Raw genomic sequence first — 72,089 nt, 5'->3', positions numbered from 1 at the left:
CCGGGGACATGCGCCCCATACTCGACCTCAGGAAGCTCAACAAATGCCTGGCCAGGGAGAAATTTCGAATGCTATCTCTCCCGGTCTTGTATCCTCTCTTGGAGGAAGGGGACTGGATGTGCTCCCTCGACTTGAAGGAAGCATATACCCATGTCCCGGTGCACCCCACCTGCCGAAAATTCTTACGATTCCAGGTGGGAGACCTACACCTCCAGTACAGAGTCCTGCCCTTCGGCCTGGCCGCGTCCCCACGAATATTCACGAAGTGCATGGTAGTAGTGGCGGCAGCCCTGAGGTCTCGCGGGCTCCACGTGTTCCCTTACCTGGACGACTGGCTCATCAAAGCCCCGACCAGGGAGGAGGTTATCTCAGCGACCCGACAGTCTATTGCCTTCCTGCAAACCCTCGGATTCGAGATAAACTTTCCAAAGTCTCAGTTGAGGCCGGCTCAGTCTCTTCAATTCATAGGTGCGGTGCTGGACACGGTGCGCCTGCGCTCCTACCTTCCGACCCAACGGTTGGAAGTCTTGGTACGGATGAGCCGCCAGGTCTCTCAACTACCAAGGGTGTCGGCCAAGCGCATGATGATGCTGCTCGGCCATATGGCCTCGACGGTACACGTCACGCCATTTGCGAGGCTGCATCTGAGGATCCCTCAGTATACACTCGCATCACAATGGCGCCAGGAGTGCGATCCGGAGTCGCGCCTCATTTCGGTGACTCCGCTTTTGCGGAAATCGCTAAGTTGGTGGACAGACTCTTCAAATCTGTCCACGGGACTAATGTTTCGCACTCCCCCATTTCGCAAGGTTCTGACCACGGACTCCTCGGACTACGCGTGGGGAGCCCACCTCGACGGTCTTCGCACACAGGGCCTGTGGTCGGCGGAGGACCGTCGCTGTCACATCAACGTGCTAGAGCTTCGGGCCATCTTCCTAGCACTTCGAGCCTTCGTTCACGTAGTACAGGACCAGGTGGTCCTCGTCCGCACGGACAACCAAGTAGCAATGTACTATGTGAACAAACAGGGGGGAACGGGGTCGTGGCCCCTCTGCTCCGAGGCCCTTCGCCTCTGGGAGTGGGCGGCCTCCCGGAACATCTTCCTCCGGGCGGTCTACATCCAGGGGGAACTGAATTGTCTGGCGGACAAACTCAGTCGACTCCTGCAACCCCACGAGTGGACTCTACACTCAGCAGTTCTGCACGAGGTCTTCGCTCGCTGGGGAACGCCACAGGTAGATCTGTTCGCCTCTCCGGAGGCACACAAACTACCACTATATTGTTCTCGGATGTACTCGCGGGATCGTCTGGAGGCGGATGCCTTCCTTCTCGATTGGGACGGGAAGTTCCTCTATGCATTCCCTCCTTTCCCTCTGATCATGCGAACGTTGGTACACCTCAGATCGTCCACGGCCACGATGATTCTCATAGCTCCTCGGTGGCCGCGTCAGAACTGGTTCTCCCTACTGCTCCAACTCAGCGCCAGGGAACCCCTTCTTCTGCCTGTCGGTCCTTCTCTGCTATCTCAGAATCAAGGATCCATGTTACATCCCAATCTGCAGTCATTGCACCTGACAGCTTGGTTTCTTGTTCCCTGACCCCTCCGGACCTGTCTCAATCAGTGAGGGAAGTGCTGGAAGCCTCCCGCAAGATCTCGACGAGGCTTTGCTATTCGCAGAAATGGACCAGGTTTTCCACCTGGTGCTCTTCTTTCCTCCTGGACCCGGTATCGGCCCCGGTACCCTCGGTTCTGGACTACTTATTCCATTTGTCGCGCTCTGGCCTGAAAACCACTTCGGTGCGTGTCCATCTTAGTGCGATTTCCGCCTTCCACCAACACCTGGATGGACGCCCTCTGTCTCTCCATCCCTTGGTGACACGCTTCATGAAAGGATTACTCAGGGTTTGTCCCCCGCTCAAACCTCCCCCAGTCGTATGGAATTTGAATGTGGTTTTAGCTCAACTGATGAAACCACCCTTTGAGCCACTCAACAAGTCCCTCTTGAAATTTCTGACTTGGAAGGTGGTGTTTCTGATTGCCCTCACCTCCGCTAGGCGGATTGGGGAACTACAAGCCTTGGTTGCGGACCCACCCTTCACCGTATTCCATCATGACAAGGTGGTCCTCCGCACCCATCCTAAGTTTGTCCCGAAGGTTGTTTCTGATTTCCACCTCAATCAGTCCATTGTCCTTCCTGTGTTCTTCCCTAAGCCCCACTCCCATCCTGGCGAGACGGCGCTTCACACGCTTGACTGTAAGAGGGCGTTGGCATTTTACCTTCAACGCACCAAGTCCCATCGGAAGGTCCCGCAATTATTCTTGTCCTTCGATCCCAATCGATTAGGGCACCCAGTTTCCAAGCGCACTCTGTCTAACTGGTTGGCGGCGTGCATCTCCCTTTGCTATACTCAGGCTGGCCTTCCTCCCCCGGGTCGAGTCACGGGGCACAAGGTCCGAGCAATGGCAGCTTCGATAGCCTTCCTCCGTTCCACCCCGATGGAAGACATATGTAAGGCTGCCACTTGGTCTTCGGTTCATACATTCACCTCTCACTACTGTCTGGACACTCTGTCCAGGAGTGACGGCCGGTTTGGCCAGTCAGTTTTACAAAATCTGTTTTCTTAAAATTGCCATCCTCCCACCTGCCCTTTTTGGTTTGGCTTGGAGGTCACCCACATGTGAGAATATCATGCCTGCTTGTCCTGGGATAAAGCACAGTTACTTACCGTAACAGGTGTTATCCAGGGACAGCAGGCATATATTCTCACAACCCGCCCACCTCCCCGGGGATGGCTTCTAAGCTAGTTATGGAACTGAGGACCACGAGGTGGGATGCGCCCTCTAGTGGGCAGAAGGCACGCACATGCGTGGTGCAGTGTGCAAACTTGAAACTTCTAGCAAGTTTGCTTGAAAAGCTGTCCGCGCCGGGGCTCCGTAGATGACGTCACCCCACATGTGAGAATATATGCCTGCTGTCCCTGGATAACACCTGTTACGGTAAGTAACTGTGCTTTTTGGTCATACTGTTAGAAGAGAAAGATCATTGAAGAAGGACATCATTTTGAGAAGATTAAAGGAACCAGGCGAAGAGGGTGGCCTGCAATCAGATGGCTGAACACATTGACAGCAACCATGGGGATGATGCTGGAGGACCTTACTGGACTAGCACAAAACCAATTTCTTTTTAGATCTGTAATTCATCAAACATGAGTCGATGGCACCTATAGAAGAAGAAATGGTTTGTGCTTTTATTCTATCCTCTTCCAACATAAGGATCTTCTGTGTCTGTCTCATGCCTTTTTGATTTCTGTTTTTGTTCTCATCACCTCTCATGGACAAGTATTCCAGGCATCTGCCACTCTGTGAAAAAGTACTTTCTGCTCTTGCTCTTATGTTTATTGCCTTGCAGCTTCATTTCATGCATTCTAGTTCTGTAGCCTCTCTGCATTTGGAAAAGGTTTGTTTGCTCATGAATACCTTCTAGTAATTCCATCACTTAGTATAATAAATACAAGGCAAGATACGATCTTTGCGGTTACAGCGCCCAGAATATGAAATTCCTTACCATCATTTACAGTGCTCGCCTGTGAATTCGTGGTCGGCGGTTCACGGTCTCGGTCATTCATGGTATTTTCCGACTGCGAACCGCCAACCAGGAGAGGACAGCTGGAGAGGCAGGAGAGGGCAGCTGGAGCGCCAGCGAGTGAAGGAAATCACTCGCTGTATGCTCCGACTGCCTCTTTCTGTACTAGTCAGACCTCACCAATCAGGAGCTGCTTTGACAAGCAGCTCCTGATTGGTAAGGCCCGACTTTAGTACAGGAAGAGGCAGTTGGAGCATACAGCGAGAGATTTCTTTCACTCACCGGTGCTCCGGCTACTCTCTCCTGCCTCTCCCGCTGCCCTCTCCAGTCTCCCCCACGAAAAACCGTATTTGTGGTTTTTCAAGATTCGCGGGGGTTCCTGGAACGGAAGAAAAATCATTAAGTAAATTTAAAGGACTGTTAAAATGCTGGTTGTACAAGGATTCTTTTGAGACCTAATCATCAGATCTCAGAGTCTCTTTTGATCCCATTCATTGCTTAAACTCACATGTCCTCTGTCTTAGGCTCCGAGAAATTGAATATAAAAAAAAACAAGTTCTTAATTTTCTATTCCATTTTTATCAATACTTTTAAAATTTCTTACCCTGCTTTTGTACTTTCCTTTCATGTGTCCTTTACTATGCTTATTGTAGTTCTCCCTACTTCCTTTATGTATTGGTACATCATGTTCGTGTGTGTCGTTTGTAGTTAATAATTAAGACCCTGTTTTTAATTGTAAATCGCTTTGAATTATTGATATTGCGATACATCAAACTTTTAATAAAACTTGAAACTTGATCAGAAATCTCTGTAAAGGACTAATATGATTTATATTTTACACAAAAGAACTATTAGTTATAACAATAATGCAAATCACAACCTACTATGTATGATAATGTCATTTGCTACTAGCTATTTTCAGATCTTACAATCTGTAATCATATACCATATGTAAAATCCTACGTATCTCTAACGTTAATTATAACTCGCTTGGAACTCCGCTGCTAGGAGGATCTTGTGGGATATAAGTCAACATCCATCAAATAACATCCATCAAATATTTTCATGTCTTTGTGATATTCCCCTTCCCTCCTCATGCTCCAGGGTATACATATTCAAGTCTCTCTTATACATCTTCTAGCAGAGACCCTTTGTCATTCTGGTTGATTTTCTCTGAACTGCTATGAGTCTTTTTATGTTCGTGGCCTCATGAGGCCTCCAATACTGAACATGGTACTCTAAGTGAGGTCTGTTCAGCAGTATTAACACTTCCTTTCTGCTGGTTATTATGCCCCTCTCTCTGCAGCCTTGTATCATATCCTTCTTACTATCTTGTCACAATTTGTTATCATCCTAAGCTCTCTCCTCGTCTGTGCACATCAGCCCTTCACCTCCTATCACATATAGCTCCTTTGGATTTATTAAACTCCAAATGCATCACTCTATATGTCTTCACATTAAAGCTTAACTGCCAAGCAATAGCCCAAGTTTCTAATTTTTGTTGATCACTTCTCATGCTTTACACTCCCTCCTGGGTGTCAACTCTATTGCTAATCTTCATGTCATCCACAAAAAGACATAGTTTTCCTTCTAACCCTTTGTCCATGAATCAAATGTTCTCCAAGATGATTATTCAGCATTGCATAACTTTCCATGTCATTGACCTACATTCATAAGCCTTCTGGGCAATTTGTGCAGTGGAATTCATTGGTGGAACAATATGCAAGCCGGTTCATGGAACAGGACAAAGGTCTCTTCTATACTACAACAGTTGTAGAATTCAAGTGTGGAGGATCAGGGAGCCTCATCCTATGCATTACAAAGTTCTGCTAGGCTTTATTTTCTCTGCTGTGTAATTAGCAGCAGGGGTAGAATATTTCTCTTGTTCATTGATCAGGAGTTGTGTTACGTGTGGAGTGATGTTCAGCCAAACTTCAAGGTTAGAGATAGGATCCAGGCAGTGCATATGGGCTCTGACATTTATATCTCTTCCCCCTCATTTTATAATCTTGAGTGCATATTATAACAGTGACAGTTATATATGTAAGTTAATGCCATTTAGTGTGTAATTTGCCAATTAACAATAATTACTGATAATTGGACTTAATTGCCATTAATTGAAACTCATTTGCAGTTACACACGTAACTGGATTTAATTATTATTCTAGAAGGGCCTGCCTGATTCTATATATAGCACCTCCCCCCCCCCCCCCCAGCAATGACTAGAACAGTGCTTAACATGATTCTATAAAAACCACGTACAGTACTCCCCTGATATTCGTGGGGGTTCCGTTCCAGGAACCCCCGCGAATCTTGAAAAACCGTGAATTCGGTTTTTCGTGGGGGAGACTGGAGAGGGCAGCGGGAGAGGCAGAAGAGAGCAACCGGAGTGCCGGCAAGTGAACGAAATCACTCGCTGTATGCTCCGACCGCCTCTTCCTGCACTAAAGTTGGGCCTTACCAATCAGGAGCCGCGTGTCAAAGCAGCTCCTGATTGGTAAGGCCTGACTTTAGTGCAGGAAGAGGCAGTCAGAGCATACAGCGAGTGATTTCCTTCACTCGCTGGCACTCTGTCTTTGTTATAAATCAATATTTGGTCTGGCCCCCACGTACCTGGTTTCTCAATTTAATCAGGATATTTCTATTAGGCCCACACGTAGAATTCATCTGTTCACCTATCTGACAATAAAGGCCTGCCACTACAAAAGATTCCTGGACAGAACTCTCGCCTTCCAGGCAGACAAATGGAGCAATTGACTGGGTAACATTATCACGCATTCCTCATCCTACTTCAATTTTAGAAAATCTGTAAAAACGAATTTGTTTAATCAATTTGTAACCTAAGAATTTTATAACTTTCCACTTCTTCCATTCTGTAAGGTTGTATTCGATGACTTTGTATTGTGACCACTTCGCTGTTTGTCCAGCACCTTTCGTTGTAAACCGCCTCAAAACATCATGACTTGTATTCGATAACTCTATATTGTAACCACTTCGCTGATTGTCCAGCACATCTTGTTGTAAACAGCCTCGAACTATCATGGCTTTGGCGGTATATAAGAATAAAATTATTATTATTATCCCAGGATGCACTGGGAAGGGGAAGGCCCGCCATTGTGAAGAGAAATGCTTGCTGACTGGAGGGAGTAGGCATCCCTCCGGCTGGCCTTGCTTGTAAAGGTACAGGGAGGCGGGGGGAATCAGGATTTCGGGGAGTGGGGGCCATGAGTTCAGGTGTGCTTGCAGGAGGGAGTGAGCATCCCTCCTGCTGGGAATTGTTTTAGGGTTTGTGGCAGGAGGGATTGGGCATCCCTCCTACCGGGCATTGTTTTGGGGGTTCTAGCAGGAGGAAATGGGTATCTCTTCTGCCGTGGACAGTATGGAGGGTGTTCGAGGATGGTGGTGAGTGGGAGTGGGTATCCCTCCTGCCGACTGACCGGCTTGTGGTGGGGTTCGGGTGTTCCCTGCCGTGGCCACTTAGCTGATCGCTTGCCAAGATCAGTTAAGCTGCTGTGTCTATTTGAAATGTAGGCCAGCATTTTGCAGGCTTACATTTCAGGCGCCTATCGTGGCCCTAGGGAGATGCCTAGTGCCGCTTAAACTCGCCTAAGGCCACTTCTGGGCAAATCAATGCCAAGGCCCAGCCTTGGGTGAGCTTAAGCGGCCCTAAGCACCTCCTTGTACCCACGACAGATGCCTTCAGAGTAGGCGGCCTGTCTTGGGTTGTTTTTTTGTTTTTAGAAAATATGTATCCTGTTTGGCTGGCGGTAGAATGCCTACCGCCACCTACAGTAAGGATGCCGTTTATAGAATTTGGCCCATAGTGTTTATTACTGCCATGTTATTCTGAGACTTTTTTCTCCACCTGGCTGTTTGCAGTATTGATAGTTATATGCTCGCATTGTGGTTTTTTCCTTTTCTAGGGTTACCATATGGCTTCAGATAAAGGAGAGCTTTACTTCCACGGAAAGCAATGTATGTAAACCCGAATGTCTCAATCCATCCTCCTTTTTCAGGAGCCATATGGTAACCCTAACCTTTCCACACCTCAGCAAAATTATCAATTCTGGTGTAAAATAGCCACACAGAAGGACTGACACCCTGCTGTGCTGAAGAAGGTTCAGTGATGAGACAGTGCTGGTTAGTGGTATTAACCTGGGCATTCCAATCTGTCATGATGCATGTATAATGAATAAGCAGGTCAGATATGTGCTGGAATAACCAGAGTAATGTATTTATCCCAGGGAGAACTGGCCCAGGAGCTGTATTCTTTCTAGGCAGTGCATGGTGCCTGATGCCTGTGACACAGACTTTTCCAAGGGGAAGCGTCACATTTTCTTAATTCACATCGGTAAACAAACAAAACATGACAGTGAGACTTTACCCTTCACCAGCTTGCTGGGCTGTATAAAGGTAGGCAGTGACAGTGTTTGAAGTCTGTGGCATCAACTATTGTTGGGGGTAAATCTGTTTCATGCAATGTTCTGCTGCTCTAGGATTTGGAATAGCAGTAAGGGAAGGAGGGGAGGAGTTGATACAAGGCCATTAGTGTCAGAGGGTAACTATGAAAAGGGGGGGGGGGGGTGCTGCCTCCTTGCTGTTAAAATAAACCAGTCAGGGAATGCATTGTCTCTCAATGCATGCTGTGCTCAACCTCACGCAGCAAGTGACTTGCCCTAGTTCAGGGGATGTCAATCTTCCCAATATGGCCGTCGACGCTCTTGATGGCAGCTTGTGTTGCAGAAACGCTTTTCAGTGACAGAACTAGATTGTAAGAACCATAGCGTAGGGACTGCCACAGTTAGGGTTACCATATGGCTCCAGAAAAAAGAGGAAGGATTGAGACATCCGGGTTTTACTTCCATTTGTTTCAATAGAAGTAAAGCCCAGATGTCTCTATCTGTCTTCCTTATTTCCATTGCTTTCAGTAGAAGTAAAACCTGGATGTCTGAATCCATCCTCCTTTTTCTGGAGCCATATGGTAATCCTAGCACAGGGGTCCCCAATGTCCCTCCTTGAGGGCCGAATCCAGTTGGGTTTTCAGGATTTCCCCAATGAATATGCATTGAAAGCAGTGCATGCACATAGATCACATGCATATTCATTGGGGAAATTCTGAAAACCCGACTGGATTCGGCCCTCAAGGAGGGACTTTGGGGACCCCTGCCCTAGCAGTTTTATATATTTGAATAGAATCTACATCAGTGGTTCCCAACCCTGTCCTGGAGGACCACCAACCAGTCGGGTTTTTGGGATACCCTAATAAATATACATGAGAGAGATTTGCATATAATGGAGGTGATAGGTATTCAAATCTTCTCCATATATTCATTAAGGCTATCCTGAAAACCTGACTGGCTGGTGGTCCTCCAGGAAAGGGCTGGGAACCTCTGATCTACATCCGTCTTATATCACAACAAAAATGTTAGTAATAGGATGTGTTGATGAAGTACTCCGGCCTCTTATTCAGTCTCTGTTCCTCAGCATTCTCCCTTTGCTCCTTCACGTGATGTCTCAAGAAAGAAGTAACTGTGCATTTGGCCTTTTTATTGCCTTTGCCAAGTGATGGATTCCTACCATCCTCTCTTGGTGTTCTCACTGTGAATCAACCTTTCCTTTGAGGAATGAGCCCAAGGCAATTCCTTTCTGGGAAACCCAGCTGCCCCGAGCTTAGTCTCGGTATCTAAATTCCATTTGCATGAGTAGAAAGCTGCAACATTGGTGCAATGAAATGTAATCTCAGTTTGAGCTTGCCTCTTATAGTCCGGCAGCACGGTAAAAGGAGGGGGTCTCTATACCAATATATTACTGTTATACGAATTGCATTTGTTCTACTTTTATTCAATTTTCATGTGGTCCTTCCTATTGGCTCTAATTCTTTTTAACTATTGGGGTGGCTCTCAAACCATTTTGGATGGGGGGGGGGGGGGGAAATGTCGGTAATCACATGCACTACTGCCTGGTCTATAGTGTGTTGTGTATTTTGACCAGCTGGACTGCATGACTGACTCCCAGATCAGCTGCAAAATTGCCGAGAACTGCTTAGAAAGTATGGTAACATTCTAACCGTGAAAGACCTGCTATTTTTATAGTTTAAGTTCTTTGGAAAGCGGAATTCCCATAGCTATATTGCAGTAGATAGGTTGATAGTATGCTGGGTGAATTTTGCAGTCTTCCTAGTCTCCCAGGAGATCACAGGAGCTGAAAGCTTTACTGTCTCCCATTTCTGGATCTGATAAGTTCCCTCCTTTTCTAATTTTACTGGTTGCTCAAGCACAGCTTTATCAAATCCCTGGAGTTATCATTACTTTCTTGACTGAGTCGATGCTTTGAAAATGTTTAAATGGTCTTTACAGGAGGAGATAGTTCCAAAAGACTTCCACTTATTTGCTTTCCTGCTCAGAAGTGCTTGTTGGTCCATTTTTCATCCTAGAACCTACAGGAGAGGAGGACCATCCGTAGAAACATAGACAATGATGGCAGATAAAGGCCATACAGCCTGTTCTGTCTGCCCATCCTTACAATCTACTATCCCTTCTTTTCCCTTAGAGATTCAAGATGTTTGTACCTAGGTTCCTTCAATTCAGATACAATCTCCGTTTCCACCACTTCCACTGGGAGGCCATTCCACATATCCATCACCCTTTCCATGAAGAAGTATTTCCTTAAGTGACTTCTGACTCTGTCCCCTTTCACCTTCATCCTACCTCCTCTCAGGGCAGGATGCAGAAAGTTCCAGCAGCCCGGTAAAAATCTCCGGGTTTGGAGCGATTCTCTTTTGCTGGGGTATGCTCAGCACAAATAACATGCAAACCATATGTCTGATATTTGTGTTGGGTATCCCAGTGAAAGGAGGAACTGATCCTGCATACAAAAGTTGAGCAGTAGGCACAGCTCTTATGTTCAGGCCCAGTACAGTTCCTGATTGCCAGAGCTCTTGAGCAAGCTTATTTTTGTTGTTGTTTTTTGTTTGTTTCACACACGATATGGACGCAGCTTTTGTGCATGTGTGTGTGTCCTGCACTTAACTATACACACAAAACATCCTTGTGCTCCCCAATTCCTCTGTTCCTGCCCCTTCCCCTGATTCTTCCACCCACCAAATGCCCTCCTTTCTTCCTCCCTCCCTCACTACCCCCAAAATGCCCTCTTCCAAGTTTCCAAGTTTATTATATGATTTGATTAATCGCCTATTCCAGATTCTAAGTGATGTACAGCTAAAAATTACACAGTTGGGGAAACATACATAACTAACAAAATTAATAATAAACATATTAAAATATCATAAAAATACATAACATAAAATAACTTGACTAAACATAACTAACAAGACTGTTTAACATACATGATCAAATAAAGGGAAAGTTGAAGGAAGAAATACAATTCAATATAAAAGAAACAATTAAGGTAAAATAACATTGGGAAAAGGGGAAGAAATGTAATATAAAATATTAAAAATGAAAAGAATTCAGTTAATCACTAATCTTATTCAGCTTCTCTCCCTTCATTTTAAAAAACAGCTACTCCATGGGACCCTCATGGGCTGGGATGTCCTTTCCTTCTCCCTACCCAGTTCCAAAGTCCCCCTCATCTGTAAAAAATGCATGGAAGTCGCCTGGCAGCAATTCTCTAATGCTGCCCATGGTCTTCTTGGCACTATTCCTCTGCCAAAGTCCCCCAAGCAGAAGCAGGAAGTTGTGTCAGAGGGGCAGACCATGGCAAAGGAACAGTGCTGAGAGGGCCATAGGGAGCATTAGAGAATCACTGCCGTGCCGGCAACCTGCTTGCATTTTTACAGGTGACGGGGGCTTCGGAAACGAGTGGGGAGAAAGGAAGGGTATCCTGGTCCACAGGGGCCCCCTGGAACTGTGGGGCCCAGGACAGCTTCCCTGTTTCCCCCCCCCCCCTCCCCAACACCAGCCCTGAGAAGAACTGCACAGGCCACCCAAGAGATCCATAAAAGCCACCATTGGTTCACTGTCCTTAAGGATGGTGGATGCCTGGAATGCGCTCCTGAGAGGTGGTGGAGAAGAAAACGGTGACGGAGTTCAAAGAAGCATGGGATAAACACAGAAGATTACAGAGGATCTAGAATCAAAAAATAATATTAAATATTGAACTAAGGCCAGTAGTGGGCAGACTTGCACAGTCTGTATATGGCCGTTTGGGGGAGGTTGGGCTGAAGAGGGCTTCAATGGTTGGAAGGGTGTAGATGAGCTGGAGATTTCGGCAGTTGGAACCCAAGCACAGTACCGCGTAGAGCTTTGGATTCTTGCCCAGAAATAGCTAAGAAGAAAAAGTTTAAATTGAATCAGGTTCGGGTCTTTATCTGCCGTCATCTACTATGTTATGTTACTATGTTACTGATCTGTACAGAACTGTGTCCAAGGTTTTTCTAAAATCTAAGTACACCACATCAAGCGCTCTCCCTCAATCTAACTCTCTGGTCATTCAGTCAAAGAAATTTCTCTGATTAGTCTGACAGGGATTGCTGCTCTGATCTGACAATTTTTAAAATTTTATGTATGTTTTGTTGAATGTCTCTCTCCTGTCATTTGCTTGCCTGTCAATGATTTGTAGTTCCTGTTTTTATAATTTAATTTGTAAACTGCTTTGCTACTGTTTGTAAAAGGCAGTATATAAAGCCTAATGAACCATAAGCTCTAGTAAAACTGTGCTACCTGGAACCTGCAATCCACTGGATTCCAGAAATCTCACTATCCACTGTTTAGACGTGTTTTCATTAAGTGCCTGCAGAAATCTAAGTCAAAGAGCTACAAAATTTCAGCAGATTATCAAGAAATCTTAGTGCAGAGAGAGCTAGATAGGTGCAAAATAAGACTAGCAAACTATTAAAAATATCCAGCCATTAACAACTGCACTCAAATAAAGTTAAGCCAGAGTAGTCCGGGTGGAAATACTGGGTAGAAATAAAATGTGACTGATTTGACCGGTTAATGAGAAGATTTTATTTATATTTCTTTTCTTTTTAATTTTCCTATTTTCTGATTTTCTTCCTGCTTTTTTTTTCTTCTCTTTCTTTTAATTTGATCTTAATATTGTCTACTCTTTATTCTCTTATTTGCACATAGTTCTCATCATTACTTTCCAGGCACCTCAGCATAGATTGTGATCCCTATCTGGGACAGATAAGGAGATTTAGCGTGCCGTATTATCACATGGACTAACCATATTTCAATGTTAATAATTTCTCCTTGTTGTATTCTTTTGTACACCGCCATGAACCGAAAGGCATATGCGCGGTATATAAATATAGAATTATGTTTAGTTATATTTAGAGAGCTCTTGGCTGGCTGCAGGTGAGTGAGGACACAAATGACTGCAACCTAGACCTTTAGAGGGGCATTTTTGATAGGTCGTCTAAGTTTGACTTTGGATGTTTCCCACAAAACCTCCAAAATTGGACTTCCAGAAGGGTCCATTTTTGAAAATGCTGGACATCTAAAATTTTTTTAAAAAATTGTCTGGTTGGCCATCTTGGCTAAACGGACATCCTACTAAATGTCCAGCCTTAGATCGTCTAACTTTATTCCCCATTTTTGACCACAATACCATCCAAGTAGAAACATCCATTTGAACATGGGAGGGGCCAGCTTTCTAATGGACTAGCCACACAGACATATCAACAGAACATTGGGGCACATTAGAAGGCATTGCTGTGAACTTCATATAAGCAGTGCCAGAAATACATCTCACCATGACCCCCTTATAATGTATGGTGAGCCCTCCAAAACTCCTCCAAAACCTACTCTACCCACTTGTCCATCACCCTAATAGCCTTTAAGGCTGCAGGTGGCACCTATGGGGCAGTATAGCAGGGTTTTGGTGGGCTCACACTTTCAACCATAAATGTAGTGGTTAGAGTGGCTTATGGGCCTGGGTCCTCTCTATGGTTCATTAGCCCACATATTTGTATGATGCTCTACTAGGCTTTCCCATACCAAGTGCTGCTGTTCTACAGCCAGGTATGTACTGTTTCATTCAAATTTTGGGGAGGTGGGAGGGGATCAGTGACCACTGGGGGAGTGTGCGGGTCTCATTACTTAATTTTATTTTATTTATTCAGTTTTCTATACCATTCTCCCAGGGGAGCTCAGAATGGTTTACATGAATTTATTCAGGTACTCAAGCATTTTTCCCTGTCTGTCCTGGTAGGATCACAATCTATCTAATGTACCTGGGTCAATGGGGGGATTAAGTGACTTGCCCAGGGTTACAAGGAGCAGCATGTGTTTGAACCCACAACCTCAGGGTGCTGAGGTTGTAGCCTTTACCACTGCGCCACACTCTTCTCCAGTGGTCATCTGATCAGTTTGGGTACCCTTTTGGCACTTAGATGCTTCTCAAACAGGTCTAATTAAAAACGTATAAATTCCATCTAGAACATCCTGGGAAAGGTTTGATTATAGTTGCAGGGCATCCAAGTCTAAGCCCACCCAAATCCCACCCATGGCATGCCTACCAACACGCCCCTTTCTACTCTGGCCGCACAGCAAGTAAGAAATCCTGCTAGACATCCAAAAAGTCAGCTTTGAAAATGCCCACTTGGATGTTTTGCCTAGTAAAACGTCCAAGGGCTAGTTTATGCTGTCTTATGGACATCTATCATTTTTTGAAAATGATCCCTTTAGGTTCTAGGATCAACCCATGCATCTTCTGGTTAATGTGCTCTCTTTCTTTAATCATTTATTTATTTAAGTATTTATATACCACTTATAACCTAAGTGGTTTACATTCAGGTACTCAAGCATTTGTCTTTATCTGTCCCGGTGGGCTCACACTCTATCTAATGTACCTGGGGCAATGGGGGATAAAGTGACTTACCCAGGGTCACAAGGAGCAGTGTGGGATTTGAACCCACAACCTCAGGGTTCTGAGGCTGTAGCTCTAACCACTGCACCGCACACTCCCACAAAAAGAAAATTGTAAACAAAGGTTCTTTGGCTTCAAAGCTGAGTTTAGGTTTTACCTGTCATTCCATTCTGAACATCTATTGGCAGCGGCGTACCCAGCTTGCTGGCTATTCGGGGGGGAAGCACTCCTTCCTTCAAGCAGCAGGGCCACAGTCTGGAATGAGCATGGCCTTTTGCTCTACTAGTCCTCTGACCCAGAACAGGAAGTTGACATCCGAGGGGGCAGGGTTGGCAAGGGCCGGTGGAGCCAACAGCTGTCATCCCACAACCGCTCCAGCACCCCCCCCCCCCAATTCTCTGCACCTGAGACGGACTGCCCCCACCACTCTGCCTAGAGCCTTTTGGATTCCTTATACAGTATTTAGCAACAGAACTATCCAAAGACCTTGAGGTCCACAAACTTTACATTGTTTCCTTTTTTAGGTGTGACTGAAAGGCTGAAGGACTGAAGCATTTCCTTGCGTCCCTGCGTTTCTTTCTTTATTTCCAGGCTGGCTGCATTGCTGACTGTCCCCAGGGTGGAAAATAGGAAACAGCTGCTTGACATTTCAATAGCTGTGGAGCTCCCCAACTCCTGCTACTCAGAACAGCATCAGCATAGGTCATTCCACTGTCCCCTTAGGGTCTCACACCTCCAAAAATAGCAGCTTACAGGCTAGATCTGTACAAAACAGCCTCAGAAAAAAAACATTCCTTTCCTGCCAGCCTGCAAGAGCCCAGCACAGAGGGACTGACTCCGACCAGACAGGTTCAGCCATGTTCGGCTATAGGCAGTGGATGACTACTGTGAAGAGACCATCTCAGCAAAGAGTACAGCTCTGACAGTTAATTCTTTCAACATGCTTAACGAATATGGTATTGTCCACTTTTGTCTCCGAGACTGAGCTCATTTAACTATTCAAGTAACCTCTTACTCAGCATGAGAAGACAATCCATAGAAAACAGTCAATGTAGCTGGGGTTAAAAAGTTGGACACGTTCTTGAAGGAAAAGTCTATAAACCCTTATTAAGATAGACCTGGGATTAAGGAGCATGAAATCTTGCCACTGTTTCGGACTCTGCCAAGTACTTCTGACCTGGACTGGTCACTGTTGCAAACTTGGTTAAATAGGCTCATGGTCTGACCCAGTAGGGCAGCTCAGCTCTTTTGTTGGTATGTTCTTATCATGGTAATGTAGCTATTTATTGGTAAACAAGAGAAAGAACCTTAGATATTCCTGAGAAAGCAGCACTGCATAGGAGAGAAAGTTCAGATTACACACCAGGTGCATAACCAGCCCTTGTATTGGGGGGGGTCTAGAGTCCAAGGTGTAGAGTTACCATATTTTCTTCCACAAAACCCCAGACACATGATCCCGCCCTGTTCCGCCTCCAGCTTTGCCCTTTTCTGCCTCCAGCCCCGCCCTGTTCTGCCTCCAGCCCCGCCCTGTTCTGCCTCCAGCCCCACCCTGTTCCGCCTCCAGCCCCACTCCGTTCCAGCCCCAGCCCTGCCCCCACACAGCCTCCTCTCTTCCCCAACGAGCTCCAGCCACATCTGGAGGGCCTGGAGCATGGGCGGATGGGTGCGACATCATCCGCGCATGCTCAGAGGCCCTCCAGATGCAGCTGGAGCTTGTCATGGCTTTCCAAAACCCAGACGAAATGCCGGGTTTTGGAAAGCCGGACAGTCCTCTAAAAAGATATGAAGGGTTTTCCCGGACATCTAGTAACCTTACCAAAGTATATGTGGGGGAGATTATGCTTTACCCCACCCCTTCCACTCTCCATCTCCCAAGATTCAACATACCTGAGCAGCACTTTCTTGGGCATATGCTTTTGTGAAACTAAGCATGTCAAGGGAAGTCTGTCCCTAAGCATGCACAAAAACCAAGCATGCATGGGAGATAGACCTCATACATGCTGTTTCACAAAAAAACTGAGCATGTGCAAGGGGTGTGGCTGGCAAACCAGCAGCCCAGGAAAAGTGCCACTACTGCCAGGCTTCCCTCACTTTGCACAGAGTAGAGCTTCCCCTGGCAGGGCTTAGTGGCTCGTGCATTGGTGCAGTGTTTTGTTGCACCTTGATGGCGGTGTGTGCCATATTGTATTATTCACATACTGGGTGGTGGATCATGGCAGACATCTGCATTTTATTTATTTAAAAAATTTATCTCCTGCTTATATACTAAGCGGGTTACAATTGTCACATACCGGTACATAAAATAGTAACAAACTCAAAAAAGTCATCAAACCAAATCAAAAAATCACTTTACATCAATCTACCAGCCCCTTATAGACAGTCTTCATGGGAAAGAAATGATATATGCTGACATTTAATTCTGAAATGCTCTTATAAATAAACATGTCTTTAAAGATTTTTTAAAAGACTTAAAAGTCTGCACACAACCTTAATGAACCTGTCAAAACGTTCCATAGCCTTTGACCTGCCAGAGAGACAGCTGCCATATAAATTTTTCTATGCTGGACATTATTTTCCAAAGATAATCTCATAGCTGATTCTGATCGTAAGGCCTGGTTTGGTATATACCGTATTTTCACGTAGATAACGCGCACCCGTGTAAAACGCGCACACGGATATAGCGTGCGGAAAACACAAATTTATGTACAGAAATTTTTATATACCGCGCGCACCCGTATACCGCGCATGCTGCCCGACTCTCCCGTCGCCGCCCGACTCTCCTCTGACCATTCCGACTCTCCTTTCGCCAGGGGGGTCGCGGGTCGGCTGGGGGGGTGGTCGGAGGTTCTTGGGGGGGTGGTCGTTGGGGGGAGGGGGGTTTGCGTCAAGGGTAGGAGGGCCTGGGATCCCTCCTGCCCGTAATGTAGTGCGGGGTGGGGGTAGGGGGTCGCCGTGGCTAGGAGGGTTTGGGATCCCTCCTGGCCCGAACAACTAGCGGGGGGGGGGGGGGGAAGGTCGCCAGAGCCAGGAGGGCTTGGGCTTCCTCCTGGCCCGATATTGTCGGGGAGTTGGGGAGTCGGCGGGGCAAGAGGGCTTGGGCTCCCTTTTGCTCCGATCGTGTCGGGGTGTCGGGGGGGGGGGGGCAAGAAGGCTTGAGCTCCCTCTTGCCCCGATCGTGTCGGGGGTGCCGCGGTTGGCTGGGGCAAGAGGGCTTGAGCTCCCTCTTGCCCCGATCGAGTCGGGGAGTCGGCGGGGCAAGAGGGCTTGACGTCAGAGAAAGGGCGGGACCGCCGGAAGAAGCAGCACAGGCGCAGGGCTCACAGAAGGGCCGGGACCGCCAAGAGGAAGCAGCAGGACACCGGTAGGAGCTTGTACATGATGGGGGGGGAGGTCCGGAGGCTGTGGGGGTGCGAGCGGTCCTTCAGGCTGGGGATGCGGGTGGGAGTGCGTGCGAGCGGTCCTTCGGTGTGCGTGTGCGTGCGTGCGGTCCTTCGGGGTGGGGGTGCGAGCGGTCCTGCGGGGGGGTGAATCGGACGTCGGGGGGAGGGAAACTATGTAAAAAAAATTTTGTACAACGCGCGGTTTGTAAAAACCACGTATAACGTGTGCGTTATATGCGAGAAAATACGGTACTTTCTCAAAACCCGGGCTAAATACCACGGTGCGTCTCCATAGAGTACATAATATATGATGGTCACGACTTTGTACTCAATTCGAAATTCAATAGGCAACCAGTGTAATTTTTAAAAGATGGCGTAATATGATCATATTTTAAAATTTCATTTTAACTCATTTTCTGACGGTACCCATGTTTCATACCTCTCAGCATGTACACATTCTGCTCTGTGCTGCTGCTTTGCAGATTCACATTCATCAGCAAGGACAAAATACAAGGCTGAGGGAAAGTCTAAACTCCCACCTTCTCAGATGTGTGCAGAGAGAGAGGGAGCACCTGGGGGAGTGAGGCGCAGACACACACCCACACACATAGATAGAGGCACAGTCACACACGAATGCACGCACGCACACACAGATTGATATATCTGGATTATAAATATGGGCATGCACCCCACACTTACCCCCGCAGGTACGAAAACATACACCCACGGATAAACACAGCAGAAATGGTACCAGGGTGATTGGAGCCATACTCCCTGCAGGGGAGGAAGTACCTGGTGCAGATGTTAAATGCTATGTCAAAATTCATATTAAAATGCATTATTTCCCAGTCTCCCTGGGGATGGTGACATGCTTGGGTCATTTCCATTACATTTACTGCCTGTGACAGAGCAAACAGCAGCAAATGACAACCAGCTGTTTCTCTCTCTCTCTCTCATATTGTAAATGACCCCCTAAATTTGCTATCCTGTGGCAATTCATTTCCTCTCTCCCTCTCTCCGCCATATATAGGTAGAAAGACAGATGAGAGACAGAGTGAACTACCACTGAATAGTGAATTTAGGGGGTTGTTTACGAATAGATAAGTTGTATTAATTTAGATCAAGAACAAGGAAATAAACCCCACAAAAAAGTAACAGTAATGGTACAAGTGAGGATGGAACTGTAGACATCAAGAAGGGATAAATTAAAATGAATGAATATTTATTAAAATATTAGTACAACAGTCTCTATTGAATATTCTGTATTGTAGACCCGACACGGTCCAGGTTTTGGCAATTGAGCCTGCCTCAGGGGTACAAGAGACATCCAGCAGGGGACGCACTTATGACATCAATGATTGCTATTCGCAGTAAATCGGGTACAGTCCTAGAGTAAAAGTACAGTAAAACCTTGGATTGCAAGTAACTTGGTTTGTGTTTTGCAAGACAAGCAAAACATTTTATTTAATTTTAACTTGATATACAACCAATGTCTTGCAATATAAGTACATACAGTATACACGCGTCACATCACAACTGAGCCGATGGTTCTTCTCTCTCTGACGCTGCAGGAGTGTAGTGACTGTTCTAAATGAGCAAGGTCTTGCAATATAAGTACGTTTAGTATTTTGTATTAAAGTTTTGGGGTTGTGGAATAAATCGTCTGAGTTTCCATTATTTCCTATGGGGAAATTCGCTTTGATATATGAGTGCTTTGGTTTACAAGCATGCTTCTAGAACGAATTATGCTCGCAAACCAAGGTTTGACTGTATATCCCTCCAAAGGAGTAAGCAGCAGTGCACTTTTCCTGAAATAATAATTTCACCAATTTTCACTACTTATACCTAATTACATCTGATGCTTGCAATTAAATGTAAAAGCAGAAGCATGATGTAAATGGTGATTTCTCAGCAATCTAAAAATGAAAGAGCAAAACAGGGAACAAAATTTCGCTATTACAAACTTCGTCACGCAATTATACTGTTCAGTGAATATAGTCTATGAGAACAGTGGAGTTGCCTGTATTTGTTGAACTGGTTATTGGTCTCCAGCCAAATACTACAGTGATGAGTTGGGTCACTTTGAAGTGGAGATCAGGCTGAAACTGATAGGAATTCTTGGTGAATAGAAACATGTCTCTTTCGCAATAGACTGCTGGTCATTCCATGGAAAATTTTATATTGGGGTGACTGTCCACTGGACTGGTAGAGTCCTTAGAGGAAAAGTCTGCTTATCTGTCTTTAAGACTGGAGGGTTCTCTCACACATTTGGGGGCTCCTTTTACTAAGGTGCGCTAGCGTTTTTAGCGCACTACGCTTCTAAAACTAATGCCAGCTCAATGCTGGTGTTAAGGTCTAGTGCACGCGGCAATGTAGCGTGTGCTATTCCACGCGTTAAAGCCCGAGCGCACCTTAGTAAAAGGAGCCCCTGGTGTTCTTGCACCAGTTCTCAAAAATATTCAAACAGAGCTTGCTATCAGATGAAAAATTGTTAGAACAACGATTCCAATTTTATTAAAGCTTTCTTTGTAATTGAATAGCATGACGATGATAATGAAGATGAAAATGCAAGTGATGAATTAAACAGCACTACTCTAATGCAGATGATAATGGCAATAATGATGATAAAGTACTCTTTTCTATATGGAAGTCAAGTGTTTCAGACAGAGATTCCTTTGATCAATAACTGCAGACCAAGTCAGAAGACATCAGTAATACTGCAGCCTCGCCTAATTTGAAAGAACTTTTTTTTTTAAATCAGACTGAACAATCCACTTTGTGCTAGTGCAGTTGTTGAACACTTTTTTAACTGTGCTGGATTAATAAGTCACAAGCGCACTCGCATACGTGACAGACATATTCAAAATTATAGTTTTACTAAAAGCAAAGTGGATTGAACTGTGCAGAGCAATAAAGTTGTTGGGATAAAAAACATTAATGGCTCCATTCATTGGAGCTGTGGTACTTTTGTTATAATGATGCAAAATGTAGTGTAATCGTGGCAAAGTGCTAGATCAAAATACTTCAGTAAATGTAAAAATGCATATATATTTTAATACAAAAGTAAAAGCACAGTGAAAAACACATTTTAAAAAATTTACTTAAGTAAAAGTAAAAAAGTTATCGCCTAATAGATTACTTTTTGAGTAAAAAGTAAAAGCGTGTTAACAAATTATATGAGGACGCACAACATATAATATGTTGATATAATGATTCAAAATGTTGCGTGATCGTGGCACCGAGGTACCCCCCCCCTCTGCAAACCCAGCATGCTACATTAGGTTGAGGCTTTTTCTCCCTTTTTTTGGGTGCATGCTGGGTTTGCAGAGGGGGGGGGTACCTCGGTGCCACGATCACACAACATTTTGAATCATTATATCAACATATTATGGGCTCCTATTACAAAGCCGCGCTAGCGGGTTTAACACGCGTGACTTTTCATCACGTGCTAACCCCCGCACTGGCCGTAAAACTATCACTATTACGCGCGTTAAACCACTAGCGCGGCTTTGTAAAAGGAGTCCTATATGCTGTGCATCCTCGTATCATTTGTTGGGGATTTTCTAACATTGTCTCCTGGGCTGTTCTTATAATTGATATGTATTTCTTTACATTTATTCTAATACTTGGATCCTTATTTCTTAATTTTGTGGACCAAATAATGTATTATTATTATTTCTTCTCCTTCCATTACTGCTGTAAGTGGTGTTAGGTTTATTAATTTCTTTGGATTTTTATTGCAAATCTGTAGTCAAGTATTAATGTGCTTGTTTTAAAATTTTGAGAAATTGAACAAATAAAGAATTTTTAAAAAGTTTCACGGCTCCACATCATTTTCTTCTTGGTTGGGCTGAGAACTTTTCAGTGGCCCCTCGTGCTCCAGATGTAAAAAAGCAATGTGCACAAAAGGTGTAAACACATTCTTTTCAATAAACCACTACACTACAATAAAGCCTTTAGGGGCCCTTTTACCAAGCTACAATAAGCATTGACATGTGCTTTTCACAGCTTAGAATGGAATACTGTGGTGTGCGCTGAGGCATCCCACGGTACTTTTGACATGTGCATACGCTGGCATGCTAAAAACTAAAATTTATTTTTTTTTTTCTGAGGGGGGGTATGTCTTCGCTAATCAGCACAGCTACATTACCACACGCCAACCGATTAGTGCAGGATAGTATGTGAGCTCTTACGGGGAAAGTCTATAAATGACATCTAAAATTAGACGCCTAGATTGGTACGCCTGACTAAATAATTTAAAAGGCTTAATCGACACCGATAATTGGCAATTAAACTCATAATTGAGGTTAATTGCACTTAATTGGATGGTAGGCACCTTTACCACATTGAGGAAGGCGCCTAATCCAAGTTGCTTACCAGAAAATAGATGTGGTAAGGGAGGGCGGATCATGGGCGTGTTTTCCATGCGTGTGCTTGTTTTGGACTTGGATGCACTCATTTAGGCCATAAATAGGGTGCACCCAAGGATAGGGCGCCTAAGCCCACTTTAGGTTCTATAAAGTGCGTCTAACTTGAAGAGAATTGCTCTTAGCACAGCACTACTCGGTGCCTAACTTTTAGGTACTATTTATAGAATCAGGGCCTTATTGCCTACAAAATAGGCAGCAGTAAGTGCTCATACGCTAATTTATGTTAATAGCTGGAAAATTGGCCATTTTTCTTTTTTTTTCAAATTTATTATTTATTAGTTTTATACCTTTACAAGAAAATACATCTTGCTTAGGAAAATACAGCAGGAATAATTGTTCAAATGTTCAAAATCACATTTTACAATAATAAAAGAAAAGGAAATACAGGTATGCTTTCTTAGACCTCAAAAAGCTATTAAGGGGGGGTTAAACAAATAGTTGAGAAGCTAATCAATCATATTACAAAGAATCAAAAGTACCATGAAAGGCCATAACATAACACTCTGCATTCTAAATACTATTAATCACCTATACACCAGCAGCCATTTTCTTCAGTTCCAAAAAAGATCTTAACTGCTTTGGTTGAAAGAAGACATACTTAACTTGAGCATATTTCACAATGCATTTGCAGGGATATGCGAGCAAAAAGGACGCACCCAAAGCCCTGGTATCCTGTCGCATTGCTAAGAAAAGTTTCCTGGGTAACCTTTGTTACATCCAGGAACACCCATATCTTTTTACCGTAGAACAATTCTCTAGAGACACGAAAGTAAAGTTTCATAAAAGAGTCAATGTCCTGTTGGAAAATAAATGAAGCTAGAAGTGTCATTCTCTGAGTCATATCTGTAATAGATTCCTCTAATATGGCTGAAATATTATTTAAGTCCAATTGTGGAGTCTGTTCTCCAACCCCCATTGCTTCCCTGTTTTTTGGTGAAGAAGGCAAATAATAAACTTTATTCAAAGGAGGAATAGGCCATTTTTCAACCATGATGCAAAAGTGGCCTTAAGCCTGGATTCTCTAAATGGCGCCGTTGTCGGCGGCCACCTTAAAAGCAGCTGCCGATCGCATGTCAACGAAGTGACAGCATCATGTAGAGAATCGCGCCTCCGGAAAAGGTAGGCACCAGAGATGTAGGCCAGGGTTGTCAAGGCCTACCTTTGACGTGCATCGCACCTAATTCCACTTCTGGCATTAGCCATGCCTACAGTGGTTTTAGGCGCGGGTAGGTACCCCCAGGGGTATGATTCTGGTGCCATTTCTTTATGCACCAGTAGGCGCCTGGAAATCTCTTTTAAAAGAACTCTGAAATGGCATTTGCTTCTTAACTTAGGTTCCAGTAGGGCGCCTACCAGTGCTTAAGTTAAGTTGCGGTTTATAGAATATGGGCCTTAATGCATGGAAAAACCCTACATAAAGACTTGCTATAGTTCAATGCAGATTACCTAGGCATCCCATGGTAGTTTTAGAATTGGTGCGTACTACCCACATTAAAAAAAATAGGCTTTATTTTTTAGCATGGGGACATGTTTGGAAATGGAGAGTAGGCATGCCCTGCGTTAATCAATTAGTGCAGCTACACTGCTGCACACTAACTACTACTACTACTATTAATTATTTCTATAGCGCTACCAGACATACGTAACGCTGTACAGAGTCGCAAAGAAGACAGTCCTTGCTTGAAAGAGCTTACAATCTAAACAGACAAGACAGACTAACAAACGCAACGGTTAATCTGCTGGCTAGGTTGGAGTATAGGACAATCAAGCCATTGTGACATCACTGATGAGGCTGGCTCTTAGGCATTGGTGGAATAAGACATTATGACATCACAATCTCAGCTCTGCTTCCCAAAGACTGAAACTCTTTACACTACTACTATGAATTATTTCTATATCACTACCAGATGCATGCAGCGCTGTACAGAGTTACAAAGAAGAGCAGTCCCTACTCGAAAGAGCATACAATCTAAGCAGACAAGACAGACAAACAGGATAGACACATGTCAGCAGATAAAGGCCAAATGGCCCATCTAGTCTGCCCATCCACAGTAGCCATTATCTCTTTCTCTTTCCGAGAGATCCCACGGGCCTATCCCAGGCCCTCTTGAATTCAGACAGTCTCTGTTTCCACCACCTCTTCCAGGAGACTGTTCCACGCATCTACCACCCTTTCCGTATTTGCGGTGGATGCAGGCAGAACATAGCCGCAAATATGGAAAAACCGCAAATAACTGTTCATATGTTATTCACGTTTTTTTTGTGACAGCCAGCGTTTTTGCTATTGAAACCGCGAATAACTAGAGACTCTGCAGCTGAAGGTACTTGGGAGTGTGCCAGATATCGCATACGTGAGCAGCTCTCTCTTCTCAATATGGCTGGCTGGGCATTGTGCCGGCTCTGCTTCTTCTCCATGTCGCAAGGAGAGGGCGCGGGGCAGGGGCCTGCGTGAAGGACGCGTCAGTTTTCAAAGCGCTCAGCACTTGCGTTTCCTGCACTGTTTTCTGGGTTGTTATGTCGCCCTGTGGATTGTGTGGGACTGCTCTCTTCAGAGCTTCGTAGATTCGCCATCACACAGGTGTTTCTGCTAGGTGAGCCCTCCAAAAGGCACTGTTTCTACTTTAATTGCTCTCTGTGATGCAGTTTTGTAAAAGGGGGGTAACGCATTAGCACATGGTTAACCCATGAGCCCTTACCACCTAATATATAGGTGGCAGGAAGGGCTTGCGCAACCATTGGAAAATTAGCGTGTGGCCATTAATAGGAAATATGGGAAATATGACCATTTTACAGCTGTGCTAGAAGTGACCTCAGTGCATGGGAAACCCACATGCTAAAAATAGCACAGGCCACTTTTTAGTGCAGTTTAGTAAAGGGCCCCTAAATAAGCTAGTCATATATTAGGAATACTATAAAATTTAGCATAATAACAATAAAGTCAACCTATTAAATAATTTAAACCTTTTTGAAATAGAAAGGTTTCACATTCCTTCCGAAGAGGTAAGCACTGACGTTCTTGTTTTATAATAGGTAATAAAAAAAAAAAAATTTCCAATGTAACGATGCCTCATAAGAAAACAAAGAAATTATGTTTCATTGATGACACACCTTGTACAGACGGAAAATGTAAATATAAAGAATCTGTGAACCACAAAGTTTGATTTATAGAAGGATGAACACAATCTAAAAATACAAGGTACATATTTTAAACTGAATGCTTGCTTTTATTAGAAGCCTCAGAACATCCCAAATAAAGTAAATTACAAGAGTTTCAGGAATGAAGTGAATGGATTTTATATCTTTCCAGAGGTTAAAATTACATCCAAATGCGACACCTCAATAAATCAGTTAGTCTCTATGATGCCAGCAGCCTCTGCTCTTTTTGCTGCCCCTCTGGAAATTTTCTTTAAAATGATTCATATCCCATAATGCTGCACTTCCCAGCTGATTTGGGTGTCACTGACTGGCATATTGTTTGTTTGATGTTCTCACCCTACTGTGAAACATCCCAGTGGATCAATTATAGACAGGTTAGGGTGCCCAGAGCAGACTAAAAACCTCTGAAGGCAGAAAGACATTTCTAAAATGCTTCCCCTAGGTTCATCAAGGTCCCAAGCATTTACCTCACAATGTTCTCAGATCAGGCCAGGGAGCAGAATCCTAGCAAGGAAGGTACAGATTTTTAAATGATTTTCTTTCCAGGAAACTAGGGAAACAGAAAAGGCTGAAATCCCTCTTCCACTCCTCTTCCAAATCTCTTTTCCTCCCTCATCACTAGAGACCCTTTAGACCAGCACAGTAGAATAATTAATTAAAGACCAGAAAAACCCAGCATCAGGGAAGGAGGAAGTAGTCAGCCTTTATTGGTCTCCTCGGTAACGGGAGTTTTTCAAGATAGGGAGTTCCTTTGATGTCACAAAGAACAGGCACTAGACAGGATTATGAATCATGAAGGCTTGAATATGAATGCTCTAGAGGAGAGAAAGACAGGGGAGATATGATACAGACATTTGTAATGTAATATAATATGGCTTTTGTACTCTGCCAATTCTCAACACAAATGGTTCAAAGCGGATAAAAAATACTAAGAATGTTATAATGCCCCTGTATTGCTCCATAGTGCGACCTCATCTGGAGTATTGTGTTCAATTCTGGTCTCCTTATCTTGTAAAGAGAAAACTGAGAGGGGACATGATCGAAACATTCAAGATATTGAAGGGAATTGACTTAGTAGAGAAAGAGATATTGTTCATCCTCTCCAAGGTGAAGAGAATGAGAGGGCACTCACTAAAGTTAGAAGGGAAAAAATTCCATACAAACGTAAGAAAATTCTTCACCCAGAGAGTGGTAGAGACCTGAAATGCTTTTCCGGAGGCTGTTATATGGGAATTCAAAACAATGTTGGATAAGTTCCTACTTGAACAGAACATACGCAGGTAAGCCTAGATTCCGAGATGAATACTTAAGGAACTGCACATATATATGGCTTATGAAGTGTCTATTCACCCTTAATGAGAACAAAGCTCTGTTACATAATAATGTACTATAATTGTTTTGACCTGGATTCAAGTCGGTCATATTTATTTGTGCAACTCATCTTAACACAGAGCATCACATTAGGTGAGATCAAGTAGCTGTTTTATCACTGATTTTACACTTGATGAATGTTATTATATCACATTTATAGCTGACACACGCAGCTGCTGTTTATATGAGATTCATCTTTATTACTTGAGGTATCCCGGGCAATGCCACTATATTATATTATCACTATTTTACCTAGTTAGTTACTATGATATCATTTGTTTGATCAATATTGCTAACGGAGCATATACTCTACATAGTGTTATTTAGTACTGCCCTCTGTTACTAGATGCAGTAGAGTGAGTAGGATTGATCATTGTTTCATTTGTGTCTTCATTATGTTATCATCTGCACTATATTTTCTCTGCTCTCTTTGTTACCTTGAATATACAATGTGTCCACAAAGTCTCTTTACAATTTCCAAAAATTGCTAAAAAGGCAATGATGAAACATGCCAATCAAATTTGTCCTACGTGCTTAGTCATTATCAAAGTTTGTAATCACATTGCATTTGGGTATTTCAGGTATCCTGTTGATGAAAGAGAGGCTGTTGAATAAACCCCTAAAAAAATGGCTACTCCTCAAGAAAAGACACAATGTGTATTGCGGTATATTGAAACAAAATCGGATACGCAGACTCAGCGAAACTACAGGACTAAGTATGGAAAACATCCACTGTCACGTCCGTCAATTCATGCATGACACAAGAAATTTATGGAGACAGGGACAGTATTGGATAAAGAAAGGAGTGGATGATAAAGACTATCAGAGGAAAACATCGATCATTTGCTCGTTCTCCTTCAAAATCCATCCATATAGAGGTGTATTAAATGAGGCATAAAAAACCTTCAATATCTACTCCTCATGTTGATTTGTTTATTCATTTGTTTTTTTTTAATAAAATCTTGAAATTGTAAAGAGACTTTGTCGACACCCTGTACATGTCTCACATCACATATCACTATTGATTCCTCTATTTCAGCAATGGAGCAAGTCGTTCTCTTATTCCACCCACTATTCTCATTCACATTTCTTATAAATGATAAGCACAGCTATTAAAGACCCTCAGAAACACCACCTAAAACTCATTCCATTCATTGTCTTTAGGATTTAAGTGCTGTCCTCCGTTGAAGGGTATCTTAGCCAACATGTTTCACCATGGTGAAACATGTTGGCTAAGATACCCTTCAACGGAGGACCACAGTAAGATAAGCCATTAGTCACCTTAAAGAACGATAAATTGTTAATATTACACAATAAAGAGAGCTAAGCTTTTATATATGCCCCGATGAGGAGACAGCACTTAAATCCATGGTGAAACATGTTGGCTAAGATACCCTTCAATGGAGGACCACAATAAGATAAGTCATTAGTCACCTTAAAGAACGATAAATTGTCAATATTACACAATAAAGAGAGCTAGGCTTTTATATATACCCCGATGAGGAGACAGCACTTAAATCCTAAAGACAATGAATGGAATAAGTCTTAGGTGGTGTTTCTGAGGGTCTTTAAGAGCTGTATATATCATTTATAAGAAATGTGAATGAAAATAGTGGGTGGAACAAGAGAATGACTTGCTCTATTGTTGAAATAGCTGATTCAAAAGTTCTCATTACGAAACTATACATAAAACTAGTGCTCTTTGAAAATTTACTATTGATTCTTCAACACAGTTTTGATAAGTGCTTTAGTAATAATGACTACATGATGTTATAATTCTATAATATTGTTTGAATTTCATGGGTTCCTTTTGGAATACCATTCATGTTACTCACTGACCCATGGTTTCTTATCTCTTACTTGGACTTTTTAATTTTGTCTAAGAAGAGACATTTCTCAGCATGGATGTACAATAATTAACATTATTTCTTGGTTAATTTATCAATATTTTGGAAAGTTACACAGAAAAGTCACATAAAGCCTCTTCTACCAAGCCGCACTAGCAGCTGCCGCGCAGTAACGGCTCTGAAGCCCGTAGAGATATAAAGGGCTTCGGAGCTGTTGCCATGCGGCTTTGTAGAAGAGGGGGTTAGGTGTGTCTCCCTCAATGTTAAGGGTATACATAATTCTATTAAAAGACATAAGCTTCTCTCATATTTAACTCAATAAAAACCTGATATTGTTCTTTTGCAAGAAATACATTTGCCATCTCATGAAGCAACCAAATTGACTTGTAATTGGGCAATTCCACCAATTTTTTCCCTGCAGATGGAAAAATAAATGGCGTTTCTATTCTGCTAAGGAAACACCCAGACTTAAACCTGATTTCTTCCTCTACTGACTCAATGGGAAGATGGGTGAAAGTAAATATACAGATTAAAGGTGAAATACTGGTCATCGTCAACCTTTATGCTCCCAATATTGATGACCCTACCTTATTTGATTCAATTGCTGATTCCAAAGTGTCAGAGGGTGATACTCCATCATAGGTGAAGATTTGAACCTGATCCTACAACCATCTGTAGACAGGAAATCAGCTGTAAAATATTCTAAGAATAGATCCTGGGCCAAGCTTCAAAAAATAATACATCATTTCAACTTAGTGGATCTATGGAGGCTTATGCAAGACAAGGAATACACCTTATTTTCTGCTCCTCAGAATTCTTACTCGTGCATAGACTACTTTCTGATATCCAGTTCATTGATAAAATTAGTTCAATACACTTCTAAATCTCCTATCATAATTTCGGACCATGCTTTGATCACCTTAAACTTGAATACCTCAATAGCAAGCAATAGTACACCTTCCTAGTGCTTTAACACTTCACTATTAACGGTTTTGAATTTTAAAGAATGCATCCAAAAGACCATTAAGGAATACTTTGAATTTAACAGCGTTGATGTGTCAGGATGAACTAGGATCCAGGGGTACAATTAGAGGGTTACTATACAGTACAAAAGGCTGTAGAGTAAAAGAGTAGTAGAGTAATGGATCACTGCAGGTCATTGGCCTGGGGGGCCGCCACGGGAGCGGATTGCTGGGCATGATGGACCTATGGTTTGACTCGGCAGAGGCAACGCTTATGTGCTTATACAATATTTACTATATTTACGGCCTCTTTTACAAAGCCGCGCTAGTGGCTGCCATGCAGCAACAGCCCCGAAGCCCTTTAAATCTCTATGGGCTTCAGGGCCGTTAGCGCAGCGCAGCTGCTAGCGCGGCTTTGTAAAAGAGGCCGTTAAAGCATATAGTAGAGGTGTTATAATAGTTTATGTAGCGAAATTGAAAAAAAGGCAAAACCTTGAACTGCAAGAATTGGAAAATAAGATATTAAAAATAAGATATTGAATGTCAGCATCAAGCAGATCATGGAAATATCTCAATCCTGGAAACTTTAAAGAAACTTACATTTCAATACAATACAATATTGAGTAAAAGGGTTGGTCATGCCAATTTTATGAGTTCAGCTATGTACTATTCTGAAGAAAATAAAGCAGGTCACCTTATGGCCAAATATCTTAAAGCTAGAAAGGAAAAATCCTATATATCTTCTATGCAAAGTTCATCCAGTGCTTAATGACTAAAGATGAAGACATTTTGAGTTGTTTTCATACTTATTACAACAATCTATACACCTCTACAGTCACAGATGAAAATTTGGAGTTTTTACGAGATATTCCGTATCCTACGATCTCGGAGCATGACAATACGTTCTTCACTGAAGAAATTCAAGAAAATGATGTATATGATGCATTGAAAAACATGGCAAAAAACAAAGCACCTGGACCAGATGGATTAACTGTTGAATTCTATATCGTATTTCAGTCACAGCTTTTACCGAAACTTACCTTATTGTATAAATACTTCAGAAGGTAAATACTCCCAGAAGGTGGAGGGTACATTTACCAAAGCCACAATTATTGTACTGCCTAAAGGGGATAAAGACTCAACACCAGTCCAGAACTCCAAGCCATTTTCTATGATCAATGTTGATGAAAAAATATATGCCAAGATACTGGCATCAAGACTACAAAAAATTCTACCAACAATTATTTCTAATGACCAAAATGGGTTTATGAATGGTAGATCATCTGCTGACAACAAGAGGCTCTTCCTTGAAGTGATACAGTCCTCTACGAATGTGGATGTTAATCATATTGCATTGGCCTTAGATGTTGAAAAGGCCTTCGATAGAATTGAATGGCTATTTTCTTTCAGGCTCTAAGATAGTTTGGTTTCTCACATAAGCTATTAACTTGAACCTTCCCCCCGAACCAGTGTGCTCTTCACCGGCAGGAGGGATGCCCAGTCCCTCCTGTCAGATGCCCCCAATCCCCCACCCCCCTGCCTGACCACCCAGCACACCCCTAGACCCCCCTCCACCCCCACCTGGACCCCCTAACTTCCTGGATCCCTCTCTAACCTATCTTTGATGGCCAGACAGACATGTCTTCCCTCCGTCTGGCCAGCAGACCCACCTTAGTCTGAATAGCAGGCCTGCCCCTTCCCGGTGCATTGTGGGATGCACCAAGGAGGGGCTTAGGGCCTGATTGGCCCAGTCGCCTAAGGCCCCGTCCATAGGAGAAGCCTTAGGCACATGGGCCAACCTAAGATTCCGGTTGGGTCTGGGGGGTTAGGGGGGTCCTGGTGGGGATGAGGGGGTCTGGAGGGGGTAGAAGGGAGTCTGGGGATAGGCTGGGGAGTCCAGCAGGGGGATGGGGAAGTGTCCAGCAGGAGGGACTGGACATCCCTCCTGCCATTGAAAAGTGCTTTGGGGGGGTCAGATAGGAGAGATTGGGAATCTCTCCACAGCGATGCATCAGTGGGGGTTCACGGTGGATGGCAGCAGGAGAGATAGTTACTGTTAATTATTACTAGAAGTGCTGTTACTACTGGTGCTACTATAATTGTATCTTCGTTATTATTTCTTTACCCCAATTACAGTCATTATCTCTTACAATTGAAATCAATCTTAATTTCTTGTGTTAAGAATTGTATTCACCTGCAAACTTCAATAAAAATTTATTGAACTAAAAAAATAAAAGAACAGGCTCAAGAACAGAACCTTGATCCCTTTCCTCAGAGTGATCTCCATTAACCACTACCCTCTTTTGTCTTCTACTCAACCATTTCTTGACCCAGTCCGTCAATTTGGGGCCCATCCCAAGGGCACTGTTTATTTATTAGACATCTATGTGGAACACTGTCAAAGGCTTTGCTAAAATCTAAATACACTACATCTAGTGTACTCCCTCTACCAATTCTCTAGTCACCTAGTCAAAGAAATTGATCAGATTTGTCTGACAAGACCTACATCTAGTGAATCCATATTGCCTCCGGTCCTGTAATCCACCGGATTCCAGAAACTTGACCATTCTCTGTTTTAAAGGTGTTTCCATTAGATGCTGGCACTGTCATCTTGATATAGGGACATTGGATCATCTGTTATTCTATTGTCCTTTGATACTTAATTTTTGGAAGTTGATATGGGGTCAAATTAATGTTGTATTTGAGTCATCAATACCATTGACATATGAAGTAGTAATATGTGGAACATTATTACATGTTAAACCCTCTATGGACCGTTATAAATGCCGGCTTTTCTTAATTATGACGGGAATTGCCATGCAGATGATAATATGTAATTGGAAGAACTATGATTGCCTTAATTTTCCATTCTGGTGGGCGAACCTATGCTCCAGCTACAAAAATGAAAAAATGAATGCTGAAATGTTGGGGCATAATAGTGAATTCAAATTGATATAGGGCCCGTTGACATCTTTTATTGCTTCTATATAGTTGTCATTTCTTTTTAATTTTTGTTTGATTTCTTTACACATCCAGGGTGGGAGGGAGGGGAGTGGGAATGTATTACTACCTTAAATAAGAGTAGATTTATTGGAAGAAAAAGTATATTTATATTATGGATTAAGTAAAGGGGGTGGGGGAAAAGGATTACTTTTTTATATCTGTAAGTTAAATATGCTTTTATTGATTTATTATATGTTAATATTTGAAATCAATAAAGATTTCTTTTTTTTTAAAAGTGTTTCCATTAATTTGCTTACCACAGAAGTCAAGCTTACTGGCCTGTAATTCCCTACTTCTTCCTTACTTCCACTTTTGTGGAGAGGGACCACATCCACCCTTCTCCAGTGCTCCGGTACCACTCCCGACTCTAGAGAAGCATTGAAAAGGTCAGTTAGCAGAGCCACCAGAACTCCCCTAAGTTCCTTCAGCACCCTTGGATGTACACCATTCGGCCCCATCGTTTTGTCTACCTTTAATTTAGCTAGCTTCTCATGAATACATCCCTCTGAAACCTGATCAGGGTCTACCATTCCTCCATCCCTATTCACATTTGCAGTGGCGTACCAAGGGGGGGTGGGGGGAGGTCCGCCCCGGGTGCACGCTCCAAGGGGGTGCACAGTCGACCGGATCCGGAACCTCCCGCGCTGCTTCAAATGGCACTTCAGCACGGCTGCTGTACTTAGAGCAGAGTCGGCAGCCACGCTGAAGTGAAGAAGGTCCCGCGATGACGGGGAAGAAGTAAGTGACGTCGGGGGGGGGCCGCAGTCGCAGTTTTCACGGGATCTTGCCGCAACTAACTGCGTCTGCCGGCCCAGCTCCCTCCGACGTCACTTACCTCTTCCATCCGAGCAGAAGCAGTCATAGCGGGACCTTTGGGATGCAGAAAGAAAGGAGGTCAGAGTGGTAGGGAATCATGCTGAAGGGTAACAAAGGGGGTTCAGGATGGTATGGAATCATGGTGAAGGGTGACACAGGGGGGTCAGGGTGATATGGAATCACGCTGAAGGGTGACAAAGGGGGTCAGGGTGGTATAGAATCACGCTGAAGGGTGACAAAGGAGGGTCAGGGTGGTATGGAATCACGCTGAAGGGTAACAAAGGTTGGTCAGGGTGATATGGAATCACGCTGAAGGGTGACAAAGGAGGGTCAGGGTGGTATGGAATCATGCTGAAGGGTGACAAAGGGGGGTCAGAGTGGTAGAAAATCATGCTGAAGGGTAACAAAGGGGGGTCAGGGTGGTAGGGAATCATGCTGAAGGGTGACAAAGGGGGGTCAGGGTGGTAGGGAATCATGCTGAAGGGTGACAAAGGGGGGGCAGGATGGTATGGAATCATGGTGAAGGGTGACAAAGGGGGGTCAGGGTGGTATGGAATCATGGTGAAGGGTGAGAAAGGGGGTCAGGGTGGTATGGAATCATGGTGAAGGGTGAGAAAGGGGGTCAGGATGGTATGGATGCATGGTGGAGGGAGAGAAAGGGGCAGATGCTGATGAAATTGCAGGGAAAGAGACATAAGGGGGAACGATACTGCATGGAATTGGTTTGTAGGGAGCGAAAGGGGGCAGATGCTGATGGAAGGAGGGGGGAAGAGAGAGAAGGGGCAGATGATGGAAGTGGAGAGAAGGAGAGAGAAGAGGGCAGATTATGGAAGTGAGGGGAAGAGAGAGAAGGGGCAGATGATGGAAGTGGGGAGAGAGAAGAGGGCAGATGATGGAAGGAGTGGATAAATAAAAGGAGAGCACATGATGGGGGAAAAGGATTGAGTTAGGGAAATACTGGAGGGGCTGAGGGAAAGAGGTGGTGAGCTTTAGGTAGACAGTAAAAAAGGAAATTGATGAGAGGGTAGTAAGAACGTTATCTAGATGGATGCAGAAAATAAATTGAAAAGGAAAATGAGGGAAGAAAGGGATTTCAGAAGAGAGGTGTGGGAGAGGGAAGGAGAGGAGAGAGATGCCAGACCAATGGGGGTGAAAGGAGAGATGGAAGGGGGAGGCATACAGTTTCTGGAAGGGGCATCGAAGGAGAGAAGATGCCATATAGGGGCAGAGAGATGGCAGACAGTGGATGGAAGGAAGACAGTAACAAGAAGCAGAAACCAAAGAAGACAAAGGTAGAAAAAAAAATTTCTATTTATTTATTGCTTTAGGAGACATGTGTCACTGTTTCTGTGGTGTTGCATTGTATGCAGAGTCCAGCTTCTTGCTGGTTCAATTTAACCTTTGTCTATGTATCTCTATTTATTTCCCCTTTTACAAAACTGTGCAGCGTTTTTTAGCACCAGCCGTGGTGGTAGCAGCTCTGATGCCCAGAATTCTATGAGCATCAGAGCTGTTATCACCGTGGCTAAAATCCACACTACAATTTTGTTAAAGGGGAAGGGGTTAGTTTGTGATGACATATTCCATACTAGGCAAAGGTGTTTTCTGTGTTCTGTGTGTTCAAAAAGCACAGTTACTTACCGTAACAGGTGTTATCCAGGGACAGCAGGCATATATTCTCACATGTGGGTGACGTCATCTACGGAGCCCCGGCGCGGACAGCTTTTCAAGCAAACTTGCTAGAAGTTTCAAGTTTGCACACTGCACCACGCATGTGCGTGCCTTCTGCCCACTAGAGGGCGCATCCCACCTCGTGGTCCTCAGTTCCATAACTAGCTTAGAAGCCATCCCCGGGGAGGTGGGCGGGTTGTGAGAATATATGCCTGCTGTCCCTGGATAACACCTGTTACGGTAAGTAACTGTGCTTTATCCCAGGACAAGCAGGCATGATATTCTCACATGTGGGTGACCTCCAAGCCAAACCAAAAAGGGCAGGTGGGAGGATGGCAATTTTAAGAAAACAGATTTTGTAAAACTGACTGGCCAAACCGGCCGTCACTCCTGGACAGAGTGTCCAGACAGTAGTGAGAGGTGAATGTATGAACCGAAGACCAAGTGGCAGCCTTACATATGTCTTCCATCGGGGTGGAACGGAGGAAGGCTATCGAAGCTGCCATTGCTCGGACCTTGTGCCCCGTGACTCGACCCGGGGGAGGAAGGCCAGCCTGAGTATAGCAAAGGGAGATGCACGCCGCCAACCAGTTAGACAGAGTGCGCTTGGAAACTGGGTGCCCTAATCGATTGGGATCGAAGGACAAGAATAATTGCGGGACCTTCCGATGGGACTTGGTGCGTTGAAGGTAAAATGCCAACGCCCTCTTACAGTCAAGCGTGTGAAGCGCCGTCTCGCCAGGATGGGAGTGGGGCTTAGGGAAGAACACAGGAAGGACAATGGACTGATTGAGGTGGAAATCAGAAACAACCTTCGGGACAAACTTAGGATGGGTGCGGAGGACCACCTTGTCATGATGGAATACGGTGAAGGGTGGGTCCGCAACCAAGGCTTGTAGTTCCCCAATCCGCCTAGCGGAGGTGAGGGCAATCAGAAACACCACCTTCCAAGTCAGAAATTTCAAGAGGGACTTGTTGAGTGGCTCAAAGGGTGGTTTCATCAGTTGAGCTAAAACCACATTCAAATTCCATACGACTGGGGGAGGTTTGAGCGGGGGACAAACCCTGAGTAATCCTTTCATGAAGCGTGTCACCAAGGGATGGAGAGACAGAGGGCGTCCATCCAGGTGTTGGTGGAAGGCGGAAATCGCACTAAGATGGACACGCACCGAAGTGGTTTTCAGGCCAGAGCGCGACAAATGGAATAAGTAGTCCAGAACCGAGGGTACCGGGGCCGATACCGGGTCCAGGAGGAAAGAAGAGCACCAGGTGGAAAACCTGGTCCATTTCTGCGAATAGCAAAGCCTCGTCGAGATCTTGCGGGAGGCTTCCAGCACTTCCCTCACTGATTGAGACAGGTCCGGAGGGGTCAGGGAACAAGAAACCAAGCTGTCAGGTGCAATGACTGCAGATTGGGATGTAACATGGATCCTTGATTCTGAGATAGCAGAGAAGGACCGACAGGCAGAAGAAGGGGTTCCCTGGCGCTGAGTTGGAGCAGTAGGGAGAACCAGTTCTGACGCGGCCACCGAGGAGCTATGAGAATCATCGTGGCCGTGGACGATCTGAGGTGTACCAACGTTCGCATGATCAGAGGGAAAGGAGGGAATGCATAGAGGAACTTCCCGTCCCAATCGAGAAGGAAGGCATCCGCCTCCAGACGATCCCGCGAGTACATCCGAGAACAATATAGTGGTAGTTTGTGTGCCTCCGGAGAGGCGAACAGATCTACCTGTGGCGTTCCCCAGCGAGCGAAGACCTCGTGCAGAACTGCTGAGTGTAGAGTCCACTCGTGGGGTTGCAGGAGTCGACTGAGTTTGTCCGCCAGACAATTCAGTTCCCCCTGGATGTAGACCGCCCGGAGGAAGATGTTCCGGGAGGCCGCCCACTCCCAGAGGCGAAGGGCCTCGGAGCAGAGGGGCCACGACCCCGTTCCCCCCTGTTTGTTCACATAGTACATTGCTACTTGGTTGTCCGTGCGGACGAGGACCACCTGGTCCTGTACTACGTGAACGAAGGCTCGAAGTGCTAGGAAGATGGCCCGAAGCTCTAGCACGTTGATGTGACAGCGACGGTCCTCCGCCGACCACAGGCCCTGTGTGCGAAGACCGTCGAGGTGGGCTCCCCACGCGTAGTCCGAGGAGTCCGTGGTCAGAACCTTGCGAAATGGGGGAGTGCGAAACATTAGTCCCGTGGACAGATTTGAAGAGTCTGTCCACCAACTTAGCGATTTCCGCAAAAGCGGAGTCACCGAAATGAGGCGCGACTCCGGATCGCACTCCTGGCGCCATTGTGATGCGAGTGTATACTGAGGGATCCTCAGATGCAGCCTCGCAAATGGCGTGACGTGTACCGTCGAGGCCATATGGCCGAGCAGCATCATCATGCGCTTGGCCGACACCCTTGGTAGTTGAGAGACCTGGCGGCTCATCCGTACCAAGACTTCCAACCGTTGGGTCGGAAGGTAGGAGCGCAGGCGCACCGTGTCCAGCACCGCACCTATGAATTGAAGAGACTGAGCCGGCCTCAACTGAGACTTTGGAAAGTTTATCTCGAATCCGAGGGTTTGCAGGAAGGCAATAGACTGTCGGGTCGCTGAGATAACCTCCTCCCTGGTCGGGGCTTTGATGAGCCAGTCGTCCAGGTAAGGGAACACGTGGAGCCCGCGAGACCTCAGGGCTGCCGCCACTACTACCATGCACTTCGTGAATACTCGTGGGGACGCGGCCAGGCCGAAGGGCAGGACTCTGTACTGGAGGTGTAGGTCTCCCACCTGGAATCGTAAGAATTTTCGGCAGGTGGGGTGCACCGGGACATGGGTATATGCTTCCTTCAAGTCGAGGGAGCACATCCAGTCCCCTTCCTCCAAGAGAGGATACAAGACCGGGAGAGATAGCATTCGAAATTTCTCCCTGGCCAGGCATTTGTTGAGCTTCCTGAGGTCGAGTATGGGGCGCATGTCCCCGGTCTTTTTTGGGACCAAAAAGTAACGGGAGTAAAATCCCGTCCCCCACTGGTCCTTGGGGACCGGCTCGACCGCCCGAAGCTTCAGGAGAGCTTTGGCTTCGGTCAGAAGGGTCGGTAGTTGCGACCGGTTGCACCAGGCTAAACTTGGGGGACTGTCCGGTGGTGAGGACACAAAATTGAGCGAGTAGCCTTCGGAGACGATCCGGAGCACCCAAGCGTCTGAGGTAATCGCGGTCCATGCCTTCCGGAAGGACCGAAGACGCCCCCCGATAGGAAGGGGTTCTGGTGAAGGTGCGGAGGGGAACCCGCCCCGTCCGCTCAGCCCGTCAAAAGGAAGGCGCGGGCTTAGAAGGGCCCTGCGCCGGGGCTTGGGTTTGTCCCCCTCTGCCTCGTTGAGACGAACGTCTCGGAGGCGGTCTTGAGAAGGACGGGGTCGACTTCTGGGGGTACCGGCGCGGCGGAGGCCGGAAAGGTTTCTGTGGCGGGGGCCTAGGTTTGGGGCGGACCAGGGATGCTAAAGAGCGTTCCTGTTCCGACAACCGTTTGGTCGCCGCCTCCAAAGACTCGTCAAATAACTCGGACCCCACACAGGGCAGGTCTGCAAGACGTTCCTGCAGGTTTGGGTCCATGTCGAGGGTGCGAAGCCAGGCCAAGCGGCGCATGGCCACTGCGAGGGCCGACACCCTCGAAACCAGCTCAAAGGTGTCGTACACTGAATGGAAAAGGTACAACCGCAATTGAGACAGGTTGGACATAAACTTATCGAATCCTGCTCTTTTGGAGTCCGGTAACGAGTTCCGATATTGAGGAAGGTCCTTCACCATCCCACGCAAGTAGGAGGAAAAGGTGAAGGAGTAATTTAGAACTCTGGTGGCCATCAGAGTGTTTGAATAGAGGCGACGGCCAAACTTGTCCAGGGTCCGCCCCTCCCTGCCGGGTGGAACCGCCGCAGAAACCCGTGAGGGCTGTGATTTTTTAAGGGCAGATTCCACCAGGAGGGACTGGTGGGAGAGCTGCGCCTTATCAAACCCTTTCGGGGGAATCGTCCTATACTTTGATTCCATTTTTGACGGGACAGACGTGCCTGTAAGAGGGCTCGACAAGTTCTTCAGCCAGGTCTGCAGGAGGACACTGTTGAGAGGGAGTCTAGGTACCTCTCTAGGGGGAGTGGGAAGGTCCTGTTCCTCTAGAAATTCCTTGGAATATTTGGAACCTACCATCAGGTCAATCCCCAGGGCTTGGGCCATGTCCTGGACAAAAGATGAGAAGGAGGACGGCCTAGCCTGGGGGGACGGGGTTCTCGACCGTCCCACCGAGGAGCGGGGGGAGGCCTCATGGGAATACTGAGGATTCCTAACCGATCCTGAATCCCAGGATCCTCTCTCCACGGCCCTCGAGGGGGAGGGTGAAATCATCCTCCTAGGGGAGTCCCTGGGGGAGGATCCCGGGGTCCGTGGGGTCCTCTCCCGTTTCCTCGGCGAGGCGGCGCGGGAAGACTTTCCCCGAGGTGAGCGGAGGAGCCTCGGATTATCGAGGCGCAACTCCGACACCTGCAGCGCCTCGCCCCCGAACGACGAGGAACGATCGCGCCGAGGCGAGCCCCGGGGTCGCTTAGGCTTCCTCGATCGGCGCCTCGTCCGAGGTCGCCTCGAGGGCGAGGCGTCCGGGGAAGATCCCGAAGCCGAGGAGGAAAGTCGGCGCACTCTGCGGAACTTTTCTTTTGGGCGGACACTGCGCTCAGGAGGCTCCCCCGAGGTCGAGGTCCGGGGCGGGGCCGAGACCGAGGTGGACGGGGCCGCAATACCCGAGACCGAGGTCGCCGAGGCCGGGGCTCCCGAGGTCGAGGGAGCCGAGACCGGGGCCTCCGAGGCCGAGGGCGCCCCGGCCGAGGTCGACGTCGCCGGGCCCGCAGCACGCTGCAGCACTTCCAGGGCTCCCGACAGCTCCGATGAGATCAAGGCTCGAAGGAGATCCTGGAAGGCCGGAATCCCCACGAAGGTGGGGAGTTCCGAGTCCGGGGCACACTCCCTGGAGGGCGACCTCGGTCTCGAGTATTCCCTCGGGGTGTGCGGAGTCGAGGTCCGATGCGGGGGCCGGGGTCGACCCACCCGCTTTGGCCTGACTCGAGGATGGCTTCTTTGCTGAAGGGGATGGAACAGAGGACTTACCCGAAGCTGGCTTCGATGACGACGGCTTCGAAGATGAGGGCCGAGGCGACGCCGAGGCCCCCGAGGACGCCGAGGCCGAGGTCAAGGCCGGGGCCGAAGCCGGGGCCGGCGTCGAGGCCTTGGGCGGCGCGTCGACGGCGAACAATTCCGCCATTCTGGCCTTACGGCGACGGAGGGCCCTGTTCTGGAAGGTAGCACAGCGATCACACGAGGCTGTTGGATGTTCGGGCCCAAGACAGACAATGCACCACCGGTGAGGGTCGGTGATGGAGAGTAGTCTCTCACACCGGCTGCATTTCTTGAATCCCGTAACAGGACGGGACATCGACGAGAAAAAGAAGAAGGCCGGGAACGACCGACGTTCCCCGGCTCAGGCTTCCGGGAGCCCCCGGAGCCCAACGAAAAACAATTATTATTATTTTTTTTTTTTTTTTTTTTTGTAAGACGGACGAAAAATAAAGCAGCACCGCGATTAATCCGATCAATAAACAAACTAAACGCGGCAGCTAGAAGGCAAAAACACTGGAGCTCAGATCCACAGGGCTTTCTTGCTCCGCGGAAAAATTTGAACTGAGGACCACGAGGTGGGATGCGCCCTCTAGTGGGCAGAAGGCACGCACATGCGTGGTGCAGTGTGCAAACTTGAAACTTCTAGCAAGTTTGCTTGAAAAGCTGTCCGCGCCGGGGCTCCGTAGATGACGTCACCCACATGTGAGAATATCATGCCTGCTTGTCCTGGGATAAGACATGGTTTTCTGTTAGGATTGACTGTGTAAGATTGATCTGTACTAGTCTGGCTTGTTTAGTTTTACAATGGGTGTATTGATGTTGTACTGCTCACTGCATATGTAAGATGCTGCCTTTTCCTAGGTACTCATGTGTGACGTGTATTGTTACTAAAAATCATGTTTTTCATACAGATGGGGGGATGCCAAAAAATGATGGACCCCGGGTGTCACATATGCTAGGTACGCCACTGCACATTTGTCTTCTGTGTTCGCTACCGGCACTTCAGCTGTGAACACAGAACAGAAATATTTGTTAAGCAATTTAGCCTTTTCTTTATCAGTTTCTACATATTCCTTCCCTTCATCTTTGAGTCTCACAATGCCACTTTTGTGTCGAAAAATGTCTTGTCTCCCTGTTTTACCATATCAGCTATTTTTTCTTCCATTTGTATCTCTGCTTTCCTGACTACATGACCAGCCTCTCTTAACTTTTCCAGATATTGTTGCCTGTCTTCCTCTTTCTTTGATTTTTTTGTAGTTTATGAAAGCTAACCTCTTATTCTTTACCTTCACAGCTACTACTTTTGAGAACCAAAGTGGCCTTCTTTTCCTCTTATTTTTACTTACTTGCCTCATCAAAAGGTTTGTCACCCTTACAATAACTTCTTTTAGTTTTGCCCACTGCATTTCTACTCCTTCCACACGTTCCCGTCCAGACAACAATTCCTTGACATAATCCCCTATCTGAACAAAGTTAGTTTTTTAAAAGTCTAGAACCTTTACTTTTGAATGAGCCCTCTCTATACCCGTCTTAATATTAAACCGTGCCATGCGGCTAAGCTGAACCCTTGGCTAGCCCAAATGATGCTCGAGGCCCCGACCTACCTCGACTTCAGAAAACTTCTCAAAACATACCTATTCCGCGAACAGGACCCTTAACCCTCATTCCCCTGCCCTCCTTTGGTTCTCTCTCCCTCCCTCTTTCCTTCCAATCCAACCTTGTCGCTGCCTGTAACTGATAAATTTCTGCTAAAATGTTCCAACATTTCCTTCCTCGTCGCTTGTAATTCTGACAAAATGTTGTAAATCCGTGTTCAGATCGGATCTTAATTAATTGATGTGAACCGCCTAGAACTCATTGGGTATGGCTGTATACAAGAACATAATAATAATAATAATAATGCAGTGATCACTGGATGCCAGATGATCACTCACTGTTATAGCAGGTTATAGTGACATGTGTACCTGTGACTTTTAAATGTGACATTCACTGCAGTACCCCCTAGAGTGCACCTCTGCTCTACTGTGCTCTGCTCAGCTGTCTGTGAGATCATCTGAAGCTGTAAATGCAGGCTAGAATGTACTTTTTTCACATTTTTGAGTGGTGGTTGTTGTGGCGATAGTGTGTGTGTGGGGGGGTCAATGACCACAGGGGGACTAAAGGGGAGTCATCAAGAAAGTTTAATTACAACCAGAATGAAAGTTATCCTGCCATTGTATCGGGCGATGGTGCACCCGCATCTGGAGTACTGTGTCCAATATTGGTCGCTGTACCTAAAGAAGGATATGGCGATACTCGAGAGGGTTCAGAAAAGAGCGACACAATTGATAAAAGGTATGGAAAACCTTTCATATGCTGAAAGATTAGAGAAACTGGGGCTCTTTTCCCTAGAGAAGTGTTGACTTAGAGGGGACATGATAGAGACTTACAAGATCATGAAGGGCATAGAGAAAGTGGAGAGGGACAGATTCTTCAAACTTTTGATAAATACAAGAACGAGAGGGCATTCAGAAAAATTAAGAGGGGCCAGATTCAGAACCAATGCTAGGAAGTTCTTCTTCGCCCTCTTAAGAGTTAGGCTCACTGGAGATAACCCCGCCCCCAGAAAGACATCTGGAAAGTCAGTTTTGAAAATGCCCAATTGGACATTTTAACCAGTAAGACGTCCAGGTGCCAGTTTATGCTGTCTTGTGGATGTCTATCTTTTTTTAAAATACTGGTAACATGTTTATGTTTATTTGTATATATAGACCGCTCTTCGGTACAACATCATCGCAGTTTACATAATATAAAACAGAAGGAAAGGAACTCCATCATCAAAAGAATAGTAAAAATATAAAAATTCAAAATAACATAACTTTATTCTTCCATTCCGCCAACAATCAAATGACTTCTAGGCGGTTTACACAGAAGAGAAACTGGACAATCAGTGAAGTACAAAGTATTGAGAATAAAAGTATAGACAGTATAAAATTATTGTTAAAAATAAAACTTCATTTAGGAAATGAATTTATCAAATTAGCATTAAGTAAAAAATTGTAAAAAACAAAATAAAATAAATTACAAAAAATTATAAAGATATAGGAATAGTGTATAAAAAATATAGACTTTCGGCCCTTTTAACTAACCAATGGGCAAAATTTAATGATATATGGGGGAGTTATATTGAATTGGAAAAAGAAGCTTTATGAAGAACTATCTAATCACTAGGGTTGTGGAACCAGGTCTCGGGGAAAGGGGGGGATGGTGAGATAGGGAATGGGAATGTTCTAACCGTAGCATTGATAAGATGTATTATTCTTATTAGTTTTCTAACTTTATGAGTATATTCAATACTAATTGTTATTTGTTTTCAGTTTATTGTAATAAAATTATTAAATAAAGAATTTAAAAAAAATTATAAAGATATAAGTGCTGCAACTGCAAATCTCTCCCACAATGTTCAAACCAGCATAATGCTAACTGTCCTTTGGCAAAGGTTTCGACCTAAGAAAATGCTAATCCAAAAAGGTAGGTTTTCAACAAACATCTAAATTTAATATAAGAGAATTCACTACGTAGGTCTGTTGGCAAAGAATTCCATAAATAGGGTACAGAAGTAAAAAAAAAAAAAAGCAGAATTACTTGTAGTGGTTAATCTCACCAGGTGAACTGAAGGCAAGGACAATTGATGACTATTAGAAGAACGTAGATGTCTAACAGGCCTATATGGTACCAAAAGCTTAGCTAAATAATCAGGCTACCCTGTTTGTAAAGCTTTAAAAGTTAAAGTCAAAGCTTTATGCATTAATCAAAATTTTATCGGAAGCCAATGAGAATCTTTCAAGAGTGGCGTGACATGATCATATCTATGAGCAATGGTTAACATCCTAATGGCAGTATTTTGTACAGTTTGTCATTTTTTGAGAGCTATTTTTCAAAGACCCGTATAAATGATGTTGCTAAATCCAATTTTGAGATAACTAATGCGTAAATCAAAGATTCGCAACAAGTTTTATCTACATAAGGATGTATCAGTCGAATTTGACGTAATGATGCAAAACAAGATCTAACAACAGAAGTCAGTGAAATTCAATTTAAAAATAAAAACACATAGCTACACTTAAAAACATGGAAATACAAGAGTGATATATTGAAATCAATTAAGTTCAATTAAATGTAGAGGACTTGTATACTCTATGTATGCAATCCTGCCTTGTTGTACATAATACAGCAGACCAGAACAGAAGACTGTAGGCAAAAGCTCAGCATTATATATAGGTTAGTTTGTTGGTTGTATTCAGAAAGGAAGAGGGAGGGAAAAGGGAAAAAATATATTAGGGAAACAATGGAGAGGAAGGCAAAACAAACTCCCCCTCCCCCCACCCTGGTATAAGAGTCTCTGCCCCCTGCTACTCCCTAAATAGTAGAAAAAAGTTGGGGAATATCCTGCATGTTTTCAGCCTGTGAATGTCATTCACTATGAAGCAAAGCTTTCCTCTGAATTTAACCAAGGGCTAGGGAGAGGTAAAGAGGCCAGTCTGCCCTTTAAGACAGGTGGGAGAGGAAGGGAACTGGCATGTGAACAAACCAGTCCAAGTCTAGGAAGTAGCAGCAACAGCAGCCTGGCAGCGACCGTGCTCACAACTGGTGCTGTCTGTGTTACTGGGCAGATTCTGGCACTCAAGGGGCAGAAGAGAGCAGACGGGCAGACCCTGGATCCTTCTGACCTTCATTATCTCTACCCACACATGGCAAGTCAGGGAGCCTAAGCCCCAGGTAAGTCTGAACCTATTTCCTGATCCTGATCCTCATCCCTGTTTGCAATCAGAAAAGAAATCTGTTTCTAGCCAGTCCATCTTGTCATGAAATGTTGCATACATCTGAAAAATGTGTTTGAGCAAAGACTTAACGTCTTTATTCTCCCCCACCAGTCTGGACATTGCCCATGTAGGTCTGTAGTTTGGAGACTTTCCAGAGTTATTGGAGAAGGGTTCCACTGCTTAATATGGGGAGGGAGAGAACGGAGCCAGGAGTCTTAAAACGTTTACTTTTTTAAAAATAACATTAGGGTATCCAACTATCAAATGTTATTTTTGGGGATGTTCTGGGCTTGTGGTAAGGCTGAGGGGCATTTCCTGGATCCCTACTGAAATCGATTTATCCTGAGCAAGTCTTCGGTAGAGAAAAACTTGTTATTTTAAGGAACATTTGTGAAATGCCCTTCCAGATGCAGAACAGCTGGGCAGGCCAAGAGAGAAAGCTGACAGAGTTATCAATAATGTATGGCATAAACCTATAGAAGTTATAATGGGGGCAGAGGCTAAAAGGGAGCTCCCTGTTCCAAAGAGCTTATGAGCAGAATGTTTAAGAATTAGCTGTGCTCCATGAGTTGCTCTGGGAAATGTGTTTCTATTTATGTTTATTGGAAGCTTTTATACTGCTACTAATGACTGGGGAGTCAATTCAGAGCGGTTTGAATGAGCTTCAGTAAAGGTATTACAATACACGAGTTTCCGTAATGGTGTTACAATACATGAGTTAAATGTATGTATATTTGACCTATATACTGTATACTATCTATGTACTGTACATATAATATTATTATAGCTTCTGTATATCATATATTCATCTTTCTTTGTATTATTTGTAAGTTCACCCTTTCATATTCCAAGTGGGTAGAAGGCTGCTGTTTCCTCCATGTCGCTATTCCCCCTAATTGTTTCTTTATTTGCTAAAGTGTTCTGTGAAGAGTATCATCTTTTTTTCCTTTCTTGAACTTTTTTGGTGTCCTTTTCTAGTTTTAATTCCCTCAGAAAGAAGTTTCACCACACTGGGCCATCACCGAGAACATTCTTTTCCTGATGCTTTTGTATTTGATAAATCTGTGTTCATGATGGAACCAGGTGATTATCTTAAAGGTGTCCTTGCCTGGAAGTTTAATGGTGTTAATACAACTAAAACTAAGCTTTTGTGGTTAGGTCCAAGACTGGACTGTCTTCCTCCTACTGTAGCTCTGGTCCCTGGGTCCTCCTTACCAATTGAGTTCTCTGCTAAGATATTGGGAGTCCTTTTTGATTCCTCTCTTTCCTTTAAGGTCCATATAAATTCCTTAGTCAAGAAATGCTTCTTTAGTTTGCGAATGCTGAGGAACGTTAGACATCTTTTTCATCGCCGTCATTTTTCTATCTTAGTTCAATCAATTATATTATCTCATCTTGATTACTGTAACACTATCTACCTTGGCATTACAAAAATTTGTCTTCATAGATTACAATTGATTCAGAATACTGCTGCGAAGCTGATCTTTTGAAAACGTAAATTTCACCCTTTGCTTCAGAGTCTTCATTTGGCTCCCGGTTTATTTTAGAATTAAATTTAAATGCGCTTGTATTTCTTTTAAAATTATACATGGTATCTTTAATCTCTTATTCCTTTATTTTGGAATGTTTACCGATTCTCCTATGCAAGAGGTATCCAACAATTTAAACTCTCCCTTCCTTCTAAAAAAGGGATTAAAGGAGTCAAGATCTTATTCTTCAGTCAATCTCTGGTCTTTAAATTCTCTCAACTCTGGAATGATCTCCCCTTTTTTTAAGGCATTCCAGTTCGTTTCAATTTTTCCATAAATCTTTAAAAACTACTCTATTTGTCAAACATTTTGAAAATTAATTATTTTGAAATTTTGCTATTATCTTCTATTTATCATTTGTAAATCATTCCCTGTTTATTTAATTGCTGTAAACCGAGTCGAGCCTTCTCAGAATGATGACTCGGTATACAAAGTTAAGCTTTAGTTTAGTTTAGTTTAATCATTTTCAGCCCCCCCTTTTCAAAGAATGCTCAAGGCAGCTTACAACATTAGAATATTCAGGTTTAATAAGTCTCTGCTTTGAAGAGGCAACAGTAGTTAAAGCTTGAAAAGTTTGTCTTGAAAAATTCCAGGACAGGTGTTGTGGATTGCCAAAAGGTTGTACCATCATTGAGGTATGAGTTCAATGATGTGGAGGGGTTTAGAGGTAGACAGGGTGAGGAACTAGCGAATCTATTTGGATAGCTTGTTTGATTTAAATTCCCAGGTTTCAGTGGTGTTGTGAAAAGATTTTCTGAAGCTTCAAATAATTCTTTGGACCAGTGTTCTTTTAGATTAGTGGCACAGACATATGTCATAATAAATATTTGTTATTGTAACAGGTATTGCCAGGGAAGTATGTTCAGTACCTGGCAATGGTTAAAAAAAAATGGCAACCAGGGAAAAAGAGAATGTGATACCCTAATTGCAAGACTTTCACTGGTTCACCATGAAAACCTGTGTTCAAAACCTTGAGATGGGGAGACCTGTGTTACTTGCTGGTACCAGTTAGAGCAAATATTGGGATTAAGTCAGGAAGCCCCATGACAAAGGATGATGTGTAAATCTACATTGGAAGTTAGGGCCTTTTCTGTGGTGCATCTTGAACTATGAAATTCCATGCCATTAGATATCAACTATAAGCTTTTCAATAACAATTAAAAATTTGGGACAGATTTGTAGCTGTGTGATGGATGGTCAGGGGTAGGGTGATTGGTTGGTTCAGTTGTACATGGTTGGCTTTGAGAAAGGATGTTGGAGTCTTGTCTCTGTGATAGGGAAGCTTAGGAGGGGGATCTGTTGTGTTTTGGGTATGATTATTATTATTTTATTTATTTGAAAAAATTTTTATACCATTTAAAACCTAAACGATTTACATAAGTTTATAAAACAAAATAAAAACAGGCAAACAGAATCAAACAATCCTCAGAAAATCAGCAATAGGAAGATAAAAGCTAAAAGAGGCTTATATAAACAATTATGAAAAAGTTCTCAAAAGTCAGCAGTCATGAGGAATCAATATCTAGAAAAAGGCATTTCCAAACAATTGCGTTTTAAGTAGTTTCCTAAATTTGCCTTTTTCACCACATTTCCGTATTTGACTCACAAGTGAGTTCCACAATTTAACCCCTGCACAACAGAAAGTCATTGCGCTGGTCGCAACATATGTTGGATTAACATTTGCCTTTAATAGGGCTGAATTGTCAGAGCGCAGAGGTCTATTCGGTAGATAGTCAGTCATCTTGCTCTTGAATAATTCAGGTATAATAACTGTTGTGCATTTTATGATTGTCCAGCACGCTGAGCAATCTTGTTTTACTCAGAGAAGAAAGAAAGTCCAAGAGCATTGGTGGATGAAGTAGGTTTCAGTCCTGGTTTTTGGTGACCGTATAATCGCGCACCGACAATCTAGCGCCGACAATTCGGTGCAAGACAGAAGCGCGCGGGGGAAAAAAATAATTTTTAAAGAGTTTCGACTGGGGTTTGGGGTGGCAACCACCCCACTTTATTGGTTAGTGTTCGCGCTGCCATTGCTGGGGGGGTTTGGGGGGGTGAAACCCCCAACATTATAGAGAAAACGGAACTTTTCCCCCCCAAAATTAGAAAAAGTTCCGTTTTCTCTATAATGGAGGTTTCCAACCCCCCAAACCCCCCTCCAACAGCAGCGCGAACACTAACCAATAAAGTGGGGGGGTTGCCACCCCAAACCCCCTGTTGGAACTCTTTATAATTACTCTTCCCCTGCGCGCTTCTGTCTTGCGCCTAATTGTCGGCGCTGGATTTTCAGCGCGCTGGCATCTTGCGCGCCACTGACTATGAACCCTGGTTTTCTCCTGAATCTCAGTTCACTGCTTTAAGCACTATTAATTTATTTATATAATTCATTTTCAATCCCGTTCGCCCCAAAGAGCTCAGAATGGATTGCAGGTTGACATACATAATATACAGTTAACAGGTTACAATTTGCCGTAACAGGACAAGTTTTAGACCCCCCTCCTTCTCTTTCCGTGCACTTGATAAGGACAAAATCCTTGTTTTAAATTTCGCTACACATCTGACCGCAGCATCCCCAGTTTCCAAAATCACTGCACATTGTTTGGCAGAGCTTCCAAGTGAATTATTCACAGCTCTGCTTAGCTATAACGTTCCCACTTTCCAGCACTAGAAATACAATGGTGCTGCTTATGGCCTAGCACCAGGGATTTTCCTCTATGTTTACTGCCTGACATTCTGGGTGTATTTCGCATTTGTCATAGAGTGGCTAGAGGCCAGCCGAAGGAACAGGTGCTGAGCACATGGAAGTGGGCTCCCAACACATATTGAAAAAGACAGCACTCCCAGCATTTCATATGAAAAGCATGAAACATTTTCAATATAGCAACGATGGACCAACTTCCTTCATTTATCCCCACTTTACAAAGCCACGCTAGCATTTTTAGTGCGGTAACAGCTCTGACTCTCAAAAAGTCCCTAAGAGCATCTGAGCTGTTACCACTGGGGCCGGCGCTATCGCTAGCGTAGGTTTATAAAGGAGGGGGTTAATTATAGGGCACCAATGCAACAGTATGTTAGCTACATAAAGGGGAGGAAAAAAAATCAACAGCAGATCAGACAGTGCCGTGATGTTATTTTTAATGTTGGCTGTGGATCATGGGCTTTTCAAGAAAAACTGTGCAAAGTGCTCACAGCCTTGTATTTGCCCCTGACTCTAAAAATCCTAGCTACGTGTGATAGTCAGTGCTGTGAACCAGGCTTCGTTCCCACCATCCTCCTCTGTCTTCTTCACACTTCAGACCTTTTCCCAGCTGCCTGCCTTTGCTTCTGCCAGATGCATTTCAGAGTCAGACTGAAAATGTTCTCCTTATACATATCTTTTTTTTTTTTTTTTTTTAATCTCTGCTTACCCCCACTGCATGTACAGATTTGCAGTTCGGCCTTTGTCATTGATTCTGTCAAGGATATACGATTCCATCAGGTGGTGGGACCAGTCATGAATTCAAACTCAGTTCCCTCTAAAAGGGAGACAAAACCAGGAAAGTAGTCAAAGAAAACCCAATTGTCATGTTTTGTAAATCAGTAAAGAAATAGTGCATTGAGGAAAATATGAGCTTTTCAAATAGCGACAACTCCAGTCAGTAAAAGGGTCCACACCCAACAGATACCCAAAAGAAACATTCTGCTTGGGAGGTACCCAAAGAAAGTCAGAACCGCAAATCTATGCATGCAATGGAGTAAAAGCAATGACTGGAGCAGCCTGTTCAGTTGACTTGTGGTGAGCTCTCACTGCTACCATGGAATACCACAATATCAGCTTATTTCGCTTATTAACTCTGCTAAGAGTCCTCCTTCCCCATGCCCACCCCCTCCTGAGGACACACAGAAACGGACTGACCTTGAATGCCAATCCACAACCTATGACTCCCTAGTAGTTAAAGGACTTTATTTTATTTATTTTGAAATATAAACTGTTATTAAAGACTTTTGCACACTGGCTATGGAAAAACCATTTGTTCAATTGATTAATCACCAACTAAATGTGAACACACTGAACTGAGTTCTAATTACGCTCAAGACCTCAAACACCCAAGACACTACTTTTGTTGTTTTTTGTGTCCTTACTGGGGTGAAGTGTTCATCATCGGTCTTGTGCAGGGTTTTTAGTTAACAAACTAAATATACTTATATATACTTAATTGTGGTAGAAAATTCTTATACAGAAGCGCACTTAACTTAAAGCCTGACGGCTACCCAGCTGTTTCACTGGTAAGTTTCCTCAGGGGCTATGGCTCTGCTCCAACACACTTTTGTCTACTTAGACGTTAGAAATGCTTGTGTGCTCCTCTCACACCACTGCAACTCTGCTAAGAGTCCTCCTTCCCCGTGCCAACCCCCTCCTGAGGACACACAGAAATGGACTGACCTTGAATGCCATTCCACAACCTATGACTCCCTAGTAGTTAATGGACTTTATTTTATTTATTTTGAAATATAAAGTGTTATTAAAGACTTTTGAACATTGCAACATGCCACAGCATGTACTAGATATAAGGATTATTTTACACATACAAGAATTAACAATCACAACTGATAATCCAAGTTTTTATTTCTTGATATCCCGCAAATCACAGAATACCTAAGTGGCTTACAAATAAATTTAAATTAACGTACAATGAAATTGATACCATGTAAGAAAAACAATAAAAATAAAAACGACATACAATTCAAAAAGGGACAGGGGAAGAACTCCAATTTGTGTTAGGAAAGAAAGGGGGAGGAAAACACGTAAGGTAAGGGGAGCAGTTTAGTTGCTCATCATAGGGAACTCGTATTACATTATTTTAAAAGTTTAATTGCCCAGGGGAACCCATCTCTGAATAAAAAAGTCTTCATTTGGCCATGTAGTCATCATGGCACTTTATAATACTCATGCAAATATGGGATAAACAGATTAAGAAAACTGGTGTATGTCATTCATATTAGCTTCTTTTTAATTGTGCAATGTGCCTAATCTGATCTAAGCTTTAGATTTATATACAGTACTCCCCTGAAATTCATGGGGGTTCCATTCCAGGAACCCCTCGCAAATGTCAAAAAACCGGAAATGCAGTTTTTCGCCTTTCAAAAGGCAGGGAAAGCAGAAGAGGGCAGATGGAGAGGCAGGAGAGGGCAGCTGGAGCGGCGGCGGGTGAAGAAAATTACTCGCAGTCTGTTCCGACCACCTTTTCCTGTAGTAAAGTTGGGCTACACCAATCAGAAGCTGCTTTGACATGCAGGAAGAGGCAGTCGGAGAAACCCACAAATGAGTGAGTCTGCGAACTGTAAATTCATGGAGGAACACTGTACCGTATCATCTCCTGAAGTAGGGGCTCGACTCGGTTTACATAAGACTTGAATAAACAGGGAAATCAGTTTAACTGGCATGTGAATTACTAAACAAAAGGCAATTACTATATTTTTCGCTCCATAAGACGCACCCTAGATTTAGAGGAGGAAAACAAGAAAAAAAACTATTCTGAATCAAATTCTCCCTGCCAGGCTCTGTACACAACCCCATACTCCTTGTCAGGCTCTGCACCATGTCCTCCCTCCCTGCCAGGCTCTGTACCCTGTCCCCTCTCTGGTGGTCGGGATAGGGCATAGGGCGGGCAGGGACAGGGCACAGGGCAGGCAGACCTAGTGGCCTAGTGACAGACAGACTGGCCTAGTGGCAGGCAGGCCTAGTGGTCTAGTGACAGGCAGACTGGCCCCATACCCCCCACATACCCTAAATCATACCCCCATACCCCCCACGTACCCCCCCAGTACCTTAAATCATCCCCCCATACCCCCTATACCCCCAGTACCTTAAATGTAATTGAATAAAAACCTTATTGTCGCTGAAAGAGATGACTTGGGGGGAGGGATTCTGAATACCTCTAAGTTTGAAAATATTTCCTTTGTTAATTTGATAAATCTTGGATCCATTACTTCACTTGTGGATGATTTAGTAATATTATTTTTCTGCTTTTTTCTTTTCTCAATTTTGGGATTGTTATTATTTCCATGTTTCTGTAGATCTCCTTGGATTGGTGATATGCTAAACTCATAATGCAATACTAATAATAAAAAGTAATGCTGTCCTCCTTGCTTGATAGATGTCTAGAGCAGTGGTCTCAAACTCGCGGCCAGCCAGGTACTATTTTGAGGCCCTTGGTATATTTATCATAACCACAAAAGTAAAATAAAACAATTTCTTGATCATCAAAAAGGCCTCTAAAAGAGCAAAATGGAGGAGGTGGTTAATGTTGAAAAACAAGAGGGAAAATAATGAAAGTAGGATAACGTGTGTGCTTCTGTACTCGGCTCAAGCGGGTAAATTAAGACAAGTTATACGTCAGCATTGACATATTTTGGGGCTCCATGCAGGGCTCCGAGAAACCCCCAGATTTACCTACACTAGGGGATATAACCTGTCAGAAATATTAACGAAGCACACGGGGGATAAAGAGTTGAGTAAGGGTTATCATGGTAAATGTAAAGGTTGCGTTTATTGCCAGTTTGTATTGAAAACAGAGCATATAAAAATCCCTAATAGTGAAAGAATATTATATTTGCGTGACACAACTGATTTATGTTATCATGTGCCCGTGTGGATTATGGTATTTGGGCCACATGAAAAGAAAGATTAAGCAACGAATAGCCCAACACATGAGTAATTTAAGGTTGGAAAAAGTGGACCTCCATCTAGTAAATCATTGGGTATATTGAATACATAGAGTGAATGATTTAAGATTTGTTGTATTAATGACAGTTCATTTAGATTATGGGGGCAATGTATCCAATCTCCTATTGAGGAAAGAACAGAAACTAATTTATCTTTGGGATACAGTAGAACCTAATGGATTGAATAAGGAAGTGGAATGGCACTCCTTATAATTAGTAATTAGCAACAGCTGGGGGTAGAGGTTATATTAGAAGAGTAGTAGAAAGTCTCTTATGAAGCTTCCGGTTCCGGTTTGGCCGTAGCTGGGAGATCCTGATTTGGAAATGTCTTAACGATATGAGGTCCATACATAATGTGATGAAGAATAAGGTATGATTTAATAACATAAGGACATGTATGATAAGTTATTAGGATAAATACTATTATACAGGTAGTAAGATAGTAAAAATTGCTTGTACTGTGTGTTATAGAATATGGTTTCTAATTGAACCCTGACCATCGTTCAGCCCCTGAAGACGCCGTCGGGCAAAACACAGACTTGTGTTGGGCGCGACAGTTCAATTTTGAAGCAATGAAGTATGAGTGAGATGAAACATCAAGTGGATGAATAAATTGTACTCAAGAACAAAGTTTGCATAGTATTGGAGGAAGTCAAGTTTACCATTTGGACAACAAGTGAAATCTTTGAAATTTGTGATATGAACTTTTGATATGAATTTTTACTGGGGTGGGAAGGGTAGTTAGAAACATGTAAGAGTATTAAGTTATATGAATTGAGCAATTGATTGTGAGTTCTAATGAATTTTAAGCATCATCGCGTCAATGTCCACGCATTTCCAGGTGCCGCTGGCCGGATAGTTTGCGAGACACTGCTCTAGAACATCAGCACCTGGCATGGAAAATTCTAATAGAGTAGCAAGCAGATATCTGGAGTAACCTGGGTGAGCAGTGTAGTGAACCATAGAGAAAGGGACCCAGGCCCATATCCCACTATAACCACTACATTTATGGTGGAAAGTGTGAGCCCACTAAAGCCTACTGAACTGCCATTTAGGTGCTACGTGGAGCCATAAGTACTATTGGGATGATAGGCAGGTGGGTATAGTAGGTTTGGGGGGAGTTTTGGAGGGCTCAGCTTACATTATAAGGGGGTTATGGTGAGATGGCACCCTTTATGTGAAGTTCACTTCAGTGCCCCCTAAGGCACCCCACTGCTCTGCTGACATGTCTATATGGCCAGTGTAGTATATCAGTAACAATAAGAAATAAGCACTTAAATTCAGTCAGTAGCATTGCAACAATATAAGCCCTCCCCATCCCGCAATTAAATCAAGGAATCACACTAAAGATATATCCCTCCCCTCCCTCCCCCCCTTGATGTGGACTTATTTTCTTAAGAGATGTTTTTCAGGAGTAGATTGTGTTGTGATCCATGGGCAAATCAAGTCAGTATTTTAAAACAAATCCCATTCCTGTGGACCTTTTCATAATAAAACAGGGGACAGTCCTATGGCCATTATTTTAGGAGCAGCTATTTGTAAAGGAGTCCAAGCTTAGAACTGAGCACATGTTTCTGTGATTCCATGCAGAGGAGTATCCACTGATTCAGTCCCCAGCCTGTTCGCCTTTACAACATACTGACATTATTATATCTCACACCAACTCCTCTTAGCAAAAAATAAAATAAAATAAAATTATTGCGGCCATGATAGATTATAGGCTCCCAAACCACAATTGTGACAAGACACTCAGAATAGGGGTGTGGGGGGGAAGTACTTCAGATGATATATGTGGGGCCTCTTCTTCCTTTAACTTACGCTCTTTTTATACTTTGTTTTTATATTATGTAAAACCGCTTTGAAATTTGATAAGGCGGTATATCAAATTTTTAAATAAACCTGAATAAACCAAAATGGCATGGTGAAAGGGAACGTCATTTCTGATCTGAAAACATAGAAATATGATGGAAGATAAAGGCCAAAATGACCCATCCTGTCTGCCCATCCACAATCTCCTCCCTAAGAGATCCCAAGTGCATGTCACATGCTTTCTTGAATTCAGACACAGTCTTTGTCTTCACCACCTTTACCGAGAGCCTATTCCATGCATCTACCACCCTTTCTGTAAAAAAGTATTTTCTTAGATTACTCCTGAGCCTATCACTTTTTATACTTTATCCTATGCCCTCTCATTTCAGAGCTTCCTTTCAAATTAAATAGACTCGCCTCATGTGCATTTATGCCATGTAGGTATTTAAACATCTCTATTATATCTCTTCTCTCCTAGAAACATAGCAACATGATGGCAGATAAAAGCCAAATGGCCCATCTAGGCTGCCCATCCACAGTAACATTATCTCTTTCTCTCTCTGAGAGATCCCACGTGCCTATCCCAGGTCCTCTTGAATTTAGGCAGTCTCTGTTTCCACCACCTCTTCTGAGAGACTGTTCCACGCATCTACCACCCTTTCTGTAAAAAAGTATTTCCTTAGATTACTCCGGAGCCTATCACCTCTTAACTTCATCCTATGCCCTCACATTGCAGAGTTTCCTTTCAAATGACAGAGACTCGACTCATGCACATTTATATTATGTAGGTATTTAAACATCTCTATCATATCTCCCCTCTCTTGCCTTTCTTCCAAAGTATACAGATTAAGATCTTTAAGTCTGTCCCCATACGCCTTATGACGAAGACCACTAACTATTTTAGTAGTCTTCATCTGGAGTGACTCCATCCTGTTTATATCTTTTTGAAGGTGCAGTCTCCAGAATTGTATACAATATTCTAAATGAGGTCTCACCAGAGAGCAGAAAATTGGCACATACATTGGCCAGTTAAGAACATAAGAACATAAGCAGTGCCTCCGCCGGGTCAGACCATAGGTCCATCCTGCCCGGCAGTCCGCTCCCGCGGCGGCCCAGACTGGTCACGACCTGTCTGTATCAAGACCAGACTGGTCAAGTCCTGTCTTCCTATCGAAGTCCTAACCTTCCGGTCTTGCACATGCACGACCTGGTTTGGTTTCTAAACTCATTACTTGGTTAGCTTTTTATACTTGTGTTACATCCCAGCTCCTCCCTCAGTATCCCGCGATCCCTTTATCCCTCAGGAATCCGTCCAATCCCTGTTTGAATCCCTGTACCGTACTCTGCCTGATCACTTCCTCCGGTAGCGCATTCCAAGTGTCCACGACCCTTTGGGTGAAAAAAAACTTCCTTGCATTTGTTTTGAACCTATCTCCCTTCAGTTTCTCCGAATGCCCCCTCGTATTCGCTGTCCCTTTCAGTCTGAAGAATCTGTCCCTATCCACCCTCTCTATGCCCCTCATGATCTTGAAGGTCTCTATCATATCTCCCCTGAGCCTCCTCTTCTCCAGAGAGAAGAGCCCCAGCCTATCCAACCTCTCGGCGTATGGGCAGTGTTCCAGCCCTTTTACCATTTTCGTTGCTCTCCTTTGTACTCTCTCAAGTACCGCCATGTCCTTCTTGAGGTGCAGCGACCAATACTGAACGCAGTATTCCAGATGTGGACACACCATTGCTCGATACAATGGCATGATGACTTCCCGTGTTCTGGTTGTTATGCCCTTCTTTATGATGCCCAGCATCATGTTGGCTTTTTTCGAGGCTGCTGCGCACTGTGCAGATGGCTTCAGTGATGCATCCACCAGCACACCCAAGTCTCTCTCAAGTCTGCTGTCTCCCAACAATACCCCCCCAATTTGTAGTTGAACAACGGGTTCTTTTTCCCTATATGCATGACCTTGCATTTGTCCACGTTGAAAGGTTCTGTTAGCTACTAACTTAATTTAAAGAAAAATGGACAAATCAGTTAAATACTCTGCAGTTGGCAAACCTATCAAGGCTCATGGAGGGTGGGGATGCCTCACTGCTCCCATTCAGAGCTGTCAACCAGACCTGTCCACATCCTGGCCAAGAGCAGTGACTGTGTCCTGCAAACCCAGCTTCAGCTCCAAAGCATTGGCTTCCCATTCTTCCCATAACTCCAATAAAGGCAGAATTTGGTTTCAGGGCTGGTTCTGGTGCAGATGCCACTCTGGGCAAGGGCATTAATGGTGACTCCCCCTCTCCCCACCTCTCTGTGAGAATGGTTTTATCTGTTCCCCCCTGCTTCTCAAGGTAAAGGAGCCTTTATGCAACCTCATTCGCCAATTTGTTTTTAATAGTAGTGGTGGCCTGGAAGGGTCGAGAGAAGGAATAGCAAGACAGTAGAGGCTGAGTGATATTTTGAGGTGAGTGCTTACCTCAGTTTGATGGCAATCAGGAGATCAACATGGAATGTGGAGGGATTTCCTCTTCCGGTCTGCACACTATCTCATCCCTCCCAGTGCTAGACCTGGCTTTGGGCTCCCAGCAATGCCCTTTGTCCCCTCTATGCTCCAATTGACCACCCTGCTTGATTTTGAAGCCTGTTTTAAAGAACCAGCACTTGCAATCATTCCCCCTCCTCTTCCTTCCCTTTTATTCAATATTATTCTAGTATCACCAGCTTGAGCTCTGCAAATGTACCTCACGCCTATCCTGCAGCTCCTTCTACAGCTCTGCCAATGCATCTCAGTTCTGCCCTGTACCATCACCCTATAGAGAGCTCTCACACACAGCTCTGTCAGTGCACCTCATTCCTGCCTTGCAGCACTCACTGTTATTCCAGTACTGAAGGCAAACAAAAAAAGAGGAAGGACTGCGGGAAGGATGTACATGATGCAGGCAATAAAAAGGTAAGATTTTCATACTTTTGCTTACATCCTTAGGACCCCTGAGGAAGATGTTTTAGTCGAAACATGGGCCGTGTTGGGTCCCCATTCATTAGAGTATATGTGGATTTTTTTTTGTTGTTGTTGTATACATTGTTTTATTGACTGAATAAAAGCCTGCATCATGTACATCCTTTCCGTAGTCCTCCCTCTTTTTTTGTGTTTGTCTTCACATTTCTGACTGCGGACTGGTTGGGTTTCCTTCGTTTGCTGCATTCCAGTACTGAGACCATTCACACACAGCTCTGTCAGTGCACTTCACTCCTGCCCTGCAACACCCTTGCTATTTCAATAGAGACCCCTCACACACAGCTCTTTTGATGCATCTTAGTCCTGCCCTGCAGCACTCCCTGCCATTCTAGTACTGAGTAATCCTCTTGGCTAGTTGTATTATTTTTCACTGTTTGCAGCTTTTGAGGAGTCTTTGCTGTTTTATGGCAGCTGAGTTCATCATTTGTTGCCATGCCCTGTACAGGATGTGCTGTCTGTCAAGAATTAATGCATTGGAATATTGAGGGAGCAAAGAAAGAATTCCCCAGTGGTAAAAATAGCCGCCCTGGCCCCAGATTTGGTTCTGTTGTCACTGGATCTGGTTTTTCAACCTTTTCCTCCCCTTCTCCGGCTCTGACTGATTCTGCCTCTCTTCCATTCTTGTTTGCCTTGATTCATGCTGAGCTGATAAACCTCTCTGGTCCTTCCTTCCTTCCTTCCCACATAATTTAAGAAGTCAAGTATTTGGGGTTTTTAAATAAAATTTCTTATAATGAACACACATGTACTTATCAGCTGGCTGCCAGACCTCCTCGTGAGACTGAAATGTGTTTCCATGCTTGGAATAACAATAAAGATAAGTAAGTCCCCCCTTCCCCCCCCTCTTCTGCTTACAGACTCTAAATTTAGAGTAGCATGTTCTCTGGCTCAATTGCTGAGAGTCACCTGGCCTTTGTGGTCTGAGGCATATGCTGGCATCCTTGTTATGAAGCCAGTCTGCTTACCCTGATGGGTATTTGGACACGTAGAAGTAAGTTCTGTTTGCTCTGCCCTCAATCAGGCCTCTGCACAGATATTAATGAAGATGTGAGAACAAACAACATAACATAAGGTTTTATTTATAAATCAAATAAGCCTTGCGGTTCTATGCGGTTTACAAAAGAGGAAAAGCTGACCAACGTCAGTGAGCTACAACATAAGATGACAGAAGGAGTAAAAACGAGGTTTACCAGACGTCCGGATTCCCCCTCACAAGGAGGACATGTCCGGGGGTCTGGACAGGCTTCCCCCGAAATTGTGTCCGGCAAGAGGGCATCCGCGCATGCACGGATGCCACAGCGATGATGTCATGCGCACATATGAGTGTGCGTGATGTCATCGCGTCACATGCGTGGATGCCCTCTTGCCCAACCAGAGCAAGCAGCAGGGGTGGGACTACGGCGGGATTAGGGGTGGGACTGGGGCATCATTGGGGGGGATGGGCAGGCCGGAGGGCAGATCTAGGGGGTCCAGATTTTATGAATGTAAAATCTGTCAACCCTAAGTAAAACTGTTTGAAGTCAATGAGTTACAATATAAGAGGGAGCTGTAGTTAACAGGTTTACAATGGTTGACGAGGAGGAAGAGCAGGGCAATAGGCTGAGCAGTGATTTGTAGAAGAGGCGGCCAAATAAGATATAGCTGACCAGTATCGGTGACCCACCCTCCTTGATTTTACCCCCCTAGAGATCCCACATGTATATCCCATTTCCTTTTAAAATCTGGCACGCTGCTGGCCTCAATCACCTGAAGTGGAAGTTGATTCCAATGATCGACCACCCTTTCGTTGAAGAAAAACTTCCTGGTATCGCCATGAAATTTCCCACCCCTGATTTTCAGCAGGTGCCCTCTTGTAGCCGAGGGACCTTTAAGAAAGAAGATATCATCTTCCACCTCGATGCGGCCCATGATATATTTAAACGTTTCAATCATGTTTCCTCTCCAAATTATAGCTTCATGATGCTGGGTTCTGCGTTAGGAATCACTGCCCAGGAAAAGATCTAGGTGTCATTGGTGAGGATATGTTAAAACCCTCAGCTCAATGTGCGGTGGATAAGAGAGCAAATAGAATGTTAGGAATTATCAAGAAAGGAATGGAAAACAAAGATGAAAATGTTATCATGTCCTTGTATTGCTCTCTGATACAGCTGCACCTTGAGTACTGTGTGACACTCTGGTCACTGTATCTCAAAAAAGATATAGTGGAATTAGAAAAGGTATAGAGAAGGGCGATGAAAATGATAAAAAGGATGGGACAGCTTGGAGAAGAGACAGCTCAAGGGTGATATGATAGAAATCTATAAAATACTGAGTGGAGTGGAATGAGTATATGTGAATTCCTTGTTTACTCTTTCCAAAAATACTAGGACTAGGTGGCATATGATGAAGCTACTAAATAATAGATTTAAAACAAACTGGAGAAAATATTTCTTCACATAACATGTAATCAAATTCTGGAATTTGTTTCCAGAGAATGTGGCAAAATCAATTAGCTTAGCAGAGTTTAAAAAAAGGTTTGGCTAATTTCTTAAAAGAGAAGTCCATAGGTCATTGTTGAGATGGCTTGGGGAAATCCACTGCTTATTCTTAGGATAAGCAGCATAAAATCTTGCTAGGGGCTTGGGACTTGAGTTAGCCACTACTGGAAACAGGATACTGGGCTTGATGGATCTTTGGTCTGTCCCAGAATGGCTATATGGTTGATGAAATGATATAAGAAATGGCCATTTTCAAAACAAAAAAAGCGTTTTCCTGTTTTGAAAATGGTCATGCTCGCTACTGGATTTTTGGACATGTTCTGCAAAATGTCCAAAATCAGATTTAGATGTCATATCGAAAATGCCCTTCCACACCACATCTGAAACTTTAGATTTAGTATCCTTGCAGTCCTGTTTTGTTGCTGAGCCCACTTGGCTTTGCGATCATAAACTCGTTCTTAACCTTGATGATGGCCTGTTGGATAACTGGTCAGAACCTAATCCTTTTGCTTACTCCCATTTTTTTTTTTGGTCTGCCAGTTCCCACAATTAAATATTTTAAGTACTTGTGAGTTACTATAGATTCCAATTTGACATTCTCTCTTCATATCTCTTCTGTTCTAAAAGCAGGGGGGTTTTGCCCTATGTCCGATCTGTGCTTTAAATAATTGCTTACCTTTTGAAGCCTTACCTACCTTAGTTCTCACGCTTGTGATTTCCGGACTTGATTACTGTAATGTCCTCTTTGCAGGTGTTACTCAATTACAAAATATGGCAGCATGACTCCTCTGTCGCACAAGAGGTGTGACCATGTTTATCTACTGTTACAATGCCTACATTGGTTATCTATTGCCTCTAGAATAAAGTTCAAGACAATAGTTTTGGCTCATACAGCTCTCTGCACCGGTCTCCCAGGTTATCTGGTTTCAGACATTATTCCATATGTTCCAACGTGTGTGTTACAATCCATTAATGAACTTAGATTAATTCTCCCTGGACCTGCCAGAGCAAGCTCGGAATGCACCAGAAATACAGCTTTCTTCTTTTAAGCTCCTGTCTTTGGAACAATCTCCCTTTGATATTACGCTCACATCACAGCTAAGATCAAAGTGGCCTTAAGGATGTATTTTCATAACATTGCTTATTGCTGCTAGAAAGTGCTATGATTTTCTTGTTGATGAATGATTCTTGCTATGATTGTGTTGTCCCTATTTTTAGGAGTTCTTTTCTTTAAAGTAGAAACCACCTTGACTTCCTGAATAAGCATAAACATAAATTTAACTGGATAGTGCCATGGAATATCTCCTCTAACAGCTGTGGGCAGTGTGGAAACCTAGCCAGTTAGCAGATTTTCTGCTTGCTAACTGACTGAGAAACCACATAAACCCCCTCCCTCCCTTTACAAAGCAGTGGTAGCGGCTGCCATGCGGCAAACGCTCCAACGTCCATTAAATCCCTACAGGCTTTGGAGCGATTACCGCAGCTTTGTAAAAGGAACCCAAAGTTAGGACAGAAAAAGAGGCCTATCTGAACTTTATGCAGTAAAATCAGTTAACTTCTGGGTCCTCACCTAATGGTGTGCCTCCCCCTCCCTGGAACATCTGGATCTCCCCATATAATCTCTCTCTCCTTCCCTCCCAGCCCACCCCCTACCCAGAAGCACAAGACCCCTCTCCCTCCCACCCCCAGGAAACAACAGAAGACCCCCCTCTGGATCCCCCTACCCCATCCCCACCCCTGGAAATGCAAGTCCTTACACCCCCCCCCCCCCCAATTTTATTGGGCTTATCTCCCCATTTCCTTAGTGGTCCAGTGGGGAAAAGGGCAGGAGTAATGCCCACTCGCTCCTGCCCATTGCAGCAGCCTCCCCAAAATGGCTGCTGTGACCTCCAGTGGTATCACTCCTGCCCAGTTCCCCACTGGACCACGAGGCAAATGGGCAGGCAAGCCCAATAATACTGATGGAGGGGCTTGCATTTCTAGGGGGTGGGGGATCCAGAGAGGGGTCTTCTGTTGCTTCCAAGGGGTGAGAGGGGGGACTGGGCATTGGAAGGGGGCCTCAGCCAATATTCAGCTGGGACCCACATAAGCTCTGGCAGCTAGCATATTTCAAATTAGCCACAGATATTTAATGCAGATGGTCTGCAATTGAATATCTGGGGCTAATTCAGCTGGAGAGGCCTACTACGGTTCTGTAAAGTATCATTACAAGAGTGGCCAATAGAGCACTCAAGAGTTACAGCTGCTGGAGCTGGTTAGGTATAAGAAGAGCAAAACGCTATGCTCATCTTTTACTTCCTGTTGCTAATAAAGGTTGAATGTTCCCCATTGACTAAGGTTAGCATATAGCTCCAGAAAAAGGAGAACGGATTATAGACATCCTCGTTTTACCTCCCTTGTCTCAATTAATTCCTCCTTTTTCTGGAGCCATATGGTAGCCTACCTGTGACCCATCCCCTATATTTTTATACCAGCAGCTTAGGATCTGTGCTATAGGGGGGAAAAGCTGCAGGTAATGTCATTCTTCCACTCCAACCCTTCTTCTTCTCCTCCTCGTGTCATTGTCATTTCCCATCCCCAATCCTTCCTCCCCCCAACCCTTTCTCTTCTCAAGTTTCAAGATTAAGTTTATTAATATTTTGATATACTAGCCATCTCAAGTATCTGGTCGGTTTACAGTAATAAAAAGATCAACTATATATATATATCTATATATATCTATAAAGCAAAATAAAAAAAATGGGGGGGATAAGGTCGATACAAAGACTTGATTACGAAGGGTACCAACCATTCTTCTTCTCCTCATCTCTCTGTCCTATCTCTTCTTCTTGCCTCACTGTCGTTCCCCATGTCCATCCCCATCCCTTCCTCTTTTCCTCATCTCTCTGCCATTCCTCCTCTCCTCTCCTTCCTCTTCTCCTTATCTCACTGTCATTTCCCATCTACACCATTCTTCTTCTCCTCACCTCTCTGTCCTATCTCTTCTTCTTGCCTCACTATCGTTCCCCACGTCCATCCCCATCCCTTCCTCTTTTCATCATCTCTAGCTATTCCTCCTCTTCTTCCATTTCTTCTTGCCTCACTGTCGTTCCCCATGTCCATCCCCATCCCTTCCTCTTTTCCTCATCTCACAGTCATTCTTCCCCCCATCTCCCTATCACTCTTTATCCCCGACCCTTCCTCTTCCTTATCTCACTGCCATTCCCCATCTGCCATCCTTTCCTCTGCTCACACCCATTTCTCTTATGCTTCTTTGTGTTCCCCCTGCCTCTCTCTCTCTTACCTCACAGCCTTCTTCTTCCCTATGATGAATAGCATCAGTACCCTAATGTCCTAATGCAGCTGACAGTTCATTTTGTGCTGATGCTTCCTATGAAGGATGGCCCCTATTAGCCCAGGCCTGGAAAGGGCGGGGAGGGGGAGGGAGAAAACCCATTCTCAGGGTAAGCGAGTTAAGCAATGGCGTCTTAGACACAGCTACTGTGCAGAGGCTACTGCATATGCTTCTTATCTTTCATCTCTCTGAGCATTCATGAATATTTTTACAGAAATGGGAAAATGTGCCTGTACAGATTCAGTGACATTGGTTTTAAGGGAAGTAATCCAAGTAAAATTGACCCTTTACTGGACAACTCCGACCCCCAAAGAACCTTCTAGACTTTTTTTTTTTTTTTTTGGAGACATAACACTGATGACTCTAACCTTATTGTTACCAAACACATCTGCTACACTTTAGCATCAAGTTTTTAAAAATCACTTTTCAGGATTTCTCATTTCTTCACAGGAAACAGAGCTTGGTACTTGGAACAGCCTTGCAAACATGCAAAGTCCAGAAAGGCAGGGTCAGGCAGAAAGGATCTTCAGTGGTAAGAAAGTATGAGATAAAACCGAGGACAGTGGAGCAGCAGCAGTTAGAGATAATAAAATCTGGAATGAAACAGACGTTTAATTTTGTTTCAAACAGAAATTTTATAAAACCCCAGAATATGATGTGCATAAAAACCAAAATGAAGTGAAGCAGAATAACCACCCCCCCAAAAAAAATTAAACAAAGAATCTTTAAACACTCCCATACACCCCCCCCAAAAAAACCACACACAACTGCATGCTCCCTTGAGCATGAAGGAACTGAGTGGGCATCTCTCCTGCTGCTGGAGGGAGGGTGTCGGGGGGGGGGGGGGAGAGGGCGTTGCGTGGTGGTGGGAAGGAGTGGGTATCTCTCCCACTGCCAGTTGGGCTGTCGGGGGGGAGTGTTGCTTGGCGACAGGAGGGAGTGGGCATCTTCGATTTGTTTTTGTTTTATTTTTGTGCATTCTGCGCAATGGGCACATGCAAGTTTAGCGAACCTTCGCTATTCTCCGCCAACCCCATATATAAGTCTGTCATGCACTGGCCCTCCTTCCCAGCTACTGAGGTGGCATCAAAACCTACTCTAGCCCATCCTGATCCATCTTCTAGACATATACACAGACAGGGCAGGATTAAAGCCTAGGGCCCAAACCCTCTCAAAAGGGTAAATCAAGGCAGATTTTTGCCCTGGTACTTTAGCTACTGCCAGAGAGAAGAGAATCGAGAAGGAGCAGAGGGCGCAGACCATTGTTGGCCACAGAGGTCTGGCTATTCTTCCTCACTCCTGAGTGCTGCCTGCTAGACAGCAGGGGGAGCCAGTGAGCAGGGCTTCTTACCTGCCTTTCCTCCTCTGCTAGTTGTCCTCTGTGGTCTTAATCATGCAAGGTTCCATTTGTGGGAGCTTTAAAATATATTTAACTTACAATGAGGAGCCCAACAAAGGGTTAATCCTGCCGTCTACACAGATCACAGAAGTCTGTATGGCATCAACTTCTCTTCCCCACTGCTGGAGCTGCCATTTAAGCACCACTCATGTGCATCATAAATAAGGTGACCATTTGTTTTTTTCCTCAAAAGGGGACATTACTCATTTGAGCCCCGCCCCCAATCCCGCCAAGGTGAAGAGCAGCCTGCGAGGTTTACTACAGCCGGACGGCGAACCTCAACAGGCTGCTTTGAAGAGAAGCAGCAGCGGCGGCAGTGGTTGGTGAGTGAGGGCGTGAGGGGGGAGTCGCCGGCGTGTTCCCTGCCTCCGTGTTCCAAAATGGAATTCGGCATGGAGGGACACAGCACGGCGCAGCGATCACAAAACCCTAAATGCGCATGCATGCTTAGGGTTTTATTATAGAGGATGATAAAGAGTTTTACCTCATGCAAAGTTGTCATTTCTTTAATAAGACATTCACTATTTTTTTCTGAGGCCTTCCAAGTACCTACAAATCCAAAATGTGGCCCTGCAAAGGGTTTGAGTTTGAGACCACTGTACTAGAACATCAGTAGATCTATTGGAAAACTGAAGAAGCCATATTAGTACAAAGCCATCCTGCACAGTTAATGCTAACAGAAAACCATATTTCCTTCATATGCAGAAAACATAGACCGACGCTCAAACAGTATAGATAACTAACCACAAATTAAAAATAGAAGCATGTCGAAAAATATTAAATGGAATCCCCAAGCAGCCACAATGCAATACCAGAGAAAGAGAAAAAGTGATATCCCCCTGTACTGGGCAAAATATAAAGATAGGAAACGTAAATTAAAAAAACTCACATATTACAATCATTGCATTAAAAGTTAACACCTGTTGTATCATTCATTTCCTCCTTCTTATACACTCCCATATTCAACATCTCTCTCTCCTTCCGTTGCACCCTTGGTCCAACGTCTCTCTTCTCCCTTCCATCATTCTCTCCCTTTCTCCCTCCATGTCCAACATCTCTGCCTCTCTCCCCCTCTTTTGTGCCTTGGGTCAAACATCTCTCCCTTCTTCCCTTCCACCATATTTTTTTAACATTTCTCCCTCTCTCCCCATGCACCCCTATACCCTTCTCTTGCCCCTCCTTGCAGTCTGCCTCCATTCCCTTTACCACATATATGACATTTTCCCTTTCTCGCCCCTCTCCACCCCTTTGCAGTACCTCTATCTTCCTCCCCTCCACTCCACATCCTAAAATCCTTCTTCTCTTGTCCTTTCAACACGGTGCAGCATCTTTCTTTCCTATCCTTCCCCACCACACTTACAGCTAACTCTGTCTTTCTTGCTGGCTCCTGCACATCCCTCTCTTCACTCTCTGGCTTCAATGGATCAGAATCAGCAGCAGCAGTTGCTACAGGCTCCCTGCTGCTAACCTGGAAGCCTCTCCTCTGTCACGTTCTACCCCGGCAGAAACAGGAAGTTGTAAATAGTAGCAAGAGGAGAGGCTTCTGGGTTAGCGGTAGGCAGTCTTTAGCAGTCACTGCCGTTGACTAAACCATTGAAGCCGGCCAGTGGAGAGTGGAGATGCAGGGACCATGGGATCTGACCCGCTTCCCCGACACTGATGTGGAGGGGTAGGGCTCACGCAGGCAGGTGGCCGGGCCCACTCATTGTTATACCCTGCCCCCTTTCCTGTGCCATCCATCCATCATCCCTCCCTCCCTGCTCTGCCTGCCAGCCATCTGTTTGTGTGTCACCTCCCTTGTCAACCGTCTCTCCTGCCTACCTCCCCCCCCCCCCGATCCGACGCCAACCATTCATGAAAAGCTAATGTAAAACTGACCTGGTTCTGGTTTGATTAATCCTTTAGATATGAGCGGCTAAAGTTTGTGAACATAAACTGAGTTTGCTCACATTAAAAATCAAGGTCAGCTGAAGCCACAGCCCACTTTTTTTGAGGTTGCTTTTAACTCCTAACCTCCACTTGCTTGTAAAGCATTCATGCCTAAGAAACCCCCTAGCCCCCTACTTATCCAGTTTGTCTGTTTGATTAGATTGTAAGCTCTACAGAGCAGGGACTGTCTCGTGAATGCATATATTTAGCTGTGCTATAGAAATGATAAATAGCAGTAGTAGTAGTAGTAATTTCAATTTCTCTCTCTGTGGTTGAGGGAGACCCAACAGATTAGCTTTCCCAAACAGTTCCACTGACTAGGCAGACAGTGTATGAAACCTCTTTGTTCATGTCAGCAGGATGAATAATCCATGAATCCTGAGTCCATGAGAATTCAGAGGCTTACATGGGAGGATGAGGAATGACTAGTTAGCCCACGGGGGCATTGGGGGTCACTTTATTTGCATCTGCAGCTGTTGGATAAGCATGACTTAGAATGGAAATAAACGCATGCACTATAAGTGAAGAGGTCCTGCCTCAGGCTTGCAGAAAATCTCCCTGCAGTGCCCTGCTTCTAAAAGAAATCCTGGCCTCTTTGCTTTGCCAGTAGCAAACTCCAGGGGGAGGCAAGATCAGTTATCTGTCAAGAATCCATAATTATAAGTGAGAGGGTGCAGGAAGAAGATTGAAAGGGGAAAGAATGATGCAGAACCTTTTCCACAATTGTTCTTGTCTCGCTTTTTAAAGCGATTTCTGCCCATTCTTCCAGTTCTCATGGACATGAAAAAAAAAAAAAAAAGCCAAATCAAAAAGGAAGTGAGATAATCAATAACTTGTAAGCTGCAAGCATCATCTGTTATTGATCCCCCCAGGCACTTCTTCATGTTCTCTGTATCCAACTGGGCAAGTCAGAAACTGTGTGGCCTGGTGTGCTGGCAGGGCTGTGTTCATTCTGGGAGGAAGGGGGAGGCCATGGTCTGTGACTCCGGTCATTAACCATTGACAGGAGTGACATCAACGCCTTTATCTTTTTATAGGGACCCTGCCTGAGAGCCAACCTGAGTGGGAGTCAGGCCTTACATTAAAGATCCCCTTTATTCCTTTTGTATTTTGCCTCCCCTTTCTTTTATTTTAAGCAATGTATCCTCCCCATCTGCCCATATGAATTTGTTCCCTCTATTTTATATTTTTAAAAAACTTTTAATATTTTGATAAATTGGAAACTGCTTTATTTATAAAAGCGGTATATCAAGACCTAAATAAATTTGAAACTTAAACATGATCATTCCATAAAGAGTATAAAATACAAAGCACGTTCTGTATCCCCCCCCCCACCCGCCCCCTGTAACTGGTGCTCAGTTGGCAGGTCTCATATTTTTGGGCTACGAGCAATAGATCAGACAATAAAATTGGTGGCTGAAATGGGACTGGAATATGTGTATGTGGTGTCACAACTCTGGCACATGGGCAGACTAGATAACCTAACATGGGTGTGCTCTCGAAACACATTTGGGAAAAGAATGCTGTAGGCCAGTGGCCCCAGGGCCACATGCGGCCCCTGCAGTCCTCCACTGTGGCCCTCAAGCAGTTGACCGAAATGATCTTCAAATCCTGTAAGTGCATTAATTTCAATCTTGCCCATTTGATATAGTAACTGCAAACAATCCCTTAAGTGTGTTACTCAGATGTCTCGTTTATGGAATTTGCTACCCTTGACAATCAAAAATAAAGTGAGTTTTTAAAATATATCCTTGAAGTGTGGTAGAATCAATATTAGGAGCCAGCCTAAACAAGCAGGTCAAAGCAGTTTACAAAATTAGTAGCATATGTAAGCTTGAAATCTTTTGGTGGCCTTCAGAGCTTTCTTGTATTCACAATGCAGCCCTTTACATGAAAATGTTTGGAGACCACTGCAGCGGTACCTGGCCTCAAGCTCACTTTACAAGGTCCAGAAAGAGACTCTGTATGTATGGTACAACGCAAGCGTCAAGATGAACACTAGCAGCAAATCTGAGAGTGAGATAATCTCCAAAATAACCTAGTTTGAAAATGAGGCATATTCCTGTCACTGTGTGTGCAAACGAACCTTTGTGGGGGCCCCAGCCCATTGAATGGCTTTCAGAGATTTCAAAATGGTGTGTTTTTTTTTGCCAGGTTTGGAAAGGCTGCTGACCTGAAATCGTTTTGTCTTTCAGAAAATTACTACAGCTCTCCCCCCCTCCCCCTCCTTTCCACGTTCAAGCCTGGCTCAGGCAAGCGGTAAGCAATCGCCCCCTGGTGGCAGAGAGATGAAATTCTTCATGGCTGGAAACGTCAGGGATGCATAATGTATGAGGGATTCCTGCCTTACTGGTACCTCAGCCTCAGTCAGGGATTCCCTAAACATTATCCAGACCAGCCTCCCCCCGTCCTTGCAGCCCGATTTCCAAATGAGAGAGTTTGATCTTTCCCGAAGACCATGAGATAATATGTCAGCATTTTAATGCAATAAACCTGATAAAGCGAGACAGTGTGTCTAATAGAAAGGCTAGAGGCAGAGGGAGGAGGGCGGAGTGCCTTCATGCCTGCTAGGTTTCCCCCTGCTCTCTCAGCTCTAATTAAAGCCAGCAGTATTTGGTTAGGCAATGGAAAATACCTACTGCTGACTCGGACTCGGGTGTGAAGATTCTGTCTGCAGACTGTATTCCTCAGTTTCACATTGGCTCTTGCAAATGAAGAACCCATGTGACGGATTTCCAGCTAGACTATAGCGGTTAGATTGATGTCCCTTAAGGGAGCTTAGAGGGTGTCCTCTGTTCTGTGGCTACAGGACAAGGAACACGCAGCTCTTATTGCAAGAGAGAAGCTGTCATACGTTCCATGTGGTTTAACCTCACTGCTGCTGCTGCTGCTGTCTGAGTGATACTGGTGTATATAAAAGAAAGGAGGAGGGTGCCTGCAGCCTTGCATCCCTCTCAATTAACTCTCAGGTCTCTATCTTTTATATCCCTCCCCACCCCAAAAGATTTTGCACATTAAACTCAACATCAATTCTAATTCCTTATATCTTGGTCTCTCTAAACATTCCTGATTCAGCTATTACAGGTGGTGTGGGTGTGTGTGCGAGGGAGGGGGTTGATGGGCTGCTGGGTGGCATGTGAGTGATGTGGCTGGTGAGATTTGTGGTGTGGGCTTGGAGTTGACAGGTGTGTGTTTGTTTGGGGAGGGGTATAACTTCAAAATGTCAATTGTGATGGGCATTCACCCATGGGGTTTTTGTATTATGTATTTCTATTGTTGGCCTTCTCTTTTATGCTGTTTCTGACTGTTGTCGATGGCTTTTTTGGCTGTTTTGCCCGTGGATGTTTGTTCCTTCGCAATTGTTAATAAAGATATTGAAAAAAAAAAAAAACAAACAAACAAAAAAAAAATCTACATTTGTCAAGATTAGAGGTCTGCACGGGAACGGGGATCGTGGGAATCCCGCGGGTTCTGCGGGAATCCCCCTAACCCATGGGACTCCCACGGGGACCCCCCCCCCCTCTAGCCAACGGGACTCCCACGGGGATGGAAGGCTTTGGAAGCAGGGTTCGTCCATATAATATAATGGACAGGTCAGCCTTAGTAAAAGAGGGGGTTTATAAGTTAATTACCTGAACAGAAAACAAAAAAAGGGTTCCACCAAACAGATTCCACAAGGAAAACAGCAGCGGAAACACAAAAGAAACCGGAATTGATGATCCCGTCAGAAGTAATTGCTGCTTTTTATGGGGACGGGCAGGGATGGAGGTAATTCCTTGCGGGGAAGGTGGGGACGGAGAGGATCCTGACGGGGACGGGCGGGGATGGGTAGGATTTCTGTCCCCGCACAACTCTCTAGTCAGGATATCACCATTGCTGAAATCCTTGCACTGGCTTCCAACATCTGCAAGAACTGAATTCAAGATTGTGTTTAGTTTTTTTTTTTAAATATACTGTACAGTATACAGCAGTGGTCTCAAACTCGCGGCCCGGGGGCCACATGCGGCCCGCCAGGTATTATTTTGAGGCCCTCAGTATTATAAAGAATGACTCTTTATGGAAAACCTGTGCCTCAAGTGTCCGGCGGTCGTATCCTCACTACCCGCCTCGCTGCTGTAACCTCACGCAAGCGCTTTCCTGCGTCTGTACGCGATTGTCCTCTCCACTCCACCTCACAATCAGGTGCAGATGCAGGAAAGCGCTTGCGTGAGGTTACGGCAGCGAGGCAGTACAGCTTGTGCGTGTGTCCGGTGCTGGAGGACACTTAAGGCACAAGTTTTCCTTAAAGAATCAATCATCCTTTATAATACCGAGGGCCTCAAAATAGTTGGTCCAAAATCTTGTCTCTTGCAGTTGATACTTTGATAGTTTTTCACTTTCTGCATGTTTCACTGCTTTCTGCTGTGTATAGCTGAAATTATCAGAAGCAATTAAGGAAAGATCTATAAACTAATTTCAGATCATCCACATTTTGGATTATGCAAAGTTGTCTTTTCTTTAATAAGACATTAACTATTTTTTTCTGCGGCCCTCCAAGTACCTACAAATCCAAAATGTGGTCCTGCAAAGGGTTTGAGTTTGAGACCGCTGGTATACAGTATATTTTTTTTTTTGCTTGTTTATTTATCATGTTTAATATCGTTGCCTGCTGGTCGTTATTCTAGCAGATCAATTCAAAAGAATATGCTCTCCTTTCCTGTTGCTGCTTAAAGAGTATGGACCTTGATGCCAACTAAACTCAGATTAAAACAAGATTATTTAAAATTTTGCAAACAGTTGAAATGCCAGGGGGTGCTGAAAAGTTCTAAGCTCAACCAACCAACTTCCTAATTCCTGAGCCTTATTCTGCCACTGTAGCTGAAAAGACTGTTATCTTATTTGGCTAAGTGCCAATTCTGAGTGTGTGTGTGTG

General features: G+C 44.4%; 1 long non-coding RNA gene across 1 annotated transcript; it reads right to left on the bottom strand.

The window, feature by feature from the left end:
• Positions 1-25,468: 25,468 nt before the first annotated feature.
• LOC117364449 lies at positions 25,469-66,736 on the bottom strand. The gene is made up of 4 exons (XR_004540253.1): positions 66,609-66,736; positions 49,933-50,040; positions 29,189-29,273; positions 25,469-26,198 (listed from the first exon to the last, which is right to left on the bottom strand). It is a non-coding gene; the product is annotated as an uncharacterized LOC117364449 (long non-coding RNA).
• Between the last annotated feature and the right edge of the window lie 5,353 nt (positions 66,737-72,089).

The sequence above is a fragment of the Geotrypetes seraphini genome, chromosome 8 (assembly GCF_902459505.1).
Source record: "Geotrypetes seraphini chromosome 8, aGeoSer1.1, whole genome shotgun sequence".
Lineage (NCBI taxonomy): Eukaryota > Metazoa > Chordata > Amphibia > Gymnophiona > Dermophiidae > Geotrypetes > Geotrypetes seraphini.
This window is presented reverse-complemented; position numbering and strand designations above follow the sequence as displayed.